Here is a 71,537-nt window from a genome sequence, read left to right on the forward strand (position 1 = left end):
GAGCAGGAAACAAAGGTGGAAGACCAATGCAGATCCGCCTGGGTTTCCCAGGTGTTAGAAAAGCAGAGGTGCCACTTCGTACACTTCTTGGCCCATACCGCCGGAACCGCCCCTCAAGAAGACGGAGCTGGTCCTGAGCAGGTAGAGGCACCGGAAAACGGCGCAGATCCGGATCAGGCTCAGCTTGTCGGAGAAAGCGAAGCTCCGGTTGAAGAGTCGATTTTTGGCAAACTGAGGCCAATTTCCGGCGACCCCCCCTCCATGGAATCGTATGTCTTCGTTCGCCAGATAAGGGTGTACGGATAAGGCGGTCAGCCAGAAGTCGACTCCGCCCAGCCCAAGCAGGTTCTCGCAACGGTAGCAGCGCTGGGACAACCGGATCCGGAGACCAAGTCAGCCAATCGACCCTCAACCATCCCATCAAGGATCTCCAATGTCTCGGGTGCGACCCCAAAGGGATTCTCCCTCGGGGAAATCTTGTCAAAGAGGAGGTGGCCGCGCGAGCAGTTCTTAACACACCTATAACCCCGGGCGACGCCGCAGATCTGGAGGCCCTAGAGACCGCCAGAAAGGAAATGCTGGCCACATCCAAGAGGCTCGCCGATACCGAAGCTGCGTTAAGGATAGGAAGGGCAGATCATGCAGCCTGGACGGAAAACTTCGAGAGACAGGACCGCGAGATTGCTGCCACACTCGAGCAGGTCAAGAGCATGAGGGCTGAGTGGGAGGTAAAGATGACCTACGCGCAGGCGGAGGCCGATCGAATTGTTAGAGAAGCAATTCCGCCTCGCAGAATACCCTTCAACACGCCCGCAGATCACCAGCCGCTGGAAACTCCCAAGGACAACATACAGAAAGCAGCGGAATTGCTGAAGAAGAAGGACGAAGAAGTTGACATCAACTATCTCCGCACACTTGTCGCTTCAAAGAATGCAGCAGCAGAGCAAGGCGTATACTTCGCGCAGGTTGGAATCCAATCCGGATAACTGTGTATCTACCGCGCAGAAGGACGATGAATCGCACACCGGATCCTCGGAGCGCAGAAGAAGGGCCAGGGAGCACCCAAATCCGATCCCCGTTCCGTCACAGACGCCTCCGTCGGATCCAAGGAAGGGAAAGGACGCGATGTACTCCGGAAGAGACAAATACCGCAACCCCTCACCTCCACCCAACGGTTACCCGCGACCCCCTCGCCACCGTAGTCCAGCCGGAAACACCAGGCCCGTAGGGCATGGTGCGCTTGTTATCCGCGACAACGTGCTGCCAAGAAACAGAACGAGGAGCGCTCGCCGGAACCTCGCCGGAATCGTAACAATGTTCATGAGCCCGAGCCCAGGAGGAGTCGGAATGAAGACCGCGGTCCAGAGCCTCGCCGGAACCGCGATCCAGAACCTCGTCGGAGCCGCGACCCAGAGCCTCGCAGGAGCCGGGACCCAGAGCCTCGTCGGAGCCGGGACCCAGAGCCTCGCAGGAGCCGGGACCCAGAGCCTCGTCGGAGCCGGGACCCAGAGCCTCGTCGGAGCCGTGACCCGGAGCCTCGCCGGAACGACCAGGGCAGCCAGCGCCAAGGCGAAGGCAGCCACAGGAGCCGGAGTCAGCACCAGGAAGGCCGAGGAGATTCAGATGGCGGAATTAAGAAGTCAGACCGCCCACCTCGCAGGTCTCCCTCACCACCACCTAGCGGCGGCGGCGGAGGTGGAGGCGGAGGCAATGGCCGGAGATCTCGCTCTCGCTCCAAGTCTCCTCGCCACGGCTCGCGCGACGCGCGGGACCGCCTTAACGAGTACAGAACCGACTACATTGGTCCGAAGTGCTTTGGCAGGATGATTCGAGAGGAACCAAAGCCAAGGATGAACCTCAAGCTACCCGGAAATCTGAAGCATTATGATGGCACCGAAAGGCCGGATACCTGGATTGAGGATTACTACAATGCTGTAACCTTCGCCGGAGGAACCCCTAACATCGCCTGCCGCATGCTCCAGTTGTACCTTGTAGGTCCAGCCCGGATCTGGCTCAGCGACCTCGAGAAGAACTCCATCTTTTGCTGGTTCGACCTGAAGAACGCTTTTGAGAAACACTTCAGGGGCACCTACAAGAGACCTGCCACAACAAGCGACCTACAGGCTTGCATCCAGAAGAAGGGCGAAACATCGAGGAATTTCCTCACCCGATGGTTGGCATGCAGAAACGAGTGCGAGAACGTTGACAACCGCACAGCAATGCACGCCTTCATTGGGGGCTTGCAGCGAGGAGGATTGCTGCGACACAAGCTAACCTGCATGGTCAATGCAAATCAACTGACGTTGGATGACATGATCACCATCGCTAGCGATCACACTGCCGCCGATGACGACGCAGGCGGTGATCTCGCAGCCACATCAATCCCCCTGCACCAACAAAAGAAAAACCGTGACAACGGCGGCAGCAGCAGCCATAAGCGCAAGAACCCTGATGACCAGAAGAGTGGCGGATCCGAAATGGTCGCCATGGCGTTTCAACGCGGAGGTCCAGGAGGCGGAAGAGGACGCGGACGCGGAGGCGGAGCCGGCAGGGGTCAGCAGCAAACCACCGACGTCACCGCTGCCGGATCCCGCGCACCGCAAACCTATGAGGAGTACAGAGACATGCCCTGCCTGGCCCATCTGGATCCGGTTACAGGGAAGTCCACTCATACCAACCGCAACTGCAAGTGGGTCAATGATCTAAAGAACGACCCGGAGGCCGGATACAAGCGTGCCCGGAAGCACCGCCCTCGCGGAAAAGGTGGCAAGGGCAAGAACAAGGACAAGGAGAACGATAGTTCCGAGGCGATGGATGAGGATGATAACTCGCCGGATCCCAAGGCAGGATCCGCAGGAAAATCCAACCCATTCGACAAAAAGAGCGTGGGGGCTTACCACACTTTCCTCGGAACCCCAACAGTACGCGCCTCCAAGTCAGCTACCCGGATCCTGAACGCCATAGTTCCGGGCCGTGCCGCAAGACGTCGTGGTCGGAAATCCCGTGCACATTTGATCGGAAGGATCATCCCGCAATTGTGCCGAAGGAGTGCTACGCCTTGGTTGTAAGTCCCCGCATAGACGGGTATGACTTCTCCAAGTGCCTCATGGATGGCGGAGCCAGCTTGAACATCATGTACCTGGAGACTCTAGAGCGGATGAACCTCACCAAGGAACAGCTCAAACACAGCAATACTGAGTTTCATGGCGTGGTTCCGGGTAAGAAGGCGAACTCCCTCGGCAGCATCACACTTCCCGTGGCTTTTGGCGATGTTCATAATTTCCGCGAAGAGAAGATCACGTTTGAAGTTGTGCCCTTCAAGAGCTCCTACCACGTCATCTTCGGCAGGCCCACCTACCACAAGTTCCACGCAAGAGCGTGCTACATCTACAACAAGCTCAAGATTCCGGGTCCTAAAGGTATGATTACCGTATCCGGAGACTACAAGAAGGCTCATGAGTGCGAGTTAGGTGAAGCCGCCTTCGCAGAGTCTGTGATATCCGGAGAAGAGCTGAAAGGCTACAGAGCCGCGGTGGATCCGACTGAGATGCAGACCACCAAGAAGCAAATCTCCGAGCAGAAAACCTCCTTCAAGCCCGCGATAGAAACCAAGAAGCATGACCTCATCCCAGGTGACTCTTCCAAGCAGGTTTCAGTCGGAGCTAACATGGACCCCAAATAGGAAAGCGCTCGTCGAGTTCCTCCGCGCTAACATGGATATCTTCGCATGGCAACCTTCTGACATGTCCGGAGTACCTAGGGAACTCGCCGAGCACTACCTCAACATAAATCCGGGGGCCAAACCAGTGAAGCAAGCTATGCGACGCTTTGGAAATAAGAAGCGCCGCGCCATAGGGATGGAACTAGCAAAGTTATTAGAAGCAGGTTTTGTAATAGAAGTTATCCACACCGATTGGGTCACGAATCCCGTCCTTGTACCCAAAAAGAACACTGAAATACTAAGAATGTGCATCGATTACTCTGGCTTGAACAAACATTGCCCGAAGGATCCGTTCCCCTTGCCGCGCATTGACCAAGTCATTGATTCGACGGCGGGGGCGGAACTTCTGTGTTTTCTTGATGCGTATTCCGGGTATCATCAGATCCGGATGAAGGAATCCGACCAAAAGGCGACTTCATTCATTACCCCGTTCGGTACTTACTGCTATGTTACTATGCCCTTTGGTTTGAAAAATGCAGGTGCTACCTACCAGCGTACGATGCAGCGGTGCCTGAAGGACCAAATTGGCCGGAACGTGCACGCTTACGTCGACGACATCGCGGTCATGACCCGGAAAGGATCCGACTTGATCAGCGACCTCACAGAAACCTTCGACAACCTCCGCAGGTACAAGATGATGTTGAATCCGCTGAAGTGCGTCTTTGGCGTGCCAGCCGGAAAACTCCTTGGCTTCATAGTCTCTCACAGAGGCATTGAGGTTAACCCGGAAAAGATCAAGGCAATCCTGTGTATTAAAAGGCCAACTTGTCTCAAAGATGTGCAACGACTAACTGGTTGTGTTGCAGCAATCAGTAGGTTTGTTAGCCGTCTTGGCGAGAAGGCACTACCTCTGTACAAGCTGCTGAAGAAAACAGACAAATTTGTCTGGGACGACGCAGCTGATGCAGCTCTTCGAGGGTTGAAGGAAATACTTACCTCCCCACCTATCTTGGCAGCTCCAGTAGAGTCAGAGCCAATGCTCCTTTATCTGGCAGCTACCAACAAAGTCGTCAGCCTCGTCATCGTGGTGGAGCGAAAGGAAGAAGGTCATGAATATGACGTCCAGAGACCTGTCTACTACATTAGCGAGGTGCTGACGGAATCAAAACAGAGATATCCTCACTTTCAGAAGCTAGCTTATGGCGTGTTCCTAGGCAGCCGGAAGCTGAGGCATTATTTCCAAGAGCATCCGATGTGATCGTGAGCAAGGCTCCGCTGTCAACAATTCTCAACAACGCTGACGCAACAGGACGTACGGCTAAGTGGGGCATCGAATTATCTGCCTTCGACATCGCTTACAAGCCAAGGACTGCGGTAAAATCCCGTGTTACGGCAGATTTTGTTGCAGATTGGACAGAAGCTCCGGATGCAAGTCTGGAGCCGGAACCAGAGACATGGGTCATGCACTTCGACGGATCCAAGCAGCATCAAGGCTCAGGAGCCGGAGTCACCCTGAAATCCCCTACCGGAGAAGAACTGCAGTATGTTCTGCAGATCCACTTCGAAGCTACCAACAACATGGCGGAATATGAGGCTCTACTACACGGTCTACGCATCGCTAAGGAAATTGGGATCAAACACATCATATGCTGTGGAGATTCCGACCTGGTGGCACAACAAGTAGCCGGAACCTGGAACGCCAGAAATTCCGTCATGGCGGCCTACAGAGACGAAGTTGACGAGATCGCCAAGAGCTTCCTCGGATACGAAGTCAAGTACGTCAGGCGAGACGATAACACAGCGGCAGACATGCTATCCAAGCTCGGATCCGGCAGGAAACCAATTCCGCCTGGCATTTTCCTGGAACATCTCCGGATACCCTCAGTTAAGGGCGCTAACCCGGAAAACCCAGAGGTGGCAGTGTCTCCGGCTAGGGAAGTGATGGCTATCATTCCGGCTTGGACCCAGCCTTTCCTAGACTACCTCATCGATCAGAAGTTGCCAGAGGACGAGGTCCTCGCACGACGAATCGTCGACGAGCAAGAACCTACACAATAGTTGATGGACAGCGCTACAAACGAAGTGCAGCAGGGGTATTTCTTAAATGCGTCTCCAATCAAGATGGCATTGAAATCCTCAGAGAGATCCACGCAGGGGACTGCGGGCATCACGCCGCTCCCAGATCACTCGTTGCAAAAGCTTTTCGGTTAGGTTTCTATTGGCTTACAGCTAAAGAAGACGCTGATAAAATAGTCAAGACCTGCCGAGGTTGTCAGTACTACGCTACTCAACCAAACGCTCCAGCCCAAGAGCTGAAGACCATACCTATCACCTGGCCATTTGCGGTCTGGGGGCTTGATATGGTTGGTAAGTTAAAAAGATCATCTCCTGGCGGTTTTGAGTACCTCCTGGTCGCTGTTGACAAGTTCAGCAAATGGATCGAGGCTAAGCCAGTGAGAAAAGCCGACGGTGCTACGGCACTAAAATTCGTCTGCAGCCTCGTGATGAGATTCGGCATCCCACACAGCATAATCACAGATAATGGCACGAACTTCGCTCAAGGAGAATTGAGGGATTATTGTGAAACAATGGGGATACGATCGACCTCGCATCTGTGGCTCATCCACGGTCCAATGGTCAGGTTGACAGGGCGAACCGCCTACTATTATCAGGAATTAAACCCCGCCTTGAAGGACCGCTGCGACGAGCAGTGGAGCTTGGGCTGATGAGTTGGAGGCTGTTGCATGGAGTTTACGAACTACCCCTAACAGATCAACAGGGTTTACCCCTTTTTCCTGGTATACGGATCCGAAGCCGTGCTTCCCTCCGACATCATCCACGATTCACCGCGAGTTTCCGCCTACAATGAAGAAACAATGACGAGGCCAGACAGCTATCTCGTGGACCTGATCGAGGAAGCTCGGAACTTAGCAGACCAGAGATCCGCCATCTACCGGCAAAAGCTCCGACGTTATCACGGTCGTCGAGTTCGGAAACGCTCCTTCATGGCGGGAGACCTGGTCCTCCGCCTTCGACAGTGAAAGACCATAAGCTGCAATCTCCATGGGAAGGACCCTTCGTCGTTAGCAAAGTGGTTCATAGCGGGTCGTACTACCTTGGGGGTTTTCGCGAGCTAAGGGATAGACCTGCTAACTGGCACCGGAAACGCATAGCGTGAGGATCCGGATGACATCTACGATGAAACAGATCGCCCCTGGAATATCGCACGGCTACGTCCTTTCTACACTTAGCATATATTTTCCGAGTTATAAACTCTGTAATAGTTATACATGATCAATGAAATAAAGCTTCGGTTCACTCGAGTCTTTTACCTCCTTTACTTGTTAATTTTAGATCGTGTATGTTTTTTCCGACTAAAACCGCAGAGCTGGATATTTCCGCCTAGGCGTGTATGAAAGTTGTGATTTTCAAAATCGTCCTTTAGGACGTAAGCTTAAGTTTTCTGATTAAGTTGTTATCTGTTGCAAACTCGTGGATTCCTAGTAGCGATTTCCGGCACCTATGCCTGGGGGCTTGTTTCCGCGGTTATGGACGGACTGCCATTGGGCTTCGTCGCCGCTGGCGAGCGTTTCCGGCTAAGGTTTTCCGGCTCGTGGAAGGTCAAGCGAGCAAGCCGGAAAATAACGAAGTCAGCACTTGCTTTCCGACATAAAACGAAACATGCACGTAATATTTAACGGATAGCAGGATAAGTGTTTCCGCCCCATGCATTATCGTTTCGTTCCTAGCTACTTAAGAATTTAGTCTTATTACAAACCCACTCCGGGGCCAAAATGATGCAACTTGTTTCAATGTTTCAAACAGGAACTCTACTCGAGTCCTCCTCTTCAGATTCTTTGGTAGCCGGAGCCGTCGTCGCTGCCACCGCATCCGGCTTCGTAGTCTTCTCCGAGTTTTCTCCGGAGTACTCGCTGCTGGATCCGGATCCTTCCCCATAAAACTCGCTCGCCTGCTTCCTCCTCTGCATCGGAAAAACCTTCGGGCAGATTGTGCTTGTTGTACCAGAACGAGTGATCCACTCGCCTGACAAACAGCTCTTCATAGCCTTCAGTTTCCGCGAGGAGGGCGCTCATGTCGGAACTGTCGGGGGCTCCGCGTGCAACTTGCGCCAGGTTGAGTGAGGGGAAGAAAACCTTGCAGGTGGCCAGGACTAAGGAGGCGGCTCCGCGCGCTGAAGACTTCTGCCAGTCCTTCATGAACTCCGGCACCTGTCGCATAAGTTTGGTCATCGTATCGACGACTGTGGTTTTGGCCTTCTTTAGCCGCAGAGCCGTGGCAATCCCGCGACAAGCTCCAAACAGCGCATCAATTGAGATCCGCGCTTCATCGTACGCCTCCGTCCTCGTCAGGTTTGAGTCCTTTGTCCACTCAAAGCCAAGGCTTGCTGTGAAAGAAAGAGGTTCAGTTCCGTCAGAGAAAACATGCAAGGTGGTCGGAGCAACGACGCGGAAAAATGCTTACGGAAGATAAGCTTGTCAATGGCTTCCGCCTCCGCTTCCAGGGCTTTGTTCTTGGCAATCAGGGAGAGCGCACGGCCTTGGCTTCTCTCCAGCTTGTCGATCAGTTCCGCCTTCTCACGGGCGTGCTTCTCGGAGAGCTCCTTCCTCGCCTCAGTCTCTTTGCTTGAAGATTCTTTCATGAAGTTTTGGAGGGACTCGTTCTCCGCCTCAAGCACCTTGACCTTGGCGGATAGTTCATCAAGCGAGGAATGCTTGGCAGTTTCTTCTGAAAGCAGAATTGAACATGTTATGCACCCTGAACAACTGTCAGCGCAAAACAAAAATTGAAGATCCGGATCTCGTACCTTGAAGTCGGGTCTCAAGCAGCTGGATAGCCTTTCGGCTATTTTCCGCGTGTTCGCGCAGTCCCTCGATCTCCTTGATTTGCTCCAGCACGTGAATGCGCAAATCTTCGTGCAGTTTCCGCGTGGACTGAGAAGCAGTAGAGAGAGTCGGATGTTAAAATCTGGGGGGCTGGCAAAGATTTCGAAGACTTGGCGAAGATTCAAATTTCCGCCTAATAGTACATTTTGAGAAAGCATCGGCTAATACATGTTACACGGAACTATATCACCCAATGCTTGGGGGCTAGTATTACCTGCCGCACTTCCTTGTGCTTGGCGAAAAATTCCTTCAGGCTGTCCTCCAGTTCCGCGAGATAACCCACCTCTTCCTCCGGCTTCCCCCATACCTTGTTCAGCATGGCGGAAACTTCCGCGTGACGCTCTGCGAGGGTAAGTTTTTGGAGGGATGGAGTTGGCTCGAGGCTGACGCGGGTCGCATTGGTAACTTGGAGGAGCTTGGCCTTTTGCTCTTGCTCCTCATCAGTAGGTCCCGCGAAAGCGGAACTTGGTTGATCTGGTGGAGGCATGGGTGAGGAGGTCCTCTGGGCGGAGTCGCCATGGTGGGCAGGGTCTTCCGGAAGGTCATCAAGGTCAATGATGTCCTTCGGATTTGGCTTGCTGGCAGATGAAGCCTTAGGCGGAACTTCCACCTCAGGAGTGATAGGGAAGGAAGCCGGAGATGGTTTGACTTTCTTCTTGATGACCCTTGGGGCCTTGGGAGGTTGGCTTCCGGAACTTCAGGAAAAGCATACAAATATAAGAGCAAGTGTTAAACCAGAACTTGGGTCTCGGAAGAAGACGCTTACCCGGAAGGCTTGAAAAAGTGCTGGATGGCAGGCTGCCCTTTGTTGCTGGTATTAATCAGCGCGAGGCGCTTCTTTTCCGCCTCAGCTTTCCGGGTAGCCGCGATGCTGAGCGTTTCGCGGGGGCGTTTCGCGTAAGGGCTGGAAGGGGCTGGTTTCTTCCTCTTCGCGGGACGTGGAGCTTCAGGAGCTTCCGCCTCTGACGTGGCCTCCGGGTCCGCGTGGCCGGTGGATGGGACTCGGAGGAGAGTTCCGAGCTCATTTTCCTCAAGCGCCTCGAGCTAGTTCAAAGTTACACTTAGCAAAAGTTTGAAGAAAAACGATAAACCAAAGTCAAGACGACGTACCGCAGTTCCGGTTCCCTCCGTGTGGATGTCTTTGTTGCATACGTGAACGTGGAGTTCACGTGGGATTTTGATGAGGACCCGGATCCTCTTGTCGATGGCGTCGGCGGAGAGATTATCCTTGGTGGCGCGCATCGGATCGTCGCGCCCTGTGTATTCAAACATCAGGCGGTCCCTGTGCTGCAGCGGCTGGATCCGCTTCGTGAACCAGGAAAGGGTTAAATCCTTCCCTGTAAGCCCCTCCTCCGTGAGCTTGCAGATCCGCCCGACAGCGCGGGTCAGCTGTGGGCGAGTCGGAGAAGTGGGGCAGCAGTGCGTCCAAGACGGAAGCTCGGTGGCGGGGCAGTTCTTGAAAGGTGGTAGCTTCTTGTCGCTCGCGGGGTCGGAGACGTCCTTTAGATAGAAGAACCCCCAGACCAGTATCTCGCGGATTCATGGCGGTCGGTGGGGGGATAGACGCGACCCGGGCGGATGATGAAGGTGACAGATCCGCAAGTCGCCAACTCGGAAGTTTGGCGGATCTTCTCCTTTTTGACAGAGAAATAATATTGGAAGAGGGGAAGCTCTGGAGTTACCCGGATGTGACCTTCGCAGAGCGACGTGGTTGCGATGGCGAGCACGCTGTTCGGAGATATATTGTGGGGTTGGAGTCCATACGTCTTCTAATCTCCCGGAAGAAATCCGAAGGCGGAAATGAAAATCCGCGCTCCACCGGTGCCTTCGTCGGCACCATCTCGTCGTCCCTTGGAGCCGGAGCTGGTTCATCCGGAACCGTCCTCCGGCTTCCGGGTTGCAGAAGCCCTCCGACTCGAGATTCTTCAATTCCATCTCGGTGGTGGTGCAGGGGCCACCACTTCCCCTTAGCTTCGGAATCGCGCTTTCGAGCTTTTGACTTCTTGGCAGCTTCTTCGTTTGCTGCTCCGATCGGCCCGCCCCGCAGGTTTTCTCCGGGTGCGCGGAGGTCCCCTCAGTCTCCTTGCCGGAATCCTTTGAAGGGTCCAGCCTGATGGGGACAAAGGGAGGAGGGGCGGAGGAAATTGGCGTCGCCATGATCGGTTCCGAGCTCGGAGGCGGAGTCGTCGAAGACATCTGAAGAAAAAGGTTGGCGGAAACTTTCCTTAGTCGGATCTCACTTCGTCTTCCCCAAGTCTATCCCTACCAACTACGGCGCGAAGTTTGAGCTCGAGGTTTTACCGTAATGGCGCGTGCGGTGGTCGGAGTTGCCGGCGGCGAGTTTTTCCGCGCGGTGGTTCGCCGGAGTTAAGAACACGAAGAACACTGCGGCGGAGGGCTCGCTCCGGCGATGCTCCGGTGACTTTCCGGTGGTTTCCGGCGCGGCGGAGGAATGGCTCTCGGGCGGCGCTCGGAAGAGAGGTAAGAAGGGGGTGAATGAGGTGAGAAGGGGTCGACGGCTGATATTTATAGGCAGAGGGGATGAGATTCGTGTTCCGCATCCTGTGGTCGGAACGCAAGCGTCGCGCCGTTGGATGCGTGACACGTGTCCCAAACCCTAGCGGTAAAAATGGCTAGAGATAAGTTACCGCGCGGATCGCGCGAAAATGGCGCCAGAATTGGCGGAACCGTTTGAGTCTTTTAAGATTCCGGGTAATTGCGTGAAGATAAGTTGGCTCTCGTTCGTAAGCAGGGAGTAACCCGGAAATGTTCTTTGGAACGTCGATGGATGAAGTCCCGCAGGATGAGAGCATTTTCCGGCTATAAGTTGGAAAAAGAAGAAAATGCAGTTTGAGCTCTTCAAGTTTCTCCGCGTTGCCGATGATGCCGGAAATTTAAGGAACAAGCATGGCGGAAACTGCAGGCGAAACTCGGAGAACTCTGGGGGCTACTGTTGTAGGTATACTTCATGGGTGTACCATCGACAGTGCCTAGATCCGGCAAGCCCGGGTGGCCCACAGACGGTGATGAGGCATGTGGCCCATCGGGCGGCCCGATTCTTTGTTGATCATGCAGGAAGAAGTCCAGCCCAGGATCAGCAGGCCGGATCCGTACCGACCTAGGAGTGACCCGGATCCAGGGAGGCCCATGAGGAACCCGGATCCAGTACGACGTGTATGGAAGGCGGATCCGTGACGTGCACGGCAAGATATTGTTCCGTAGCTAGGCTGTCTGTAATCCGGCTAGGACTCTCCATGTAAACCCTAGATCCGTGCGCCTTTATAAGCCGGATCCCCGGGAGCCCTAGAGGCAGAACGACAACTCATTGTAACAACGCGAAAGCGCCCAGATAATTCCAGACAAGCAGCAGTAGGCCCTGTCATCGTGCAGGTGTTCCGAAGCTGGGTAACTCGCGTACCACCGTCCCGTGTGCACTCCGCCCTATGGCCCCTACTTCTTCTCCCCCTCGTGAGGATCCCTCCTCCGAGGTACCGTCGATTAGGCAACGACAGAAGAAGATGAAGAAGGCGATGATTTTATCGATGACAACTATCCTGATCATTTCGGTGATACTTTCATGGAGGAAGGACAATCTAGTTAAACGGAAGCGGAAAGGATGTCAAAAGTGTTGTTTTTGTGATTCCATGGATACCGTTAATCATTTGTTTATTCATTGTCCTTTTGCAAAGATAATATGGCGAATGATGTACCTTACTTATAATATTCCGCCACCAGCTAATGTTACTAATATGTTTGGTAGATGGCTGAATGGTGTGAGGAAGAATGATAAACAAAAAATAAGAATTGGTGTTTCGGCCATTTGTTGGGCTATTTGGAGGACTCAAAACGATATTATCTTTAACAAGCAAAGTGGAAATAATTTTTTGCAGGTTATCCGGCGAGCTGCTCACTCAATTCAACAATGGGTTTTCTTCCTCCGAGCGGAGCAGCGGGAGTATATGGTTATTGGATGCAACCGGATGCTAGTGGTTGCTCAGGACTTCTATTTCCAGGCTACTGGGTGGCGGCATCTTAATAGAATAGCAAATGCATAGCTTTTCTGGGTGTCATATTTTCAGTTGGTTGATTCATGTATCGATCCTAGCTTTTCCTTGATTGTAATTTGTGAGGATGAATATTTTAGGACTTGACAATAAATTTTAATAAAGAAAGCCGTGTGCATCTATTGATGCAGAGGCTTGGGCTATGCTCTTTTATCGAAAAAAAAAATCACGATTACTTCCTATATCCAAACCTTGCAGCCCCACTGTTATCTATTTATTTCATCAGTGGTGAAACACTGGAACTAGAGATACAAGGCACTGGAAGGATAGAAAATTGGGGAGAGGTTTATCCTGATGAGATAATTTCCCATGATTGCTATCATCTCTACCGAGTAGTAGGTGTACATATGCAGCAATAACTAGGTCATTATCGAAAAAAGCAATAATTAGGTAGTCGTGCATGTCTTGATTAATTAAGACGGTGGGATTACTTTTAATTAAGTATGGTTGGAGTTTCAAAAGTAGTTTGTTTTCCATGTCCACCAGATTCTTCCACTATTCCAACCTGAAATTTTTGTATTTAAGTACCTGACAGGCACTGTCCTGATCGCCACAACCTCTCTATGGTGCCCACTTCCTTCATGGACATTGGTAATCCTCGTACTAAGGCTGCAGTTACAGACTTGCAGGTACACATTTTTTATACAGTACATCATGTAGTTATATTTTTGCATAATTCCGTGTAAGTACGTTGCTATAACATGTTCTGTTGCATCCTGTTCGAATTTTCGGCCCACTTGTAGCATACAGATGCAGCATTAATTTGCAATGTTAGTAATGACATGTAAGCTGAACTTGGCTGCAGGTATATGGCTGCATTGCTGAGCCTTGTAAACGAATGGCTGGTCCGGGCCTTGGTCCTTTGGAGCTTCGCCGCGTACCTTGTCCTCCTCCTCTTCGCAGGGGCTCGACGACGTAGAGCATCTGGCTGGCAGATGCTTATCCTGTGGCCTGCATACCAGTTTGCTCACTTGGCGGCGACCCAGGCGTTGGCCAAGCTATCCCTTGGCAGCACGTCACAGGAGGTGCAGCTTGTGGCGTGGCCGTCCCCGTACCCGGAGAAAAGAATTCTCCCAAGGATGGAAGGGCGTGAGCAAGGTGGTGGAGATGGAGCTTTCCCTCATGTACGACATCATGTACACCAAGGCAGCCGTTGTCCACACCGGGCTTGGTTACGGCATCCGTGTCGCCTCGCCGCTCTTCACCGCGGCTGCGCTCTCGCTCTTCTGGCTCCATAGTAAAGATGGCCAGAGGAGGGCAGATGTTATTATCACTTACATCTTGCTGGTTGCAACCTTGGTCCTGGATGTTAGATGTCTGCTCGGAGCACTAGCCTCGACGTGGACATATGCGTTCATCAATGACACGTCTTGGCTAAATAGTTGTGTAGGAAGATGGCATGGGCTCCGAAGCTTCGTCGTGTCCCTTGACCCCTCTCGACTCTTGGTCGAGGAGCCAACTAGCTACAGGAGGTGGTCGGGAACCATCGGGAGGCACAACCTCTTCCGTGCCTGCACTCATGAAACCACCACCAGCCTACTCAGCCGAGTGGTTAAATTTGTTGCAACTAGGAGCCTTTGGATGGAATACCAGTACGGGTACCTGGATGGCCTTGAAATCCTGCCGGTCGTGGGGGACTTGTTGTTCGAAAAGGTATGGGAAAAGTTGAAGTCACCTTTCGAACCAAAGCAATACTACTATCCGGGAGTGGCAGAAGCGCCGAAGAAAGAAGAGCCAGAGCCAGAGCTCGTGGGCGATCCGGGATTTGGTTTCGGGATTCGTAGGAAAGTAGACGAAGCTCTTGAGATCGGCTCTGAATTCCAAGAGGTCGTCCTTACATGGCACATTGCCACAGAGGTTTTTCTCTTATGCAGGCCAGGACATTTAGCATCGTTCACGCACGTGAAGGCAATAAGAGAGCTGTCAAGCTATATGATGTTCGTCGTGGCTGTTCGTCCACACATGCTACCAGGCCTACATCTCGCTAGCCTGTATGAAGCAACCCGTGACGCTTTGAAGGAAATTTGGCATGGCAATAAGAGCAGCCATTGTTCTACAAAGAGAGAGAACGAGCTCGCCAACATCCTGCTATACATGGAGGAGACGAGGCCAGGCAGTGAGCCTGATAGTAGAAGCAAGCTCTACGACTCGAACGCTATTCTCTCGGACGGAACTCAGTACGCCAGGCTCATGCTAAGACGGCTCAGTACCCCGAACCATCCCAACAAGAAGGAGAGCTCCAGTGATCTGCCAAAGCATTATCAGCTGCCGGACTTGTGGTATGGAGGAGTATTGGATCTGCAGGAGATGTTGGAGCGCATCCTGGACGCCTGGGTGAGGTTGCTCATCTATGCGTCCATCCGATGCAGCCGGGATTCCCATGCCAAGCAGCTTGGCAGGGGAGGTGAGCTCACCACCATCGTTTGGATCCTTGCAGAACATGCCGCCATAGATAAAAAAACACGACACGATTGAGCCCTTACTCAATCGTCTGACCAGTTTACTCTGCTCCATACTTGTGTCCAGTTAATTAAAGGCCATTGGCATCAATTTTTCCAGTTATCGGTCGTCTCTTTCTGCATTCCGTTACCATTTGTAAGTCGGCCCTTTCAGCCATTTGTGTCGGAGGACATCATTTGTCTGCAATAAAATTGTCTGATATTTCTATGTAAGGATCCACAATTCGGTCCAGCCAAGAGTTTGGGCACAACAACTGAGAGTGTAGCTGAAACTTCCATGTTACACTTCGTTAAAATTCTATGGCTCTCTCTTTTTCCTTCCAAATAAATTTGATGCTAGAGATATAGTCTGAAAATTCTTCTTTTATGCTACAAGCAGGACCACAGACTCTTGAGATAGGAAGTATTTAACACACACGCACGCACACATATATAGGACCGCACTATTCTGAAACTGGTTCTTAGAATATTATTCTGAGCATCACCAATCTATTATAGGGAGAAATCGGGTCGGAAAAATCCTGAGATGAAAAACCAAACGCACTCCACTTCCTCCCTATTTCTACACCTACCCGACCCACGACTTCTTCTACTTCCGCCCGTCAGCGCCCGCCGCCGGGGTGGTCCTCTCCGCTGGCGCGGCCCTCCACCTGCGTGCAAGTGCATACACTGGGAAGCCCCGCCGCCGGAAGGCCATCTTGCCTGTTTATTTTTTCTGAAGTTTCGTTTTGGTGTTTCAAAATTCTAGATGATCATTTGAATTTTTTGCAGCATACTGTTAAACCAGAATTGAATGATCCAACGCAGCCTCCCTATGTCTTCTCTCTCCTCCCTCATGTCCACGTGGCGAGCAAGGAGACCACTTCCTATGGATTTTATGTCACCACAGCGCTACTTATCACATGCGGAGTGAGTTGCTTTCCTTTCGTGAAGGTTGGCTTTTTTTTTCTAACGGTTTCCGACATTTTGTTTGAGAAACGTTTTTTTACAGACATGATTGATGTTCTTCCAGCCCAACAAAATAACGGGCCTAGTGAAGGGTATGAATCAGCCCAGCTTATTTGCTGGGCCCAATAATGCGGCCGGCGAAGAAGCGGCGCCAATCATGCCACCGCAGTGTAGTATAACCAGGAAGCGCACCTCGCCCACCACCACCACCATCTCCGATCCAATCCCGCCGCCGCCGCCGCCTAGGGTTCTTTCTCCGGCCATGGCGCCGCCGTCGTCCGACCAACCGGCCGATGCCGCGGAAGCTGCCGCAGCCGGCGCGATCTCCAAGGTCCTCGTCGTCATAGGTGCGTATGCCACCTCGTCGGATCCCCTCGAGGCTGCTGCTTCAGTTTCTCACGGTGTTGTTGGTGCGTTTCATTGCAGCGATGCAGACGGAGGCGCTCCCGCTCGTCACCAAGTTCCAGCTCGTCGAGGCGCCCGCCGAGGAATCCATGTTAGTGTTCCGTCCCCCTTTCAGTTCGCATTTGGAGACATGCTGGTGCACGAACCTGGTGGTTAGAATTTTTGGTCTCTTAGAATTGGGAATTGGAGACAAATAAGCAGCTACTGGTTGATATGGGACGATAGTTAGTTACTTGGTCATATTGCTCCGTGGTCAATACTACTATATGAATAGTTCACTAGCTCAGTGCACAAATGCATAACACGGTGAAGATGTAAGTTCGTTGTCTAGATTTATTCTGTTGTGGCTGGAAGGTTTGCCTCTGTGCAGAGGTGCACCCTATATGGGTTGCCAAAATGGAGGGTGAGTTAAAAAAAAAATTAGCGGCAGATGGTTCCGGTCTGACAGGACACGTCTGTTGGATGTTCAGTTATGATGCCAAATGTGAGGGAGGTCTAGCTGTTAGGACCTACTAGTTAACAGACTCAATGCACTCTATCTTTATAGTTCCCTGTTTCGACTCCCTTATGTAGATGAGTTAGGCTATAGAACGAGTTGGTCCTCATCTTACTTTATTAGTAACATGTCAGATACTCTGAAGCTAACGCCTTCTTTGTGGTACACGCCTAACAGATTTCCTAAAGGTGCCCCATGGACCAGATTCCACGGAGACTACAAAGGCCTCCACATTGACCTTGTATGGCCTGGAAAAGATCCTCTTCTCGGTAAGTTCGTATCAGCCTGCTGGTATTCCCGTCTGGCTGCTAAGGCATACTCTCTCTATATCAAGAGTAGTTCAGTTTTTCTGATTGAGTTCTCTGAGCCCGTGTAGTCTTGTTTGATATAACTGTCCATAAATCAAATTTGTTCCTTACCAAGAGCTGATTTCCTTCAGGAGTTGACAGTGTCGGTACAGTATCGGCAGCTCTCGTGACTTATGCTTCCATACAATTGTTAAAGCCAGACCTGATTATCAATGCTGGTACAGCTGGCGGATTCAAGGTAGTGGGTTGACTCATCTTTGGTACCACCGTTTGTGCGCTAGGATTTTGCTGATCTTCCCCTTCTTCGTTTCAGGCCAGAGGGGCAGGTATTGGAGATGTCTACTTAGCTTCAGATGTTGCATTCCATGACAGAAGAATACCGATTCCTGTGAGTCCTGTCTCACGGTTTTTGTCTATGCAATGGAATTGCATCCATTTTCTCATAGCACCATTGCATCGGTAGGCTTTACTGTTGTTTGAAATTAGCAACTAATGCATGGGGAAAACCATACTCAGCTAATTTGTACCATATGAGTTTCTTTAGTCGATCCATTTTTGATCTGACTAATACTGTGCCATCACAACTAATGATGTAGATTTAATGTTTGTGGTTAGATCATTATTTTGTCTTGTGTTATTTCTCCCATAGACACTATTACTCGCATTTCATCTTTCATCTCTGTTCAAACTTGATTGGTATTAACATTAAATTTATGATTAGGTTTTTGACAGTTATGGAATTGGAGCTCGGAAAACATTTGCTACCCCAAATATAGTGAAGGGACTCAATTTGAAGGTAAAGCTGTATGTCTGCTAGTTCGATTGAGGCATCAATATATCTTGCTATTTCATTTTAATTGTCATTGTTTCTGAAATGTATTTGGTGTTTTCATTCTGTAATGAGTAACATTTTATAGGCTCAATGGTCAGCATATTCTCTAAAGTTTATGTACTTCCCATTTTTCAGGTTGGGAAGCTTTCAACTGGTGATTCTCTGGATATGTCTCCCCATGACGAGTCAGCGATACTGAGTAATGATGCTACAGTCAAGGATATGGAGGTATACACCTTTACTTGAGTGGTCAGCTTGTGGTTTATGTCCTCAAGCAAATAATAAGCAAATGGACTTCTGTTACAATAGTCTTTTCCGTGAAACGAATCAGCCATGTGCTCCAGTTTTATTTTTTACAAATCATACACTTGGATAGTTATTGTTTTGAAGTGGGCAGCTAGCTAGATGAAATTGACTTTTGTTAGACTTCTATAGTTTACGGATCCCCTTGGCAAAAATTAGTTTGCTGATTTGCATAGTTCTTTCTAACTGGAACTGTAGTTGATGTTAAATAAATCATTATTAAGAATATATGTTGCTTTATGTACGCTGGTATCCAGTGACTATTGAGTTTTACCTACTGTTCTGCAGCACCCTTGTTTACCTCGTTATGATGAATTGTAATTGTAGATCTCACACAGGTTTTCTGTTTCTCTTGTTGACCTCTCCAGGGAGCAGCGGTGGCATATGTTGCTGAAATGTTCTCAACTCCTGCAATCTTCGTGAAAGCTGTGACTGATATTGTTGATGGGGAGAAGCCAACAGCCGAGGAGTTTCTGCAGAACCTGATCTCCGTGACGATGGCGCTGGACAAGGCAGTTACTGAAGTGGTCGACTTCATCAGCGGGAAATGCATCTCTGATCTCTGAAATCCCAAAACTCTGACATGGTGTTGTGGTTTCCACACATGAAGGGAGCCTGAGTGTATTCAGCAAACACAAGACACCCGTTTTGAATATACTGATGGGTGTATAATGTTTTCAGGGGGGATTTCACACATGCTATTTCACATTTTCGTGACCCCTTGTGTACACAATTCTTGGCGATTACTTGGATCCATTTTATTGGATTTTGTACAACATTTTATAACATGTGCAGTCTAGTGAAGCTCAATAAGGTGTTACTGTTAGTCTAAAATAAATGTTGTGCATTAGAGGAAAACATAACTCTATAATAGATGGGTGCACCTTGGCAGCTTCATCAGAGTAGCTAGCTTTCCAAATGCAGTGAGCAATGAATACTTTCCAAATTCAGTCAGTAGTGTTAATTGCTGCAGTGAAGGCACTCAGATGTACTATATGTGTGCTGAATCTGGTAATTGCTTTAATGTGCTGTTGGTTGGTTATTTGCACACTCATCACGCGCTGTTCAGTTGCCAGCTTTGCCACTGGCCTAAGAACATCAAGTCCTCCTTGCCTACTCTGCTCAAGGTGGTCTTCTTAATTCTTTTTCTTCGTCGATTTTGTTTCACGTTTCTTACATTGGATATCGATTTCCTCTGTTACTACATATACACAAAATTTCTCTGGGAAAAAGGTAGATCTCTGAACCGAGTCCATAGTTGCAGCGGCAGCTAATGGAGAGCCCTGCTGGCCCATCATCAAGGAGGAAGCTACCGGGTGTGTACATAGTCAAGCCGAAGCTGGAGCCTGGCGACGACTCGCTGCCTGCGCCGCTGGGTGATGGCGAGGATAAGGAGACCAACCCTTCTTCACGGCCATCATGCGTCTTGGGCTCTTACATGTCCAGACTTCAGAAGCCTTGTCGGCTGGTATACCACGGCGCAACTCCCCAAGTCAGTCGCACTGGCAACATTTTTGGGACTGATAAGTGATAACTGATCGTGTTCTTGTCTTCTTGCTCAGGTCATTAGGCTGATCCACTTTATTGCTCCCTCACTCATTTGGGTACTGCTGATGGTTCCTGAAGATCGTCCAAGGCTCGGAGGTCCTGATGTTCTTGTTGGAAGTCGGGTTAGCAAGTCCCTGATCCACCCTTGGATCACCTCGTTCCAGTCGATGCCCCTCTCTATCTTTGAGTGGTGTCAGACGGGTCGCGACCAGAATACCAGTGGGCATGGCACTAAGATGAAGTTGAAGCCCGCCGATGTCTTTGCCGATTGGTCAAGACCTTGATGCCGACCTTGTAACCCTCTTCCCCTTGTGTAGTCATGTGGTGTGTGTTGATCTCGTTTTCGCCTCTTCTCTATTGGAGAGGTTTAGTTTCTCCCTACTTCTGCTTTTCTTTCTAACTCACTTGTACTCGTTTAATCCTCTTAATGAATGAAAAAACAACACTGATCGTGTGAGACAAAAGCTTTCCTGAACCATCCATTTGATCCCCATGATCGTGACACCACTTTCTATTTTTTGTTTTTGGCTAAAGTGAAACGGAGATAATGGAGAGTCAGTTACGTGACTCAATTGTTTAGGTAAGCAACAACTGATGCAGACGCAAGGGTTTTCCCATTTTGGAGAAAAACCCATGTAATCCAAAATTATAAGGAGAATCTCACAAGGTTGGTCATAAAAATAAACGGCAACACTATAGATATCTATTTTATAAATGAATATCCCATCTGACCGTTGAGTGAGTCTATCTTTATGGTGCATAGCATATCCTAGCTTAATGGTGTAAAACAACCACATCGGGATGCGTCGAGATCTTTCCGTGCAAGAATATCTCATACAATTGATGAGGCCAAATGATTTTAGTAACCACGCTCTGCACGATTATATATAACAAACGACCGCGAACGTTGCCTGCATATGCTTCACGATCGTTTAATAACCCTTTTGTACCAGCCATGAACAGAAACAGTGAAAGGAAAAAATCCATATAAAACTGCTACTATGGATCGCGTTCCCTTCATGTTTGAAAACCATTGAAGTTTAACCCCTTCCTCTTATACACCAACCGTTAGCGAAAAATGGTGCGAGGAAAAAAGGAAGAAGAAGTAGAAGGCAGATTACCTTGAGAGTTGGGAATAGGAGACGCCAGGAAATCCATGCCGTCTCCCACCATCACATGCTTCTAACGGCCATGGCGATGGTATCCAACCTGCTAGGCACCGGAGGATCATGCTTGCCGGGAAAGGTTGCTATCATCTCTGCAACGTACTCCTCCCCACCATCTGGTACCAAAGCGTCGTACCATGTGTTAAACAGTGGTTTGGTGGAAAACTGGCTCAACACATCTGGTGCGTGGCCTATCACTTTATATATGGGTACCAAGAGGTACAATACAGATACAGATACAGTTATACAAATATACAGTCTAACACCCTCCCTCAATCTTAACTGTGGCCTGAGGTACTCAACAAGTTAAGATTGCGTCTACAACCTATGAACAAAGGAAGAGACAAAGGTTTGGTGAAGATATCAGCAAATTGATCTTTGGAAGAGATGAACTTGATCTGCAGAAACCTCTTTGCAACACGCTCTCTCACAAAGTGATAATCAACTTCGATGTGCTTTGTTCGGGCATGAAATACCGGATTCGATGAAAGGTATGTAGCACCAATGTTGTCACACCAAAGGACAGGAGGCTGTCTGTGAGAGATCTTCAGTTCTCGAAGAAGAGCTTGTACCCAAATAAGCTCAGCAGTAGCATTAGCAACTGCCTTGTACTCAGCTTCAGTGCTACTCCGAGAAACAGTGGCCTGTTTGCGAGCACTCCAGGCGATCAGGTTTGGACCAAAGAACACAGCATATCCCCCCGTGGATCGCCTGTCGTCAGGATTACCAGCCCAATCCGCATCACTGAATGCAGAGAGCACACCGGAGGGGGCCGGCCGCAGATGAAGGCCATAGGTAGCGGTGGAGCGAACGTAACGCAGAATACGCTTGACAGCAGTCAGGTGAGGTTCGCGAGGAGCATGGAGATACTGGCAGACACGGTTAACTGCATAAGAGATATCAGGGCGGGTGATGGTAAGATACTGAAGAGCACCAACAAGGCTTCTGTAGTCAGTAGCACCATCAGCAGATAGGGGGGTCCCATCCGTAGCAGAAATAGTCTCAGTGGTAGACATGGGAGTAGTAGCAGCCTTGCACTCCAACATGCCCGCACGGCGCAAGAGATCCTGAGAGTACTTCTGCTGAGACAGAGCAAGACCATCCTGGGGATAAGTGACCTCCAAGCCAAGAAAATAGTGAAGTTTGCCCAGGTCCTTGACAGCAAAATCAGAACTGAGAGCCAGAACCAAACGGTCAGTCGCCGCAACAGAGGAGCTGACAAGGATGATGTCATCAACATAGACTAGAATATACATAGTGACTTCCGGTCTCTGGAGAATAAACAGTGACGTATCAGCAGTAGAGGGCACAAAACCATGAGCACGAAGCGCAGAACCCAGGCGAGCATACCAAGCACGGGGAGCCTGTTTGAGCCCATAGAGTGCTTTCACCAAGCGACAGAGATGCTGAGGGCGGTCAGGATCAACAAATCCAGGGGGCTGACGCATATAGACCTCCTCCTCAAGGACACCATGCAGAAATGCATTCTGAACATCAAGCTGGCGAAGAGACCAACCACGGGTGACAGCAAGGGACAGCAGCAGCCGAATAGTAGTTGGCTTAACAACAGGACTGAAAGTATCCTCGTAGTCAAGGCCGTACCATTGTTTGAAGCCCTTAGCATCGAGTCTGGCCTTGTACCTCTCAATAGAGCCATCTGCATGCCGTTTGACCTTGAAAACCCATTTGGAATCAATGACATTGAGACCGGAGCGAGGAGAGACCAGATGCCAAGTACCATTGTCACGGAGAGCCTGAATCTCAAGCTCCATGGCAGCACGCCAGTGAGGAATACCCAATGATGCTTGATAATGTCGCGGTTCCGCAGTTGGATCAGACTGTGCATGAGTAACAGAGGCAGCGATCCAGGCAACAGTGCCATCCGTGCGTTCCTTGGGCCGATGAATGCCGCTGCGACTGCGCGTATGCGGGCGATGGACGACCGGGGCTGGAGGAGGAGCATCACGTGCCTCGGCGAGAGAGGCAGGTGACGGTGCAGGAGGCGGGCTCCCTGGTACCGTCGAGGCAGACGGTGGCGTAGCCGAGCCAGGGACCGACCCAGGCGAGGCCGATCCAGGTGAGGACAGCGAGGGCGACGCGGGTGGTGGCGACCGCGCAGGCGACGCGGACGGTGAAGACTGCACAGGCGACGTGGGCGGTGGTGACCGCGCAGGTGACGCGAAAGGCGAGGACGGCCCGTGGTCAGCCGACCACGCGGGCGATGGACTAGCTGGACCAGGCGAGGCCGAGGAAGAGTCCTCGGGGCGCGGTCCCGCTGCATGGGGCATGCAACGATCGACGTCGCAGTCGACAGGAGCAGATGCTGGCGACTCGGAGGCATGAAGAAGCTCAAGGCGAGCACCACGTCCAGTACCTGCACCGTGATTAGGCAATAATACAGGCGAATATGCAACATCCTCAAGTTGGTCAGGCGAAATAATAGAGGTGGGAGATGATGAGGATAGCGAGGTAGAGGATGGCATAGTCGAAAAAGGAAACAAATTCTCATCGAATACAACATTGCGAGAAATGTAAACTCTATTTTTGGGAACATGAAGGCACTTGTAGCCTTTGTGAAGAGCACTATACCCAAGGAAAACACATTTTTTGGAACGAAACTCAAGTTTGCGACTGTTGTAGGGACGAAGGTGTGGCCAACATGCACAGCCAAAAACTTTGAGAAAAGTGTAGTCAGGGAACTCATGAAACAACAGTTCAAGTGGTGTCTTCATATTTAGTACTCGAGTAGGAAGTCTATTGATCAAGAAACAAGCAGTGGTAAATGCATCACTCCAAAACCGAAAAGGCACGGAAGCATGAGCAAGAGTGTAAGACCAGTTTCTACTATATGACGGTGCTTGCGCTCAACAGCACCATTCTGCTGATGTGTATGTGGGCATGAAACACGATGAGATATCACAAGTTTAGTAAAGAAGGAATGAAGGTTGCGATATTCACCCCCCCCAATCCGACTGAACATGAATGATTTTATGCTTTAGGAGTCTCTCAACATGCAATTTGAACTGAAGAAACACATTAAACACATCAGCTTTTGTTTTCAGCAGATAAAGCCATGTAAAACGACTGTAGGCATCAATGAAACTGACATAGTATTTATGCCCACTGACTGAGGTTTGGGCAGGGCCCCATACATCAGAGAAAACAAGCTCTAATGGTGTAGTAACAACTCGAGATGAAGACACAAATGGTAACTGATGACTTTTGCCCTGTTGACAAGCATCACAAACTGCTAAAGGTTTATTACTAGATGACATAGGAAGCTCATGTCGATGCAAAACATGGCTAACAATGGGGGACGCAGGATGACCAAGCCGAGCATGCCAATGAGACGCCGATGTGCGAACATCGCCAAAGACCTCCGGAAGGGATGGTGCCTCCAACGCGTACAGGCCCTGGTGGATGCGACCTCTAAGCAGAACCTCCCGTGTGGCCCGATCCTTAACGAACAGATGAAACGGGTGAAATTCACAAAACACATCATTGTCATAAGTAAACTTATGAACAGATAATAAGGGTCTAGTGACATGTGGGACACGAAGGACATTGCGAAGATGAAGCCTACGAGAAGAACTAGACAGAAGGGAGGCCTGACCAACATGAGTAATGGGCATACCTGAACCATCAGCGGTGCGGACCTGGTCACGGCCGCGGTAGGGCTCCTGCGCAAGGAGGCGGCCAGCCTCGTGGTCATGTGATCTGTGGCCCCTGTGTCGAAGTACCAGGCGGGGTCGATCGGGTAGGACGGGGTGTACCCGCCTCCACCGTGAGGGGCAGCGCCAGGGTAGGAGCTCTGCTCGGCGATGGCGGCTTGCTTCTCATTGCCGCGTCCGTCGTTGCCGATGCCGAGGAAGTCTCGTTTGAAATGGCGGTGGCAGCGAGAGGCGTAGTGACAATGGATGCCACAGAGTTGGCAGTCAACATTAGGGCGGCCACGACGGTCGGTGCGAGGCGGTGGGGATGGAGAGGGTGGACGACCACCACCTCCCATGGGCGGCGGAGCAGGCGGGCCAGCAGAAGGTCGAGGGGGGCGATAGCCACCACCACCAGAGGCCCCACGGTAGGCAGCGTTGGCGTGCGGATCAGCCGCATGCAGCTCGGCATGATGGGCGTTGACGCGCTGCTCGGTGGAGAGAAGGCGCGAGTAGAGGTCCCGAGGGGACATAGTCTCACGACCACGCACCGCCTCGACCAGATTGTCATAGTCCTGGTCAAGACCGTGAAGAACAAAGTCCGTGAACTCCGTGTCGCGGAGCGGCTGCCCAATAGCGGACAGAGTGTCAGCCAAGGTCTTGATCTTGTTGAAGTAGACATGCGCGGAGGAGTCAAGCTTTTTGGACTCATGTAGTTGCTGACGAAGCGCAGACGCACGAGCGGAGGAGTGGGCGGAGAAGCTGTCCGCCAGCGTGCCCCAGACATCAAAAGACGTGGCAGCAAACACCACCAGACCGGCGACGCCTTCCGTCAAGGAGGACTGGAGCGCCGAGAGGATGGCCTGGTCCTGTGCGACCCAGACACGGTACGCCGGGTTCTCGGCGGAGACCTGGGCGCCGGTGGCAGTGACCGCGGGGACGAGGTGGGGCGGGCACGGGTGGCTCCCATCGACAAAGCCTTCAAGATGACGGCTGCGAAGGAGCGGCAGAATTTGCGCCCGCCAAAACAGATAGTTGTCCTGCGTGAGCCGCACCGTGATGAGGTGTGTAAGCTGGTAAGGACCAGCGCCCGGGCCATCAGCAGCCAGGGAAGCAGCGGGGACGGTGGCATGAACCGTAGTGGTGACGACGGGCGGGGCCACCGCATCAAGCGCAGCGAGGACAATGTCGATCGAAGCCGGGGGCGCCGCAGCGGGCGCAGCCAGGGCATTGCCGAGCGAAGCCGGGGGCGCCGACGGAAGCAGCGGCGGCGCGATCGGAGTCGGCGCGTAGGGCGGCGGCGTAGGGAAGAACCCCTGGGCGAACTGCGACGAGCGAAGGTAGAGAGGGCGCGACGAGGTAGACGCAGCCATCTGACTCATGTTGTTGCTGGCGGCGAGGATGGCCGCAAGTTGAGGCGGGATGAACGGCGGCGCGGTGGGAACCGCGGAGGCAGGCAGGGCAGCGGAAGAGGATGAGGAGTCACCAGAGGAGCTCATGGCGACGATGATCGTGGCGGCGGCGCGGCAACCAAGAGTGGCGGCGGCGGCGGCTAGGGTTTCGAAAACCTAGTCTGATACCATGTTAAACAGTGGTTTGGTGGAAAACTGGCTCAACACAGGTGCGTGGCCTATCACTTTATATATGGGTACCAAGAGGTACAATACAGATACAGATACAGTTATACAAATATACAGTCTAACACCGTGTGGCTTAGTGTAATCACGAGATAAGCATGTGTCCGGCGCATCGGTGAATGAGATCTTTGACCGCGGCGTCTCAAGAAAATCCTCCAAAGTACTGACTACTGAGGCATTGGACCGGACGTACGTGGCCGCGAAGGAGGGGGCCAATGCCGAACTGCCATGAGTCCCTTACCTAGAGACGAAGGGTAGGCTGCAGTAATCCTTGCTGGGACTTTCGTCCTGTTCTCTATCTGTTCCTTGCTCGACGGGTGGTATGGGTTACACACATTGCCTTAATTTGGGCTTTGTCCTGTCTTGCTCTGTAGTTTAGCTAAATTAATTTTGGCCGAATCTTTTCGTATGAATTTCTCTTGTGTTTTACCCAGCTTTGCCTCGGACGTTCAACATCTTCCTCTCATACAAGTGTTAGCAAAAACAATGCAGGAAAAATGACTCTTTATTTTTTACAGAGAGCAAGCACTGATTTCATTAATAGAAAATGAAGTTACCATGAATAAACAAAGTTGAAACTTAAAAACATACCATGAAAAACAGCTTTCCTAAAAAATTACAGATAAACCCCTAAAGGGTTTCCTGAAACTAGCGGCCGCCACAAAACTACAACGCCGCCTACACACACGTTCGAAAAAGCGCCGAACCTCCACCTTTCCACTCCAAAAGAAGCATCATTGCCAAGGAGGCTCTATGAGTAGATGAAAATGCCCCCCCTGCAAACAACGACACATATCGCAGTGGCACGTCGACTAGAGACCATCTGTAACATCCCAACCTTGTTTTAATGGAATAAAAGAATGATCATGAGCATTGCATGCATTTAGTTTGCATTTGAGCAAACATTTGCATCAAAGTTGAATAATTTTCATTATGCAAATTGTCTTGAGTTTTAATCTCATTCAAATCTCTCAAAGATTTTCTTGTGTAGTTAGATGAAGATGAAGTTGAAGCCCGCCGATGTCTTTGCTAGTTAGATGAAGATGAAGTTGATGCCCGCCGATGTCTTTGCCGATTTGTCAAGACCTTGATGTCGACTTTGTAACCCTCTTCCCCTTGTGTAGTCATGTGGTGTGTGTTGATCTCGTTCTCGCCTCTTCTCTATTGGAGAGGTTTAGTTTCTCCCTACTTCTGTTTTTCTTTCCAACTCACTTGTACTCGTTTACTCCTCTTAATGAATGAAAAAAAAACACTGACGCTAGATGCTTTCCGTGAAAACAAAAGCTTTCCTAAACCATCCATTTGATCCCCTCGTGACACCACTTTCTCTTTTTATTCCTGGTGAAATCCAATGCAGAGAAATACATCATCGTAATTACTACTCGAAAACCAAAGTGAAACAGATATAATGGAGAGTCACTTAAGTGACTCAATTGTTTGGGTAAGCAGCAATCGATGCAGATGCAAGGTTTTCCCCCTTTGGAGAACATTGGCCTTTCTTGTTTAATGCTGTCATTGATAGCCTAGACTTAAGAGAGGTGTTTATGTCCGGTCGACAGTTTACCTGGGCCAACAGCTTGTCTGAACCCACATACGAGAAACTAGATCGCGTGTTGATGGATACCGAATGGGAGAATAAATATTCTATGGTGTCCGTCCGTGCACTAGAACGTATTGAAAAACTGTCTGACCATGCTTCTATCCTCCTAACTACTGGGAATCTCCGACCTGTTTGTAAACGGCCGTTCAAATTTGAACTAGGTTGGTTACATCGAGAAGGATTTCATGAGATGGTTAAGATGGTTTGGGAAAGACCAGTCGGGGGCAACACTCCAATTTTGAGATGGAATAACAAGATGCGCGCAATGCGTAAGCATCTCTCTGGTTGGGCTGCCCATATGGCTGGTATTCTTAAAAAAGAGAAAGCTCGCTTATCAAAAGTGATCGATGACCTAGAGGCTGTAGCGGAAGTGAGACCGTTGTCCACGCAAGAGATTGAGCTTAAGAATCAATCCAATGCGCAGATTGCGAGTCTTCTACGCGAAGAGGAACTCAAATGGTATCAACGATCCAAGGCCCAATTCATTTTGGAAGGGGATTCAAATACGCGATATTTTCATGGCTTGGCCAATGGAAGACATCGGAAAAAACGTATTCACTCTCTCATCCAAGATGAAGGGGTCATTGAAGGCCATGAGCAACTCAAATCATACGTTACTAATTATTATAAGGATCTATTTGGTCCTCCGGAGGAAAGTTCTTTCTCTCTTAACGAGGACTTAACGGATGATATACCCCAAGTTTCTACAGAAGAAAATGGCCTACTAACCGCACCTTATTCTGAGGATGAGGTTCAGAAGGCAATTTTCCAAATGGAATGCAACAAAGCACCGGGTCCAGATGGTTTGCCAGCGGATTTCTATCAAACTTTCTGGGATACTATTAAATTGAATCTTCTAGATTTGTTCAGTGATCTTCACACAGGACAACTAGAACTATTTCGTCTAAATTTTGGTGAAGTAATTTTGTTACCGAAGGTTAATGAGGCAGAAAGGATTCAACAATATAGACCTATTTTCCTCTTAAACGTCAGTTTTAAGATTTTCACGAAAGTGGCCACCATTAGACTTAATACGGTTGCGGATCACGTCGTCCAGCCTTCTCAGACCGCTTTCATGCAAGGAAGGAACATCCTTGATGGAGTGGCAGTTCTACATGAGACGGTACATGAGATGCATTCTAAGAAACTAAATGGGGTCATTTTAAAATTAGATTTCGAAAAGGCTTATGATAAGGTCAAATGGTCTTTCCTCCAACAGACACTCAGGATGAAAGGTTTTTCTCCTGAGTGGCGTGCTCTAATTTATGATTTTGTGTATGGAGGTAGCGTGGCAATTCGGGTCAATGATGACACCGGCCAATATTTCCAAACACGAAAAGGGTTACGCCAAGGAGATCCGTTATCACCGATGTTATTTAACATTGTAGCGGATATGTTGGCGATACTCATAGAGCGGGCCAAGTCTGATGGTCAAATTGAAGGTGTGATCCCACATCTGGTTGATGGGGGTTTATCTATCCTTCAATACGCCGATGACAAAATTCTATTTATGGATCATGATCTCGAAAAGGCTCGTAATCTCAAATTAATTTTAGCAGCTTTCAAGCAGTTGTCGGGATTGAAAATCAACTTCCATAAAAGTGAATTGTTCTGTTTCGGCGATGCCCAAAATGATATGACTCTATAGACAGAGTTGTTTGGTTGTGGGCAAGGCCAATTTCCTATTCGGTATTTGGGTATTCCGATTCATTATCGGAGACTTACAATGGCTGAATGGAAGATTGTGCAAGAAAGATTACAAAAACGCCTTACTAGTTGGAAAGGCAAATTGCTGTCCCTGGGAGAAAGATTGATACTCATTAATTCGGTACTGACAAATATGGTACTGTATATGTTATTATTCTTTCTCCTACCGAAAGGAATTCTGCATAAACTCGATTATTATCGATCTAGATTCTTTTGGCAAGGGGATAGCGAGAAAAAGAAATACCGACTGGTTAAATGGAGTATAGTTTGTAGTCCCAAAGATCAAGGCGGACTTGGAGTTCACGACCTGGAGGTCAAGAATTCAGCTCTGCTGGGTAAATGGCTTTTTAAGCTTCTTACCGAGGATGGGATTTGGCAAACTATTCTTCGAAGAAAGTATATTGGCTCGAAGACGCTATCCTAAGTGGTTTGAAAACCTGGGGATTCTCACTTTTGAGCTGGTCTCATGGCGATAAAGAATATCTTCTTTCGCCATGGTACTTTCTCCATTAAGAATGGAGCACATATACAGTTCTGGGAAGATGTTTGGTTAGACAATGCTTTCCTGAGTGAACAATATCCTGCTTTGTATAGTATTATTCGTCGCAAATGTGATACCATTGCTATAGTAATGGCTACTTATGTGACGTTCAGACGGGTTTTGCTTGGACAAAGGCTACTAGCATGGAATACTCTAATTCAACGATTGGGAGATATTCACTTATCCCCTGAACCGGATGAATTTAGATGGAATCTTCACGTAGATGGCACTTTCTCAGTCAAATCTTTATACAATGCGATCCTTCATTCTGATATACCAGTTGATAATAATAAGAAAATTTGGAAGATGAAGATACCATTAAAAATTAATTTTTTTGGATGGTACCTTCGCCGAGGAGTTATTCTTACTAAAGATAATCTTGTTAAGCGGAATTGGCACGGAAGTTCACGGTATGTTTTCTGTCATCATGATGAAACCATCAAACACCTTTTCTTCCACTGCAGTTTTGCGAGATCTATATGGCCAGTCATCCAAGTAGCGTCTACCCTGTATCCCCCGACTAGTGTGGCAAATGTCTTTGGCAATTGGCTTCACGGTATCGATTCAAGGTTTAAGTTGCTTCTTAGGGTGGGGGCGCTATCCGTTATCTGGGCGCTTTGGCTGAGTAGAAATGACAAGATTTTTAACGATAAAAAATGTTCTTTGTTGCAGGTCATCTACAGATGTACAGGTATTCTCTGTTCGTGGTTACCTCTTCAGCGGGCGGAGAACCGAGACCTATTTACGGAGGTCTGTACATGGTTGGAGGCTACGGTGAGGGATACTTTTTCCCTACATGGGTGGCAACATAGTCTACGGATCGAAGCTCCACCCCCTTCCTAGGCGTTATATGATTCATCGTTTCGATATGTATTTTACCTATTTTTACATATACTTTGGCTCCAGAAACTTGAACGGCTGTGTACATCCTAGTTATGCAGAGGCTGGATGTAATTGCTTTTTATAAGTAATAAAGCATCCTTTATCGAAAAAAAACATATCTATTTATAAATGAATATCCCATCTAACGGCTGAGTGAATCTATCTTAATGGTGCATATTATAGTATATCATATCTTAATGGTGTAGAATAACCACATCGGGATGTCATTTTTCCGTGCAAGAATACCTCATTCAATTGATCAAGTCAAATGATTTTAGTAACCACACTTTGCGTTATTATATATAACAACCGTCCTCAAGTATTGCACTATTGCGTGCACATGCTTCACGATCGTTTAATAACCCTTCTGTACCAGCCATGAACAGAAACAATAAACGGAAAACAAATCCATATAAAACTGCTGATATGCAGTGCGTTCCCTTCATGCTTGAGAATCATTGAAGTTAAGCCCCTTCCTCTGATACAACAACCGTTAGCGAAAAATGGTGCGAGGAAAAAAACAAGAAGAAGTAGTAGGCAAATTTCCTTGAGAGTTGGGAATAGGAGACGCCAGGAAATAGACGCTCACAGGTTCTCAACGTCGCGGTACTATGCGCTGAGACGGCCGGCGAAACACCATGCCGTCTCCCACCATCGCGTTCTTCCCACGGCCATGGCGATGCTATCCAACGTGCTCGGCACCGGAGCATGCCGACATGATCATGGTTGCCGGGGGTGGTTGCTGTCATCTGTGCAACATACTCCTCCGCACCATCTGGTACCAAAGCGTCATGCCCTGTTCCTTGGTACAATTACGAGATAAGCATGTGTCAGGCGCATCGGTCAATGAGATCTTTGCCCGCGGCGTCTTAAGAAAATCCTCCGAGGTTCTGAGGCATTGGACCTGGAAGTGGCCGCAATGGAGGAGGCCAATGCAGAACTGCCATGAGTCCCTTACCTGGAGACGAAGGGTAGGCTGCAGTAATAATACTTGCCTGAGACACTGGTCATGTTCTCTATCTATTCCTTGCTTGACGGCGGCATGGGTTACATGCATTGCCTTAATTTGGCCTTTGGTCTGTCTTGCTTTTGAAGTTTTGCTAAATTAATTTTGGCCGAATCATTTCGTAGGAATTTCTTTTGTGTTTTACCTAGCTTTGCCTGCCGTGGTTCAGACATCAGAGTCACGGACTTTCAGCATCTTCGTCTCGTACACTAACTAACTTTTAGCAAAAACAATGCAGGAAAAATGACTCTTTTTTTACAGAGAGCAAGCACCGATTTCATTAATAGAAAATCAATAGAAAAACAAAGTTACCATGAATAAACAAACTTGAAACTAAAAAACAGACCATGAAAAACAGCTTTCATAAAAACTTTGCAGATAAACCCCTAAAGGGTTTCCTGAAACTAGCTCCAACGCCGCCTACACGTACATTCTAAGAAGCGTCGATCCTCCACCATTCCACTTCAAAAGAAGCATCATCGCCAATGAGGCTCTATGAGTACATGAAAATGCCCCCACTGCAAACAACAAGACACATATCGCAGTGGCACGTCGACTGGAGATCATCCCCCTTCTGGCTTGGACCAAAATCCATCACACCCCATCGAGGAAGTCATGAATAACTACAGATCCACCACCTCCGAACAAACATTCTCACTCGAGGGCATCCAACTCACCCCGACCCAGTGCTGCCATGGAAAACGATGAACGCTAGTGAGACGCCGAGAAACTGATCTCGTTAGGGACCTATATGTCGATCTGAAGGATTGACAAGAACATGTTGGCATCAAATCCGAGACGCCTCTGTGAAGGTCGCTGCTGGTGTGAGAGTAGAGTTGACGCATATTTATTGCTCGGGCGCCGCTCCCACCACGAACGATAAGGCCAGAATGGAGGAACGGGGTCATCCCTCCCTCCCGCTGCTGGAGCGGCAAATAGAGGGAGAGAGGACCAAGGTCCTGGCCGGTGGAGATAGGAGGGAGGTTGTTGCCGCCGCAATCGCCTAGGAGACGACAGGTGAAAACGGTTTGTGACTTTCACCTCTATTGCCTATTGGGCCTCCATCACATGCACAATCTGGAAGATAAGGACCTTGCTTGGTGATGTTGACTTGGAGGACGGCGGCACGGTGCCTCTTTTGCAGTGGAAGCTTCTTCGGATTACCTGGCTTTGCAAGGGTGTACTCACAGTCTATCCCAACAAACTTATTCGGAGCGGCATCAAGATACTGCTCCTTCACCCATCAGATCCACCTTTCCACCCTCGCTGCATGGAAGGTGAAGGCCACGTAGAAGGCCATACCTTGCTCGTGGAAACTGTATTCCCTAGAGGGTGGCACAAACATCATTGGAGCATAGGTTTGGTGTTCTTAGATTTTCGTGCGCGCAAGTGTGGAAGAGTGCAAGAGATCGATCGATTGAGAGGAGAGAGATAGATCTTCTCGTAATCTTAGAGCACCTCCATCCGTCTCCCCGACGAGGCCCCCCGGCAGCCCTTTTTTTTTCATTCAGACGGCGTTATTCGGCCGCCGCGCCCCTGCTCCTCGTTCCCCCCCCCCCCCCCCCAGAATAAGCCTTTAATCCATCCGGAGAGCCCAGGCCATCCCCGGCTTCCCGATGCCCGGTCAGGGACTCCGGACGAAACAAAAACGCGCGAAACATTGAGCGGGCCCGCGTTGTCAGTGATAGAAAGGGTAGTTCCCTCCATTTATTTCGTTTTCCCTCCATAATGCGCCGCATAGACCCATTTTCCCCGCCGAATTTCGGAGGAGCTACCGCCATTCCCCCACAGTTGCAGATCCTTCTCTTCCATCCCACCACCATGCCGCCGAAGAAGATTGCCGTTGACGGCGCGCCGAAGGCGAGGAAGCCACGGGCGCCAAAAGATAGGCCGCTGGGCTGGACAAACACAAGGTGGGCGGAGGATGTGGAGCGGCGGCGGAACGAAACTCGCGGCAGGGCGGAGAAGGAGAAGAAGCTCGCGGCGAAGAGGGCGATGGCGGCGGCGGACGAACATGCGAGGCTGGTCTCCATGAACTTTGGCCATCCATGCGTCGGCCAATTTCCCGGTCCATGGCCGACCCAAGGTACGATGGGCTCTCCTTCCACCTTCTCACCGGCGTCACCGGCCATGTTCCAGGACACCTACGTCGCCGGCAGGACGAGGTTTACGCCATCGCCACCGGAGTACGACGGTGCGATGCACGAGGGCATCTTGCCTGCCCTGCCCCGTGGGCCGCTCTCCTTCTCCAACCCTGGGATGCCGCCGCCGATAATGGAGTGATGCACGAGATGATCACGTCGGGCTCCATGGCCGCCACGTCGAGCCCGGGTTTCTTCACACAAGAGGAGGCAAGGGCGACGGAAGCCGTCGCGTCGCGGGGTGCCGTCGACGATCAGAACGACGGGTTTGGAGACGGCACCCAAGACGTCGATGAAGAAGATGAGCAGGCCGACCTCGACCAAGATGTCGACGAAGAAGACGCGCCTGATCCAACGAGGGCGTCGACGGGGAGGAAGAAAAGGAAGAAGAACTCACCGCCGACCGAGCCGCGGATCAAATGGACGGGCAAACAAGAGGAGTGCCTTGCCGAAACTTGGAAGACCATTTCCATGAACGGCATCACCGGTGTCAATCAAAACTATGAGATGTATTGGCAGCGGGTCTAGTTTTTGTTTTGATCACCGTAATGTGGCTGATCCGATCACCAAACTTTGGCGATGCTTTTGTGTAGCGGAAAGACGATTTTTTTGAAACTATCGTCGCTGATAGGCGAATGAAAAATGTTGCCCCCCCCACGCCCTTTTTTCATTCAATCCGGCGTTTGTTAAGTCCAGATTTTCGCCCAGGCCTCAAACGGCTGGGATGCTCTTAGGATTTTATAATAGGATTCAATGTGAAAACTATTACATTTCAACACACTTGATTGATGGCAAAGATGGTAGTAAACACATGTACATTTTGTTAGAACCTTTTCTACGCTACTTATGTTATGCAAAAACTCAAATTAAGTAATTTCTGTAATCAACAAGTCGAAAATGTTACCCATTCCAATATTGGAACAGGAAATTATTCTTTGTTTGGCCATGATTCTGCTACAAAGGCTCCATCCAAGTACACCATTTAAAAGGTGGTTTTCGTCAACGACCCGAATCCTCGAGAGCGACATCTTCTCCAATCACCGGAGTATAATAATGGAGCATGCTGACCACGCTTTCCACCAACCAGATCAGCAACTAGTCCCAACAGAGCACATTTAAGCGTGCTCGCTCGCTCCCAGTCCATTCCACATTCCAGGAATGGCCATGGAGCTCCCTAACCTGAAAATGGCGCCGGTCCTGCTGCTCTGCTTCTTGCAGCTGGCGGGATCGTCGATGGCCCTGCCGGCACTGCCAGGGATGGACCGGGTGCGGTGGCAGGTCGACAGGGCGAACCGCCGTGGCCCGTCCATCGGCCTCGTTATGTCCTACATCGACGAGGATACTGCGCTCCAGGCTTCTGGCTACTTCAGTCCTTGGAGTGTCCAGCCCTTCATTGACCTCTACGGTGAGTCTCAGCCTCCCGTTTCTGATCCGAAGTGCTGACCTGTAGATTTAGCATATGGAGACTGGGTGAGCTTGATTGTTCCTAGTTGACTTTCTTATGCCTTTCCAAACAGCTACTAGCAGTGAGTGCAAAACTGCTGCTAACTGAACCCAGCATTCCAGCAGAGAAGCCATTATGAGAAGATAAAACTTCATATACAACTAAGAATGTGATGTCTTCTTGGGTGGGTACCAAGTATATCAACACTGAAGGGAGAACAATACAAAAAAAAAATTGGCGGGTAGAACAATACAAATTTTAGAGATACTGAAGCTGTGTATATATGTGAAAACTTACTCTCTCGAGATTTGTATGATCTGCACTAAAGTTAAGACGTGAACTCCCTTCCAACATTAGCTTTTCCACATAGTAACTAATAACTGCTGGATAAATTCTTACAAAGAGTTCCAGAAAGCTAAATTATATGTCATATACCAAAAGAATGTAGCAAACCACAGGAAAATATGTCAAAAAGAGATGGTAAGAACGAAAGATAAAATTGTAAACCAAGTATCCTGCTGTACTATAGTATTTTTTTATGACATGTTATTGATCTTGATATCCTGCTGATAGGCTGATCTCTCATCCACATTCATAATGACATAATGTTCCGAACAGGTCTGTAGTGCGTAGATGTATTTAGCTTCTAATGGTGTCAGAATACAGTCTCACCTCATAGTATTTCAGGGCGAAGGTTTCACATCGGCAGTATTCGAGGTGTGAATGTTGTATATGCCCTGACAGGACAGCGCAGGGTACTAAACCATAACTTCTGCATTGCTATTATGTATTATCATTACTTCTACCATATGGAGGAGCTCCTTTAGATTTATCATAAGTAATCAATACACATTACTTCTAGGCACTAAATTAATGTTCTTCCAGTTGAATGCAGCTGTCACCGTACAAACTCTCCTCGATATCTTTAGTGTGTCTGGTATTGTCCATTATGGAACAGCAGGAAGCTCTAATGATTCAATGTCATTTGGCGATGTCAGTGTGCCCAAGTTAGTTGCTTATACGGGCGCTTGGACATGGAAGGTAATCTCCTACTGTATATAGCTTCTACTCCTAATTTCAGATGTAATGCTGGTGAGTCCAGATACAGATCAAAGCAACTGAAATCTGTTGATTTTTCAACATCTGACACTCTGAAGTCACTACTTAACAAGACCAATGGTATTCTGATTTTGATTTTTCAGAGGTTCAAATCATTAAAAGAATCATCAACAGAACTAAGCTTTGCAGAATTTAACGTCCCGAATGGAGGAGATAACCTACTAGGGTCTCTGAAATACAGAAATGAAGAGCTATACTCTGTTGGTAAGCCCATGGAAGAAGTTTTTTGGTTACCTGTAGATTCAGCATGGTTCAAAATAGCAGAAGGACTCAAGGTAAGAGATTACACTATATTTCAGCAGCATAGCAAAATACAGGATTATGCATAGAGAATTACAGCCTAAAAATTGTACTAATTGTGAATTTCTCTAGGTCAACCTTGAAAGATGCAATGACACTTTCTGCTTACCAAAAACCCCACAAGTGGTTCATGGGCTAAAAGGAGCATCAGCCGACATGTTTCTTGATAATGCAGAATATCGGAATTTTCTTTTCGGAGAATTTGGGGTATCAACAATAGATGAGGAGAGCGCATCTGTTGTGATGGTGAAGTTCTATATTTTTTCTCTAGTAGTTTTAACTCAAATATCTGCCAACATTTCAGTTCAATCAAAATTTTGAAAATATCACTAAGAGAACCTACTCACTATTTCAACAGACAGCAACATCTCCTGGCGTACCTGTGATTGTTTTCCGGGGAGTGTCTGATCTGGCTGGAGGGGAACCAACGTGGTCATCAACAAGCCTGATGAACCTCGCATCTATTAATGCACTTAAAGTGGCAGTCGAGTTCATCGCTACAATTGGCAGGCAGAAGTCAACACCATCAATACAAAGTTCTAATAACTGAAACAAAGACTGCCATGCCCACTGATCAGATCTGCAATGTAATTTTAAACACTGCATGTATACTACATTCAGAGTGAGAAGCGATCCATCGCTTGAAATTATGCGTAACATTCGAATAGAAGAATTAGAGTTCAATGTATACTCAATCGTAAGCATCCAATGTGGATCCACTTTTAATTGAATTGGGAATAGTTCTGGAACAAAATGGTGCATAAAATAATTTTTCAAACAAAAAAAAACACAGAATGTTGTTACAGTTGACTTTCATTACAAAAGACCAGATTTTGTTACATACATGATTTCATCACAGAATACCAGATTTGGTTACATACTCATCTCACGATTCTGAAGTACACAAAATTGTAAAACACAGGTAATTTATTTAGTTATCAACAGATAAACCTCATCATCTAATCCCAGATGAGAATATAATAGCAGTGTTTGCTATGGTCAACTGCTTCCATGTGCACTATTTTATGAAGGTCTTGAAACGTGTACAGTACCAATGTAAACGGGCTGAAATCTACAGTATGTTCTGTGAGATGATCATTAAAGCTCCCTGGTGCTTCACAATCTGAGCCATGTAGTGATAATAAAGAAGGTATCTGCTAGACCTGGTACAAGCCCATTCAGATTTAATTGGCAGCTCTAAAAGTCTGAACATGAAGAAACAGAAACACATTTCTAAAGAATGCTACTGTCACACGATGTGAGCCACAGATAAAACTAAGCAAGTACCTTAATATACGTGCCAATTAGTTATGTTCACCTGATATTCTGATACTGTGATCTTACTGTCCTACTTGCATTAGCTGCATGAAGTTCTATCATCTCAAAATACGTATTTGGCCTTCCTTCAAACATTCACTACCAGTAGTCTCCACAGGAACATTTACCGTCCTTAAAATGGTGAAATCGTTGAATATCTCTCATGATAATTTTCCGTCCTGTCACTAGAGATATTAACTTGGTTGCATTGTGACAGTCATTACAGACTCGCAGGTTCTTCTTTATCTGAATTGTTGTACCAGGGGCTGTGCGAATGAGCCCATATGCAATTGCGAGCTTCTCACTATGGGTGTTGAGCAACTGTGCCTTGACATCATCTTCTACATCATGTATAGAATCAGTGTCTGGCACATAACCCACAGCTTTTATCTCATCTATTAGCTTAGCCAACCTTGCATATATATCCTTTGCCTGCTGGTGATTTGTGCTTCCAGAGTAGAACGTATGAATCTCATTTTTGAGCTGAACAATACTCCATCCAGGGCTCTTTTGGAGGCCTTTCTTCTCCATAGCAGTTCTAACCCTTGCAACATCCTTCCACATTGAAGCATTTGCATAAATATTTGCTAGGAGGACATGGTAGACCCCCTCTTCTGGCCCTAGCTCAAAGATCCTGTTGGCTGATTCTTCTGCCAACTCCACGTTCTTGTGTAACTTGCAAGCACCTAACATTGCACCATAAACACTAATGCCAGGATCAATAGGCATCTTTTGGATGAAAGACCAGGCTTCATCTAGCTTCCCAGCTCTGCCAAGCAGATCCACAATGGTACCATAGTGCTCCATCCCAGGTTCAAGCCCATAGTCCTCCTTCATGCTCGAAAAATATTTCCTTCCTTCATCAACCAAACCAGCATGACTGCATGCTGAGAGAACTGAGAGGAAGGTTGTCTCGTTGGGTACTCTGCCAGTGCTCTTCATCTCTTCAAACAGCTCAACTGCGACCTTGCCAAAACCATGTGAGCCGTACCCATGGATCATTGCATTCCATGTGATAACATGCCTCTCCCTTGCTGAATTGAAGAGATTTCTAGCAATACCGACGCGGCCACATTTTGCGTACATGTCAATAAGGGCTGTGAGAACATACACATCCTGATCTAGGTGCATCCTGATAGAGTATCCATGGATCCATCTTGCCTGCAGTGGATCTGAAATGTCTGCAAGAGCAGGAATGACACTGACGAGAGTGAACGAATCAGGTTTCACATTTTCCAGCTGCATCCTAGAGAAGAGCCTCACGGCATCATCTGACCTTCCATTCTGCGCACACCCGAGTATCATGGCGTTCCATGAGATGCGTGTCTTGTAGCGCAACTCATCGAACACCTGCGCAGCAAGGTCGGTCCTCTTACACTTGCAGTACATGGTGATCAGCGCATTCATCACCGACACATTGGAGTCAAGCCCAATCCTCACAAGTAGCTCATGGACGCGCATCCCCTCATCGAGAAACCCGAGCTCGCCACAAGCATGCAATGCTGCCAATATAGACACATCAGTCACATCTACGCCCTCTCCCACCATCCTTTTGAACAGAGCCAGAGCTTCTGTGGAATTCCCATTTTCAGCATACCCCTTAATCATCGCATTCCAGGACACGGAGTTTTTGACTGGCATCTGATCGAAGACCACCCGTGCCGCCTCGACCGCCCCACACTTGCAGTACACGTCAAGGATCGCAGTGGAGACATTGACGAGCTCATCGAATCCACCGCGGACCGCAAATGCGTGCACCTCGCGGCAGGCCCCGAGTGCCTGGGCGTCGGCGCAGGCAGGCAGCACGGACACGAGCGTGACGGAGTCAGGCCGCTCCCCGTCCTCCTCCTGCATCCTGACGACCATCTCCATGGCAGCCCCAGCGAGCCCGTTCCGCGCGTACCCCGCGACGAGCGCGTTCCAGGCGACGCGGTCCCGCACGGGCATCCGGTCGAACACCCTGCGCGCGTCCCCAGGCCGGCGGCACTTGGCGTACATGTTGGCGAGCGCCGTCGCCGCGAGGGCCTCCGTCGCAAGCCCGCGCGCGGCGAGCTGAGCGTGCACGGTGCGGCCCGTAGCGAGGTCGGAGCGCGCCGCGCAGAGCTTGAGGAGGGAGGTGAAGGTGCGGAGGACTGGGCCGGCCGCGGACGCGGGTGCGGTGGAGGACATGGCGACGAACGCGGTGAGCGCGCCCGGAAGGTCGGAGCGCGCAGCCGCGGCCCTCAGACGCGCGTGGTGGTCGGAGGCGGCCGTCCCGCCGGCGGGAGGAGACGGCAGCGGCGAGGCCGAGCAGAGCATCACCGCTGGCTCCCTCTTCCGGTGTATTATCTATCTCTTTGGCAGCGAATCTCAAATTAGATTGTTTTTTCTTTTTTTTTTTTTTGGCACCGAAAACGCCACACACCGGCCCCGAGGCCGCGCACCACACGAGCCGACAACACTCCCGCCCTAGCAAGAGGCATCACTCAAAGAAAGCTCCCCGAGCCGCCGCTCCGACGTCCACACCAGTCCCGAGACCGCGCACACTGGCGAGAACCGGAAAACAACCGAAACACAACACACCGGCCCCGAGGCCACGCACGCTACGAGCCGACGACACTTCAGCCCAAGCAAGAAGAGACGACACTCAAAGACACAAGAGATTCGGAGCCGCCGCTCCGACGTCCACGCCGGTCCCGAGACCGCGCACCTATCTAGCCGGCAAAGCTGCTGCCACGCAAAGCAAACCAAAACTTTCCTAGCGGAGTACCATACCTCCAAGGCATCGCCCCCAAGGGGGAGACGACGAAGACGCCGCCGATGCCCGCTCTAGCGAAAGCCAAAGCTCAGGTTTTCACCCGGAGAGTCCGAAACTTCACACGACGAGGGAGGTGAAGGAGCTCCTCGACAATGCCTCCATCGAGGGGAACGACGTCCGAGGACGCCGACATCGCCGGCACCAACTGAAGTGGATGCAGTGCTTTCGCGCGGAGTTCACCTAAGCCCAAGTCGTTGAAGCCGATCCACGAAGGCGAAGAAGATGTGCCCGCGTCGCAGCTCGCCACCGCCGCCACACGAAGCCAAACCGTGCCATAATGCCACGGTGCTCCAGGACAAGCCCTTCGGCCGCCCAAACAGTCGTGCCCTGCCGCCCACACGACCAGGGCAGAGCAGCAGAGACCTCCACGTGCCGGAGCCGCCGCTCCGGCCTTCACGCGCAGCAGCAGAGCGAACACCTCATATCGACTCGCCACCCGCCGCGGGGCACCGGACAGCACCCCGACCACCCGAAGAGCGGCGCCGCCGCGTCGCCGTCCAAACGCCATGGCACACCTCCACCATGGCTGCAGGTGCCAGCGATGGCAACCTGCCACACGCAGTGGCCCACCAAAGCCGCCAGGTCGCCGACGAATCTGGGGCAGCTACCACACGACCACCGTGTCGAGGCATCCCCGAGATCCATCGACCTCCACGCAACCTCTGCGTCGAGGCACCACCTGGCTGCCACCCACCCAATGCCACTACGTTCCCGGGGCCACCGCCCCGGCCTCCCCACCGCCGTCAACCGCGCCCATACTCAGAAACGAGGTGGTAGAGGACCACCATGGGCCAAGGCCGCCACCGGCAGCCACACGCCAGCGAGTAGACGCCGCAGCCGCCAGCGTCGAAGACTCACGCCGGCCAACCGGGACCAGGCAAACCGAGGCGCCGGACCACCACCCGCCGGCGGCGCGGAGGTTTCCGCCCCCGGCGTCGCCTGGGGAGCGACGAGCGGGTTGTAGCGTTTTTATCGAGAGTATGCCACCTAAGTCACTAACCCTGTTCGAAATGTGTTCCTTTTTAAAAACGGAATTGCTAGTTTACGGAGCTACATTGTGATTTTATTGCAAGTGAGATGTTGCAACTACGAAAAAATGTTGAACTATTAGATTTGCTTCGTGATCTTGTTAATGATAAGTTGCAACTAAAATTAGAGAACGTTAAGAGGTAGTTACACTTTTTTTTTAAAGCTAGGAAGCGAAGGTAACAGATTTTTCACCTTAGTTGCAAAAAGGAAAAGAACAAAAAACAGACGAATAGTTCCTTTTTACTTTTTAGGCAACTATGGCAGATATTAACTGGCCTGAACATTTTTTATTTAAATTATCGAACTAAGAAACAAACACAACGGCCGCAGAAAGTAGCACACAACACTTGGGTAGAAACAGGGAACACAAAACCCGAAAATAAGCAATAACATAGATAACACGAGTAAGCCTTATAGTTCAAAGCACCAAGCTCTATGGAAACATACCGAGCCTAACAAGATGAAGTATAGTTGGCTCAGTCGAAGGCCATTCGTCCTCCTAGTGCCCAGCATAACAAGAAGATGTAGTAGGTATGAAGTCGTCCTGCATTTCCCATGGCGTAGTGGACGTCGAAGGAAATAACGACATTTTATCAACATGATGCATCACTTGTTTATGAAGGAACCTCAATGTTTATTGACCGATATCAAACAATGTTGCGGCCCCAGACGTTTTTAGAGTTGAGTATCGAGTCTTTGTTGGCTGCAAAGAGCTCCATTCCCGGTGTCCCCGATTCTCAATCTAAGGTATTTTCTCTTTTTTCCGCATCTATTATTGTTGCTAGGTGGTGGTGTATGAGACACTTGGTTAAGCTGGTTGAGCTCACCAACTCACGGAGCAGAAAGAGAGCAGTAAAACACACTTGATCGTGTTGGAAGAGTTGAACAGAGATTTGTGACACATTTTGTGCAAAGCATGAGTGGGTGAGAGTTTGTTGTAGCCTTAGGTGAAAGATGCATGATAATATATATGTGGAGAAAGAGAAAGCATTATCTATGTGGTTGGTGAGTAATTCAACAAAATATATATTTTCATATAAATTCATGCTGGATCTGAACATTGACACTGGAATCTAAAACCAAAAAAAAAACTTTATATTGCTTGATTTCTGGAACAGAATTTTTTTTGTCCCCCCCCCCCCCCCCCCCCATCAAAATAGTTCGACACGCACGGTGCAACTCAATCAACACAAAAAAAAAGTCAAAGAAACCCCACTCTTGCAACTCAATTAAGAAAATAAATTTATGTTCAAAAGTCCATTTTAAAGTAGTTCGAAATTTGTAAAGATGCATAACATTATGTAACAGAACACATTTTTTTCATAATTAACTAACTATTTCAATATTATAGTAAAATATTCAGGAACCTAGAAATTTTGGTAAGAACGTTTGTAATCTTAGATTTTTTTTAAAAAAAATAGAGAGCTTAGGAAAAATATGAAAGTGCTATGAAAAAAAACAACCCGAAACCTTTAAAAAATGAAATGGCTGATTTACCTTATTTTCATTCTTATTCCTACACATGTATATTACATTTCATATAGCTATCGGGTTTTACATGAAAACGACGGAATTTTATATGTCTTATGATCTAGATTTTAAAAACCAAATTTCCTAGTATATTTCTTATTTATATATTTTCCTCGATTTTTATTGTACCATCCGCTGAATCAATGAATTCTAAAGACACATAGTTATTGTGAAGGTAACCCATCAAAGATGGCCCTTTGAGCCTTGGTCATGTTGCAATTGCCCGTAGACATCGATGGTCTTGGAATCTGTCGACTTTCCAAGCGTGAACGAGTTAGGTAATAGTGGTTGACCTCTTTTTCCTGTGTGTGCGATGGTCTACTTGTGTATTCAGCTGTGTCTGCGTCTTTTTTGTAATAGCATGCTCTATTCTTACAAAGAAAAATAAGAAAAATAATCTGATAAGCTATATTTTATTTTTGGTGATTATCAACATGATAGGGTAGTCTCACGACCAAAATTTCTCTTTTTTCACAATATTTTGTTTGTTGGTTGTATTACTCATCAAGCATGCCGCTTGACCACGACCAAAATATTTTAACAACAATATTCAATTTTTTTCTTTACCATTTTGATTCTTACAAAACAAGCATTCAGTTGCTTGGAATATATTGTGTCATACCATCCTCATGAATAGGGTGAGAACCTGATGGCATCCTCATTCTCTCCATATCCATTTATCACAGAATTCTAAGACATTTTTTTTGAGAGAGGACCCCAGCATATGCATCGAAAATATAAATACAGCCTTTTTTATTGATGAATTCTAAGACACATAGTTGTTTGGAGACAACCCATCGAGCCTTGATCACGTCACGACGACAACATTTCTTGCACGTGCGCTCTCCTCCCCTCCCCATTGTCGCCAGTACACAATTGTTGCTCATTCTCATTCATCTCAATTACAAAGTTCCTCAAAAATAAAAAAATAAAAGTTGAGATAGAAATGATGCTTTTTTTGTAATAACCCGGAACATAGGAACAACGAAGGGTAGATTTAGAAATGGGTTGTGCATTTTATCGCAAAACGGGGGAAATTTTCGCGCCTTATTGCAACTAAACCTAAGAGGGATCGAGGTTCTCTCTCATTTTGCACTTAGGGTTAGGCAATGTGAGTTAGGGCAATTTCGACATGATCTCTTTTGTATCTTATTGATTTGGGAATTGATTACATTTGACAAGTGTTAACACATTAAACAATAAGCATCACACAATAAAGAATGAATTCATAATTCAAACACAACTTATAAATTCAAATGACTTTGAATTTCAAATAGATTATCAAATACAATATTTAATCAAGAATATAAACATTACATAAAACCAAAAGCTCATAAACAAAACTTGAGCTTTATTGATATAAACACAAATTACAAAGTCTTTACAATATTCTTGATACAAGAATTGAGACATAATGAACAGAAATAAAAAGGAAAAATTACAAGTTTGTTCTAAACTAAAACCTAGACTAAGTGACTTGAGGATGATCTTCTGGCTATCTTCCACTTCAAACCTGCAACATAAATAACAAGTGCTAGACCAGAATGTAAGTGTTAGCAATTTCAGTTTGGACAGTTAACACAAATCACAGAAATTCAGTTTGGACAGCGAAACTGTCACTGCACACTTGTGCTTGTCCAAATTCCTGGACAGCACAAGATAAGACCAGGCAGACCAAAACTGAGCAGCCACAGGGGCTCAAGTTTCAGCATATGAAGGCTGTTGCTAACCAAGCAACAGCAAGGCAATGCAAGGGGTGAGTCACAAAGTAACCAGGCCTTGTGTGTCATGGCCAGGGTAGAAGTAGGGAGCATATAAATAGAACACAAACCCTAGAACCTTGACAGTCGACAGATAAGATAATTCACCAGGTAAGGGTGAAGCTAGAGCCAACACAAGTTCATCCAGTTCATACTCAAGAACAGCACCAACACACAACCACTTAACCACCAGGAATCATGGTGACCTGAGAAGATCAACCAGAACCTGGAGGTGAAGGGCTGTGCACAAAACCCCAAGTCTGCAACAACAAAACATCTCATACTAGGAGCTGGAACAAGGTATACTAAGTTCCTGGACAGATCCAATGGATCTGATCCATACAATATGCATGACATAATCATGGGATTGAGCAGATGCTCAAGTGGGTAGATCATCACTTGGTTTTCACCAAGGATTACTGCCAGTCTAAAAGCCACTAAAAATGGAAATCATCTAGATACAGATCTTGTACACAGAAGCTAGCAACCATGCACAGATGCACACACTAGCCAGATCATATGCACATATAGCATCAGTAGATGTATTGCAAGGATTAGCAGCTAATAAAGACTATACAGTAAATCCTAAGCATGTAACCATCAGTAAACCCTAGATTTCATCAGGCAAAATATTGGCATTCATATCTAGTATGATCCCCAAATATGCAAGCAAAGGTTGAGTAGCCACAAGATCCAATCAAATAGGTGAGCAACCAATCAGTAGCAAGGCTACTGAGGTCACATCACACTTAGCACCAGTTAAAAGAAAACCAACTATAACACATCATTATCCAGAAATGGATTCAGATTCATTTGCTTGCTAAACAATCATGAATAACCAATTCATATACAAGCAAGACATTTAAATCATCACTGCATAAGCAGTTCAATATGAATCAATTTAACTCAAGCATGAATTTATCACAGATCCATACTAATTATTGACAGTAGCACACTGTAGAGCAACCTGGCACCAATCACTGCATCGCAGCCACTGGATCTAGTCCAGTAAGCTAGAGCAAGCAACAGCACAAGTAAGCAGTAGCATAGTGATGCTTGAGTATCAGCATCAACAAAGAAAATGAATCACTTAGCCACAGAATTAATCAGTAAGCCATCACTGACATTTAATTGATCAAATGGATCAATTGAATCAAGTCAAGCCACACAGATAAGCTAGCCAACAAGCAATGGATGATCCAATGGATCATTAGCTTACACAGGAAGCACAGAAGCATTTCACAAACACCACTGGCACACACAAGTGTCACTGATGCACCACAGTACACCTAGACATGCAAGTATGACATGCCAGTAAGCACACGCAAGCCCATAATCAAGTACAGCATGGCATAGCAAGCTCTTAAGCAAGCACAACAGAGCATAGCAAGATTAGAGCAGACTAGGAGCAACAAATAAGCAAACAGAGCATGTACAGCAAGCAAGGCAACACTGGCCAGTACTAGAAATGGGTGCTTTGGCCATGAGCTTGCAGTAAATGGAAGTATAGGCAGATTAAGCAACCATGGCAGAGCTCTGGGTGATCACATGATCACCAGAGAGCAACAGAACATGAGGAGGAAGAAGTACAGTAACACGGGAGGCGCACAGGAATGGAGAAGAGAAGGAGGAGGGAAGCAACTTACACGCGCCTGGAAGCAGAAGCTAGGGCATGGCGAGGCAGTGCTCGCGCGGCCATAGCAGCTGCAAATCCAGGGTAGGAGCCGACGTTACGCCGGCGAACACGAACACACCACCGTAGCAGAGCACCAGAGACGACGGCACGAGTACTGTGAGCAGCACCCGCGCCAGGTCAATCTCTGAGGCGCACACGTCGTCGGCGAGGACGAGGGCTCGCCGGAGATCATCAATCGCCAGAGGCGATTCCCCACAAGATCCAGAGGGGGGCAATTCGCAAGAAGAGGAAGAGATGGGGGAAACCACGCGGACAGATCGGTAGATCTTCACGCGGCGGTCCCGATTTGATAAGTGGCTAGAGCAGGGGAGCATGGAGATGGCCGGAGAGTGGCGGCGGCCATGGCGGCGACGCCATCGCCACGGGCAACGCGAGCGAGTTAGGGTTAGGAACGAGCGCGTGAGAGAGACGAGTGAGGAGCGAGGTGGGCCGCTTCGGCGCCACCGACCCATAAGGGGACAAGCCTTAATGGGCTGTCCCTGGGCCTTAGTTAAGTGGGCTGGCCCAATAGGGGCCAGGGGGCATTTTGGTCTTTTAACAATTTAGAAAAGACCAGAATTTCACCAATTTTTAGTAAATAAAAATACAACTCTAAAAATTCACTAAAAATTGGATTAGTGAATGAAAAATAAATCTTAACCAGAATAAAATATGAAATAGAATTTAAGAAACAAATTCAAAATTATGAATTTGAAGAATTTAAATAATAACTTGGAATTTTAAACTATTATTTCCTTGTATTTAAAATTCAAGGAAAAATCTCAAATAAGTTCAAATACTTATTTTCAAACATTTCAAAATGAAATTCTACTATTCCAAGTCATTTCTATTGAAAAAGGTATTTTTCCAAGAAAAAAATACTATATTCCTTTTTATTCCAAAAACTATAGAGGTAGCTCTATGAATTCAAATTATTTTTTGAATGAATTAAGGAATCACCAAGTAAAGTAGTTTTACTTTGAAGTATGTTACTTTATGTGAATTAAAATGGTTTACACTTTCAAATCAATTGCAAGTTACTGCCAAAGGCATAAATCTTAACTCAACCCTAAATTGCTATAACTCAGCGGGGTGAAGGGATTCAACATAAAATAATACATCCATGATTGCATTATTTGGATTTTATAACATTGTCCTTACCGGACAATGATGCTTCTTACAGAACCCGAGGTCCAGGTTCCATCAACTGCATTGAACTGCACTATCTCGCAGTCCACAGGCAAGTTCACCCTTGCTCATGTCAACTTGATTATTTTCTACTACTTTAATGCAAAGCTATATACTTATCACTCCTGCATCGCAAATGAAATGTTACTTTCCAACTATGTATATGACTATGTGGCTGGCAATGGAACCATGGTATGTGTTGATATGGTGGAGGTTCCATTGCATGGGTTATATCACCCTAGGATTAATTACCAATGCCGTCCAGTGATTCTAGCGCCGTACAAACCGGGTTGACCATGAGATCTATAATGGCTCTGGGGAAGCCAGCCGTATATTTTTCCTTCTGCACGCCGACGGATTGGTAGAGTCGGTGGGGTGTTGGAGGCACTGCCGCAATAGGTTGGGATATCCTTTTAAATCCCCATCCATTAGTGATGATAAGCTCTACGATCTATGATGGATTGTCCGGAGTACACCGTGAGTAAAGCCGTATTATCGGGAGAAGTCTACTGGGGGTGTACGGTTGGACAAAAGGGTGGGTTTGCAGTCGCGGAGAAGGCGGTGTGGGCTTGGATTTTCATACCTGGCCTCACACCAAAGGAAGTGTGAACGGGGGCAAGGCCCTGCGGATGGCAAAAGGGGTGGAATCTCTTATGGGAAAAGTAACGCACCTCTGCAGAGTGTATCAAATTGTGGCTGTCACTCCTTGTTCCGGGAAGGGAACTGCGAACGCGGTAGGAAAGGAACTCCACGAAGTTCTAGTCAACCTGTGAAGACTGACGGGCATAGTTTTCATAATAAAAGCAACCTTTTGAAGAAATGATTTGAAAACATGCACTGACCTGCGATTTCCTGATCAATGGTCGTAGCTAGTGCATCAAACACCTTTTTACTCTTTTAGAACTTGCTGAGTACCCCTGTACTCACTTTCTTTCGACACCCTTGCTAGACTGTGATCCGGAAGTGGAGGCCATCAACGATGGAGCACCAGAAGGAAGTTACGAGCTAGTCTACGAGGAACCTGATCTTACCGGCGGAGTGGAAGGAGTAGACTATGGGATAGTCTACGGACCTGATGACACAGAGGTGGAGGAGTAGTGACATACCCTAGCATCATAGAGCTGAGCAACGTAGAACTTACCTAAATAAGTTGTTGAGCTCTCTTTATATTTAGTTATGAGTTGTAATCGTACTTAAGTAGTATCTTAGGGTGTTCTCATAGGACCTGTGAGAATACCAACTTGTTAAGACAATGTTTGTAATAAAGTATGGAGTGTTATGACCTGCAATGTTTCTGTTGTACCACTCTGAGGGATATGGCAAATTATGAAGAAGTCCCTTCACAAAGATCATATCAACGACTTGTATACTACAACATGCAGTGGTATGCTGGGTCACCGCAGCTGGTATCAGAGCAAATGTTGCGACCTTAGGTTGGAAAAACCTAGTATAGGGAAGAAACCTGTAGGAGTCTAGTAGAAATAGTAAAGGATTCTCTAAAAATATGGTGATTATTCACATGAGAATAGCAAAACCATATATTTTAGTGCGATAATTCTTTATTATAGCTATTATGATGCATTATCACTACTAATATTCTGCTTTTGTATACAGCCATAATGGCGAACACTTTTCCTAAGAGGACTTTGAGGAAGGTTGAGGGATGGCTCGGTGATTATGATGGACCAATCACAGCTCTCCTGTGTGGGATGCTGAAGGAACTTCATTGTGACCCACGGATACCTGTTATCAAGTATACCTACTATGATGGGGAAATCCTAGCCAAGTGTAGAGTATCGGTCCAACTACCGACAAAACTGCTGATGAGTCGTGTAATGCCATACGGAGAAGCCAAAACCATCACCACAGCCTACCACATGGGCCTATTCAAGGCAATCCTTGAGATAAGGCAGCACAAGTCAGTAGAACTGCTATGTTCTGAGTTTTCTCATATACCTCATGCCGAGGAAGATGAGGATCCCACTCTGAATAATCTGGTGTTAGCACACAGAAGTCCTGAAGCTGCAGCACAGCACATGGATAGCTGTAAGTCTTTATTGACCACGATGTACCTTTTACACATGAAGATGAGGGGTGAGATTGACCACATGCTAGCTGAGTTCACGGACCCTGATGAAGTCCAAACTCGGAGGCGTGATCTAAGGGCACAACCACAACATACTACACCTTTCTTTAGCCTAGACAGCTATGTAGATTTGAGTGACCAGATGTCCCATAAAGATCCACTCACACCCAACTTTGTTCCACACTATCCACATGTGTCAGCATCATATGAGTCTGGATATGGGGGAGATGATTCCAGGAACCTAAACTGCTCGGAGTCACCAATCGAGAATTCGACTGGTTGGCGTTTCGGGGAACCATTTGGAGATGAAGGAGAACCCATCACTTGTGATTCAGAGGATGAAGGAGGCGCGGTTAACCAGAATGTTAACCAAAGCTTTGGGCAGGAAGAGAAGGACACCAACTCCATTTCTTTAGATCTGGAGATGGGATTACCCAAAACATCCCAGTACGATGTAGGTGAGAGTTCTGGAACCAAGAAAAAGAAGAAGAAGAAGATGAGAGGTCAAGTGAGTAGGAATCCTCCATGGATGGCAGAAGAAGGTGAGCTGTATCCCACTGGGGATACATATGAGTCTTTATCCAGTTACTTTGGCATGACAGATCTCTGTCTCGGCACTTCGTCCGATTCAGACTACATACCTACTGGAAGGACCTTTGTTCCGGACGGTGTTCGGAAGACAAACCGCTGTACCGGATGGACCCCAGGGATGTACGCGGAGGCAAGTTATGATGACGAGGAGTAGAGCTCCAAAGAAGAATAAAGTAATCTAGGTGGTATTGTAATAGAACGTATTTTAAAATTCCCGTTGGCTTGGGCTTTGAGCTAAATAAGTGGTTTATATATACCACATGTAATATATGTGTGTATGTGTTATGTAATATACAAAGTATATGCATAATAAATGTTTTTTTTGTATTTGCTTCTTGATTTCATTGTGTGACTAGTTCTGGGCATTGAGTTGAGCTCAGAAAGCATTTGCATGGTGTAATTATGAGTAATCGCTCTTTGTTACAGGACTAGGGGGAACGTGGCGTTAGTAGAAACCGAAGAGGCTCGCAGAGAGCGGGAGACAAGAGAAAAAAGAGGAGGCAGATGCAGCAGCTAGAGTAGAGAATGCAGCACCACCACACTCAATGATGCACCCAGACTTCCAAAAGTATATGAGAGCAATGGAGGAAGATAGGAGGCGTTATCAGGAAAGTCAAAGCAAGAACATGCAAGACTTCTTTACCCACGTCATCAATGATAGGGGTAATGAAGGCAAAGGAGTAACCTTATCAGACTTCCAAAATGCAAGACCACTACCTTTTACATCAGTTCCAGAACCAATGGACGCTGAAGATTGGCTCATGGATACAGAACGGAAGCTGAAGACCGTTGGTTGCAACGATGAGGAGAAGATTAGATATACTACTTATCTGTTGTCAGGACCAGCAGCGTCATGGTGGGAGAACCTTGTAGCAGTACACCCTCCAGATAAGGTGTTCACCTGGGAGGAGTTCAAGAAGAAGTTCCGGGATGCCCATGTTCCGGACAGCGTGGTGGAGCTGAAGAAGAGGGAGTTTGATGAACTACGACAGAACACTGCACCTATCATGCAGTATGTTCGGGATTTCAACAGGCTATCCAGGTATGCACCTGAGGATGTTGATACGGAGGAGAAGAGGAAGAAGCGGTTCATGAAAGGCATGAATCCATACATGAAGATGCAACTGAGGTTGGCATGGACTGCCGAATTCCAGGAACTGATTGACTCGGCAATCACTTTCGAGGATGATTACCGGCAAGCCCAGGAGGACAGGAGGAAGAGGGCTCGTATCGAGCCAAGGAAGTACCCAATTAGTAAACCAATACCTGATCGGAGTTTCAAACCCCGACACCGACCTACTACTGGTAATCAATACAACCGGGGAGGTCAGAGTCAGAATCCAATCAACCAGATCATCTGCAACAATTGTGGCCTAAGGGGTCATCTGCAGAAGGATTGTCAGAAACCCAGAATCATTTGTTATGGTTGTGGGAAGGATGGACACATCAAGCCGGATTTTCCAAACAAGGCGTCCTGGAGCGGACAGAGCTCAGGAGGACGAGGTGGAAACAACAACAACAACAACAACCGCAACAACAACAACAACCGCAACTACAACAACAACAACAAGAGGGGAAAGCCTTATAGAAAGCTGAATTGCACATCTTTGGAACAAGCGGAAGAGTCGGATCAAACAGTCTTAGGTACGCTAAGCATTCTTACTCATCCTGGCAAAGTATTATTTGATACTGGAGCAACCACATCATTTCTTGCATTGGAGTTTGTGGAAAAATTCGGGCTTAGATGTTCTAAGTTAGAAACCCCTATAACTGTTCTATCCGCGGGGGGGACGATCTTAGTAACCCACGTGAAAGAAGCACAAGTCCTAACCATATGTGACTGTGTGTATTTCGCGGACCTATTCATCATACCCATGAAGGACATATCTGTCATCCTAGGGATGGACTGGTTGACAGAGCATGGAGCGGTGATTAACTGTGGAGACAAAACAGTATCACTTCGCAACTCCATCGGAGGTCGAATAGTGTTCCAAGGAGATAAGTACAGTGAGTTGGAGATAGGATTGGACTTCAATAGTCTGAAGGAGGTGAGGATTGAAGATATTCCTGTAGTGAATGAGTTTCAAGATGTATTTCCTAAGGAACTACCGGGTATGCCACCCGATAGGGAGATAGAATTCACAATCGATCTGATTCCAAACACTCAAAGATAAGTTAACCACAGCACCGGTGTTAGCAGTTCCTGAACCAGGAAAGGATTACACGGTGTATTGTGATGCTTCCAAGAATGGACTTGGATGTGTTCTTATGCAAGATCGGAAGGTAATAGCTTATGGATCAAGGCAGTTGAAACCACATGAACACAACTACCCAGTACATGATTTAGAATTAGCGGAAGTTGTGTATGCTTTGAAGAGTTGGAGACAATTTTTGTATGGATCCAAGTGTGAGTTATACACCGATCACAAAAGTTTGAAATATTTCTTCACTCAGAAGGAATTAAACATGAGACAAAAGAGATGGTTAGAGTTGATTAAGGATTATGACCTTACAATCAACTATACACCAGGCAAGGCTAATGTAGTAGCAGATGCTTTAAGCCGGAAGAGTTCGGAGAATCAACCTACGGAATGGGAGATTCCAAAGGAACTTCGGAAAGAGCTAGAGGATGCTCAGATTTTGTTTATTCAAGGTGATGTTAAGTGAAGTATAGCAACCATGAGGATTATGGATGGGATGTACTCAGACTTGAAGTATGAGATTATCCGAAAACAAGCGGATGATTTGTTCATCCAAGAAGAAATCAAGAGAATTGGAGAAGGAAGACCATCGGAATTCCATCTTGGGGATTTTGATTCATTATACTTTCAGAAAAGGATATGTATACCGGATGATCCAGAAGTGAAATCAATCATATTAAAGGAAGCACATGAAACCCCTTATTCAATACATCCAGGAAGTACTAAAATGTATATGGATTTGAAGGAGATGTTCTGGTGGAACAACATGAAAAGAGAAATAGCACAATATGTCTCGGAATGTCATACATGTCAACGAGTGAAGGCAGAACATCAGAGTCCTGCGGGATTACTCAAACCACTAGAGATACCGGAGTGGAAATGGGATGAAATCGGAATGGATTTTGTTACTAGTCTACCAATGACTAGTAAGAAGAAGGATATGATATGGGTAATAGTGGACAGGCTTACCAAGAGTGCTCATTTCATAGCCGTAAATACAAAGGATACTGCAGAAAAGCTTGTGGACATATATGTAAAGGAGATTGTGAGTAAGCATGGAGTACCCAAGAAAATAGTCTCAGATAGAGGTTCAATTTTCACATCAGCGTTTTGGAAACAACTATAAGAAGCTTTGGGATCCAAGTTGGATTTCAGTACAGCATATCATCCACAAACCGGAGGACAAACCGAAAGAACCAATCAGATACTTGAGGACATGCTTAGAGCCTGTGCTCTGAACTTTGGAGGTTCATGGGAGGACCATTTACCTTTAGCGGAATTCTCATATAACAATAGTTATCAGAGTAGCATCCAAATGGCACCGTACGAAGCATTGTATGGAAGGAAGTGTCGATCACCAATTTGTTGGTTTGAAACCGGAGAAAACAAGGAGTTTACACCGGACTACATCAAGGAGAGACAAGAAGTCATCGAGGTGATCCGGGATAGACTCAAAATAGCTCAGAGTCGTCAGAAGAGTTACGCCGACTTAAAAAGAAGAGATTGGGAACCGAAAGTGGGAGACATGGTATATTTAAAGGTTAGCCCAATGAAAGGACTTAAGAGGTTCGGAGTGAAAGGAAAGTTAAGTCCTCGATATATAGGACCATTTAAGATACTCAGTCAGAATCGAGGAACAGCTTTTGAGTTGGAATTACCAGCACAACTAAGTCAAGTTCACAATGTGTTTCATGTATCACAACTCAGAAAGTGTTTGAAAGCACCGGATGATCCTATCACATATGAAGAAATAGAATTGCAATCTGACCTAACTTATGTGGAAAGACCGGAAAAGATCTTAGAAGTACAGTGGAAGAAGTTAAGAAACAGAGCAATCAAATACTGCAAAGTTCAATGGCAACATCATCCTGAGCGAGAAGCAACTTGGGAGACGGAAGAAGAACTAAGGAAGTCTTACCCCGAGATGTTCAGGTACCAATCCTAACTTCGGGATGAAGTTTCTGTTAAGGGGGAGAGGCTGTAATAACCCAGAACATAGGACCAACGAAGGGTAGATTTAGAAATGGGTTGTGCATTTCATCGCAAAACGGGGGAAATTTTCGCGCCTTATTGCAACTAAACCTAAGAGGGATCGAGGTTCTCTCTCATTTTGCACTTAGGGTTAGGCAATGTGAGTTAGGGCAATTTCGACATGATCTCTTTTGTATCTTATTGATTTGGGAATTGATTACATTTGACAAGTGTTAACACATTAAACAATAAGCATCACACAATAAAGAATGAATTCATAATTCAAACACAACTTATAAATTCAAATGACTTTAAATTTCAAATAGAATATCAAATACAATATTTAATCAAGAATATAAACATTACATAAAACCAAAAGCTCATAAACAAAACTTGAGCTTTATTGATATAAACACAAATTACAAAGTCTTTACAATATTCTTGATACAAGAATTGAGACATAATGAACAAAAATAAAAAGGAAAAATTACAAGTTTGTTCTAAACTAAAACCTAGACTAAGTGACTTGAGGATGATCTTCTGGCTATCTTCCACTTCAAACCTGCAACATAAATAACAAGTGCTAGACCAGAATGTAAGTGTTAGCAATTTCAGTTTGGATAGTTAACACAAATCACAGAAATTCAGTTTGGACAGTGAAACTGTCACTGCACACTTGTGCTTGTCCAAATTCCTGGACAGCACAAGATAAGACCAGGCAAACCAAAACTGAGCAGCCACAGGGGCTCAAGTTTCAGCATATGAAGGATGTTGCTAACCAAGCAACAACAAGGCAATGCAAGGGGTGAGTCACAAAGTAACCAGGCCTTGTGTGTCATGGCCAGGGTAGAAGTAGGGAGCATATAAATAGAACACAAACCCTAGAACCTTGACAGTCGACAGATAAGATAATTCACCAGGTAAGGGTGAAGCTAGAGCCAACACAAGTTCATCCAGTTCATACTCAAGAACAGCACCAACACACAACCACTTAACCACCAGGAATCATGGTGACCTGAGAAGATCAACCAGAACCTGGAGGTGAAGGGCTGTGCACAAAACCCCAAGTCTGCAACAACAAAACATCTCATACTAGGAGCTGGAACAAGGTATACCAAGTTCCTGGACAGATCCAATGGATCTGATCCATACAATATGCACGACATAATCATGGGATTGAGTAGATGCTCAAGTGGGTAGATCATCACTTGGTTTTCACCAAGGATTACTGCCAGTCTAAAAGCCACTAAAAATGGAAATCATCTAGATACAGATCTTGTACACAGAAGCTAGCAACCATGCACAGATGCACACACTAGCCAGATCATATGCACAGATAGCACCAGTAGATGTATTGCAAGGATTAGCAGCTAATAAAGACTATACAGTAAATCCTAAGCATGTAACCATCAGTAAACCCTAGATTTCATCGGGCAAAATATTGGCATTCATATCTAGTATGATCCCCAAATATGCAAGCAAAGGTTGAGTAGCCACAAGATCCAATCAAATAGGTGAGCAACCAATCAGTAGCAAGGCTACTGAGGTCACATCACACTTAGCACCATTTAAAAGAAAACCAACTATAACACATCATTATCCAGAAATGGATTCAGATTCATTTGCTTGCTAAACAATCATGAATAACCAATTCATATACAAGCAAGACATTTAAATCATCATTGCATAAGCAGTTCAATATGAATCAATTTAACTCAAGCATGAATTTATCACAGATCCATACTAATTATTGACAGTAGCACACTGTAGAGCAACCTGGCACCAATCACTGCATCGCAGCCACTGGATCTAGTCCAGTAAGCTAGAGCAAGCAACATCACAAGTAAGCAGTAGCATTGTGTTATCACCAGAATTTGACCGAATCAGAGGTGGGCCGCGATCAAGATGGGCTTGAAGAATATACATGGAAGAATATACGTGAATCGGCCTTATATGCAAAGTTTGGGCTAGTTTGCCCGTGTATCTGTAATATAGTAGGATACGTATCGATTAGATAGAGTTTGGCTCGTGCCCGGTTGGGATTATTCCCACGATTAGAAAGTCTACGGACTATAAATATGTATCTAGGGTTTATGAAATAAACAACAATCACGTTCACCACAAACCAATCTAGGCGCATCGCCAACTCCCTTGTCTCGAGGGTTTCTTCCGGGTAAGCATCATGCTGCCTAGATCGCATCTTGCGATCTAGGCAGTACACGTTCATCCGCTGTTCATGCGTTGCTCGTACTGAAGCCTTTTTGATGGCGAGCAACGTGGTTATCTTAGACGTGTTAGGGTTAGCATTGTTCATCGTATCATATGCTATCGTCGTGCAACCCTGAGACGTCTAGCCGCCCTTACGCATATCTTAGGTGTAAGGGCGGCACCCCGCTTGATCATTATTTAGTAGATCCGATCCGTTATGATTGCTCCTTGTTCTTCAAGGATTAGTTTAATATCTGCATAGTTAGGCCTTACAAACGGGTTGAAGGATCCAGTGGCGCATAGGGTGTAGTTTGTTAGCCCTAGACAGGATGTTCCGGGGATCAACCTCGTGTTGGTTTTTAGGCCTTGTCTAGGGTTGGTTTACGATCACCGTGCGTGGCCGCCAGGCTCAATCACGAGTAGGATGTTCCGATTATGCGGTGAAAACCCTAAATCGTAGTAGGTCGTTTTAGCTTTATTCTGATCAAGCAGGACCACCATATATTCGTACACCTCGTACGGATCATGGGTGGATCGGCTCTTTGAGCCGATTCACAGGACAACCTGAGAGCCGATCGAGGCTCGTATTTAATGTTTACGTGTATGCCATGCAGGAAACTAAGCGAGGCACATCCATCACCTTCCTGACCAGGTATAGGTCAGGTGGCACGCCATTGCACCAGCATCGGACGTGCGTGCCGAGTCTTTGCGGGCCGTCGCTCGGAGGGACCAGGGCCAGCCGCAGTCCTGGGAGCCTCCCGGCTCTACTGTGTTGCCCGTCGCTGCTCGCCGGTGGGTTTCTGACCGCAACACATTCTGGCACGCCCGGTGGGACAATCTGCGACATCAACCGCGTCGCCATCTACATCTGAGATGGCGGACGGCACTCCAGTCACGTACGAGGATCTGACCGAGGAGCTCAAGAAGAAGTATGACGAGGTCAAAGCTATCCTCGAAGCCGACCTCATCGGCTCTTTTCACAGAACCCGCTCACATGGCATCAGGTGGAAAGGGTTCTCACCTGAAGGCGCCCTCGATGGAGTGGACCTGTCCGCCCGTCGAAGAACGCACCAGTCCCCTGCGTCAGGAGGTTAACTTCATGGTAGCTCATTCGCTACACCGCCATTCTGAGAGCCTGGTGAACACTTTGGAGCGTGTCGCTCTTCGGGTGACCCAGGAAATCATGAGGCATCAGTACTCTCCGTCAGGACCAGCTCTCGGGACTTACCAAGGAGAGATGCCACTCCAGTCCCGTCCATCGCTACCATTCGCGTTGGCAGCACCAGAAGTGCCGAATTCACCGGCATACGTCGTCTACAAGATCGGTGGTGACCCTAGTGACTACCAGTTCTTGCATGAGGCGCCTAAGGAGATCCCTCACGGATACACGTGCACATACGTGCGGACTGCGATGGCCCAGGCACTCACAAACCAGGCGCAACGGCGGGGACTTGGAACAACGGGAGGAACTTCGGGAACAGATCTTGAGAAGCAGACGTGGCTAGCTAAGTATGCCACTCCGACAAACCTCCAGAGCTCAGCTCCTGCAGTTGGCTCAGAGCTGGAAAAGCAAGCATGGCTGGCTAAGTATGCCACTCCGGCGAATCTTCAGAGTTCGACTCCTGCAGCCAGCACCGCGGATCAGATCAGTACAATCCTGAGAGACCAGTTCGGCATGGTGCCGAAAAGGAGGACAATCGGCTATTCCAAGCCGTACCCCAACGGGTACGAGTTGATCCCGCTACCACCCAAATATCGGCTCCCTGATTTCTCCAAGTTTAATGGATCAGATGGTTCCAGCTCCATCGAGCATGTGAGCCGATATTTGGCACAACTGGGCACGATCTCAGCATCAGATGAGCTGCGTGTGAGGTTCTTCGCACAGTCCCTCACAGGATCGGCTTTCGGATGGTACACGTCGCTGCCACCAGACTCAATCCGGACTTGGAAGCAGTTGGAAGAGCAGTTCTACATGCAGTATCACTCAGAGGCTTCCGAGGCTGGCATTGCCGATTTAGCACAAGTACGTTAGAAGCGCGGAGAAACAGTGTCAGAATACGTCCAGCGCTTCAGGACCGTGAGGAACCGATGCTATTCGGCTCGTGTCACTGAAAAAGAAGCAGTCGAGTTGGCGGTGGTGGGTCTCGCATCACCGATCAAGGACGTGGCCTCCCAAGCAGACTACCCTTCACTAGCGCATATGGTGCAGAAGCTGTCAGTATATGAACAGCGCCACCCAGATGTGTACCAGGATAAATTCAAACGTGCGGTGGTCCTGGTTGAGGCAGATGAAGACGAAGGCTCTGCGGGAGATCAAGAGGTAGCAGTGGCTGAATGGATTCGGGGGGCAACCCCCATATCCTACAAATGGGTTAAGCCACCAGGTCCGCCCAGAGGGTTTGATTTCGATGTAACTAAAACTAAGCAAATTTTTGACCTCTTACTTAAGGAGAAGCAGCTGAAGTTACCCGAAGGCCTCAAAATCCCCACGGTACAGGAGCTGAACGGAAAGCCATACTGCAAATGGCATAACTCGTTCTCCCATACCACCAACGACTGCAGGGTGTGGCGTCAGCAGATCCAAATGGCGATAGAACAAGGACGTCTAATTTTCAACCAGTACGCCATGAAAGTCGACACTCACCCCTTCCCCGCCGTTAACATGGTGGAGTGCACTTACCCTGGAGGGTGCCAGCCAGGATTCTCGTTCAACATCAACATGGTAGGACTTGGACACCACTCTGGTAAGGACGGAAACGAGGGCAGCTGCTCTCGTAGCAAGGACACAGAGGAAGCCGTTCCACGCGATCGGCTCCGTCACGATGGCAAGCGCTACATCACAGAGGGAGAAGTAAGGAATGTGAGATATCAGCGACCTCTCTCTGATCATCTCCTCAACAAGTATGTGAGTCAATATGACCAACGCCGATGACCCAACGACGATGGTGAAAGAGATCGTCTGGCTAGGGACGCCAGGAGACATCGTCGGCATGATCGTGATTAGGAGAAGTACGAGCGCCGTGCCAAGGAAAAGTCAAGGGAGGAAGACGACGAGGATAGGCACTGGGACTGTCCCTTCTTCAGACACTGCTGGGATTCAGGAATGAGCCGATTGCCTACAATCGGCAACTGCCCAGAATGTAGACAGAAGAGGAAGGATGCAGCTAACGTGTCCGTGTTCCAACGTCTAGGGCCTCTCCCGCCTCGGAACAAGCACGCTGAGTCCCCTCGGGTGGAAGATCTCGAGGATTTGGAAGACGATGATGAAGAAGAAGAAGACAGGTACCACCGGCCAAGGTGGTGCCCTGATGGACTCAGCCGTTCCCAAAAGCGTAGGGTTCAGCGACTGCGTGGCTTGGAGAAAGCCGAAAGGTTATACCTGCACACGCTAAGGAAGGCGCGGCCTGATCTGGCCGCGAAAATTCAACGAACCCTGGATGAAGAGGGTCGACCACAAAAAATGGAGTGGCGCCCCAAGCAAAGGAAAGCCGATGATGAAACATCGGCTGGCACAAACATGGTGTTCATCCTTCCGACGGAGTTTAATGCTCCAGGATTAGACGAGGCACCCGTGGCACAACTTGACTGCGGCCCACGGCCAGTTATCTTTGAGAAGCCACGAGAAAGAAGCTACAGACATCTGAAGGCCCTGTACTTGCGAGGTTATATCAATGGAAAGCCTGTCAACAAGATGCTGGTGGACACCGGAGCGGCAGTCAACATTATGCCATACTCCATGCTACGTCGGTTGGGACGCTCTAGCTCGGATCTGATCAAGACCAACGTGACATTGAGCGATTTCAATGGCCAAGCGTCTGACGCACAAGGTGTTCTGAACGTGGATCTGACCGTAGGAAGGAAAACCATCCCTACGACGTTCTTTATTGTCGATAGCAAGAGCACCTATGCTGTCCTGCTAGGAAGAGATTGGATCCACGCCAACTGTTGCATTCCATCCACAATGCACCAATGCGTAATACAGTGGGATGGAGATGAGGTAGAGGTCGTCCATGCAGATGACTCAGCCGAGATTTCAACGGCTGGCATGAACGCTTGGGAGACAACAGGCCAAGAGCCACTCTCAGGCATCAATTTGGACGACTGCGAGCGCATCGACGTGACAAAGGATGGGGTTAGGCTGGTCTTATCCACCGGCCTGACCGTATAGCAAGAACAAACCTATGGACAAACGTGGCGAGGCCGATCCTTGGGATCGGCCCCAAAGATCTATGGAGGACCATTGCGAAACCTTCATTGAGCGATTCGATCAACATGGAGGCCGATTCCAGCAATCGGCCAAAATTATCCTCACCATACGTTCTGCCTGTGTTCAACATCGATCTAATGGGCAGCGGTTACGTCGGCTGATGAGAGTCAACATTAGTCCTAACGGAGCCGACGCTCAAATACAGTGCCTTGGCTAACTACAGAGCCGATATCCGCAGTTACCTGGTAGATTCGGCTCGGGGGGCACCTAATCAGATGAACATGTGCGATACATGTGCAGTGAAATATTGGGGGCCGATAGAAAAATCGGCCAGTAAAAAAAAATTCATGGTATACAACCGATGCATGGACATCGACTTTAGAGCTAAGAAACAAAGCCGATGCACAGCCATCGACTCTAGTACAAATTACACAAGATCTACCAGCTGCGTGTTCAAGACGCGGATTTTCACCAAGTCGGTCTTCAGTTCAGCTTCAAGGCCTTCTGCTTCCTTGAGGGAGTGAACAATGAGAGCTTCCTCAGCCGCAATGAGCCGATTTTGGTGAACTTTCTCTTCGAGGACTTCCAACCCTTTGCGCCAGTTCAGCAGTACTGTCAGAAGCGTCAGTTTTGGCATGCAAGGCAGCCTTTCGCTCATTAAGCCGTTTGCGTTTCGTCTACAATATCGGCTTTCAACGGAGGAAGAGGCGATCGATGGGGGCAAGTTTGGATAGCTCGGGGGTGGCTGTCTCAGAATTACCTGAGTTCAAAAGCCCTTTGTCTGATCTGTGCATCCTCACCGATATTCTCGCCTTGACTGAGGCTCGGGGGGCAGCTGGCCTGGTAGATGCTCTGTTTTAGAAGCCGATTGGGGTGTCATCGGCTGATCCTTCGTCGCAACCTTCTTCAAAAATGGTGAGTTCTTGCAGAAGAGGATCACTGGACCTGGTGGGAGGAATTTAAGGGCTCTCTTGAAGGCAAGGGTCTTCCACATTATCCACCAGATCTCAAAGTTATCAGTCGAGGAGTTGAAGGATAGATTGTGAAGGACCGATGCGTTGCCATCGGCTCATTGAGCATTGGCTAAGTGAACAAATCGGCAGAATCAGTATGAGGGGGAATCGGCTAAATTAGCTTAAAGGAAATCGGCAAAATCAAATTGGGGGAAATTCTTCATTGACAAACAGGATTTCTTACATAAAGAGCTGATTGCTCTCAAAAGGAAGTACTAGGGGATACATTGCCCCATCTACTACTACTGATCCTATGCTAAGGGTCCTATCTACGGGCCGTCGCTGCCCTCGTCGTCGCCGTCGTCGCCGCTGTCGGCGCTACTCCCGGCGGGCTCGTCGTCGCTGCTGCAGCGGCCGCCGGTAGGGCCCTCGTTGTCCTCGTCCTCCTCGTCAGCGTCGTCGTCGTCGCTATCGAAGTCGCTGAGGTTCCCCGGCCAGGGACAGAAGCGCTTGGCCGGTGGTTCGTCGGAGGAGGTGTCGTCCTCCTCCTCCTTCTCCTCCTCCTCCTCCTCGGGGGAGGTGAAGTCATCATAGGAGAAGCGATCGTCATCGCTCTCCTCCTCCGTTTCCCCGTCGGCAAGGAAGCGGAGGTCACTTTCCCCGTCGGTCAAGGACTTGTCGTCCTCGGACCAGTCGGAGAAATCGTGACTGGACTCCTCCCCGGCTTCGATGGCGCGGCGAATGTTGGCCGCATGGGCCTCCTCCGGGTTCCACTCCGGCGTCGGCTCGCGGGAGGAGGAGGATTGGGCGGAAAAACCCGATGAGGCAGAGGAGGAAGAAGACATGGTGGCGCAGGAGGGCTTTTGGAGTGCTAATGCGAAGGGGATGAAAAAGCAAACTGTTTGGAGCGGTTAAATAAAAGGGGATATAGTGGAGATTCAATGCCGCAACAGTTTCCGAGGAGATGGTGCCCAAAGAAAAAAAAACTGCCAAGTCACGCGGAGAAGTTGGGAAGGCAAGGCATCATGATGAAGGATGCTGCGACGGTTCTGCTCTGCCACGACATGACCCGACGAAGAAAAGCAGAGTGATTTTGGAATTATCAATTCCAAAACCAGGGGGCATGTGTTATCACCAGAATTTGACCGAATCAGAGGTGGGCCGCGATCAAGATGGGCTTGAAGAATATACATGGAAGAATATACGTGAATCGGCCTTATATGCAAAGTTTGGGCTAGTTTGCCCGTGTATCTGTAATATAGTAGGATACGTATCGATTAGATAGAGTTTGGCTCGTGCCCGGTTGGGATTATTCCCACGATTAGAAAGTCTACGGACTATAAATATGTATCTAGGGTTTATGAAATAAACAACAATCACGTTCACCACAAACCAATCTAGGCTCATCGCCAACTCCCTTGTCTCGAGGGTTTCTTCCGGGTAAGCATCATGCTGCCTAGATCGCATCTTGCGATCTAGGCAGTACACGTTCATCCGCTGTTCATGCGTTGCTCGTACTGAAGCCTTTTTGATGGCGAGCAACGTGGTTATCTTAGACGTGTTAGGGTTAGCATTGTTCATTGTATCATATGCTATCGTCGTGCAACCCTGAGATGTCTAGCCGCCCTTACGCCTATCTTAGGTGTAAGGGCGGCACCCCGCTTGATCATTATTTAGTAGATCCGATCCGTTATGATTGCTCCTTGTTCTTCAAGGATTAGTTTAATATCTGCATAGTTAGGCCTTACAAACGGGTTGAAGGATCCAGTGGCGCGTAGGGTGTAGTTTGCTAGCCCTAGACAGGATGTTCCGGGGATCAACCTCGTGTTGGTTTTTAGGCCTTGTCTAGGGTTGGTTTACGATCACCGTGCGTGGCCGCCAGGCTCAATCACGAGTAGGATGTTCCGATTATGCGGTGAAAACCCTAAATCGTAGTAGGTCGCTTTAGCTTTATTCTGATCAAGCAGGACCACCATATATTCGTACACCTCGTACGGATCATGGGTGGATCGGCTCTTTGAGCCGATTCACAGGACAACCTGAGAGCCGATCGAGGCTCGTATTTAATGTTTACGTGTATGCCATGCAGGAAACTAAGCGAGGCACATCCATCACCTTCCTGACCAGGTATAGGTCAGGTGGCACGCCCTTGCACCAGCATCGGACGTGCGTGCCGAGTCTTTGCGGGCCGTCGCTCGGAGGGACCAGGGCCAGCCGCAGTCCTGGGAGCCTCCCGGCTCTACTGTGTTGCCCGTCGCTGCTCGCCGGTGGGTTTCTGACCGCAACACATAGTGATGCTTGAGTATCAGCATCAACAAAGAAAATGAATCACTTAGCCACAGAATTAATTAGTAAGCCATCACTGACATTTAATTGATCAAATGGATCAATTGAATCAAGTCAAGCCACACAGATAAGCTAGCCAACAAGCAATGGATGATCCAATGGATCATTAGCTTACACAGGAAGCACAGAAGCATTTCACAAACACCACTGGCACACACAAGTGTCACTGATGCACCACAGTACACCTAGACAAGCAAGTATGACATGCCAGTAAGCACACGCAAGCCCATAATCAAGTACAGCATGGCATAGCAAGCTCTTAAGCAAGCACAGCAGAGCATAGCAAGATTAGAGCAGACTAGGAGCAACAAATAAGCAAACAGAGCATGTACAGCAAGCAAGGCAACACTGGCCAGTACCAGAAATGGGTGCTTTGGCCATGAGCTTGCAGCAAATGGAAGTATAGGCAGATTAAGCAACCATGGCAGAGCTCTGGGTGATCACATGATCACCAGAGAGCAACAGAACATGAGGAGGAAGAAGTACAGTAACATGGGAGGCGCACAGGCATGGAGAAGAGAAGGAGGAGGTGAAGCAACTTACACGCGCCTGGAAGCAAAAGCTAGGGCATGGCGAGGCAGTGCTCGCGCGGCCATAGCAGCTGCAAATCCAGGGTAGGCGCCGACGTTACGCCGGCGAACACGAACACACACCACCGTAGCAGAGCACCAGAGACGACGGCACGAGTACTATGAGCAGCACCCGCGCCAGGTCAATCTCTGGGGCGCACACGTCGTCGGCGAGGACGAGGGCTCGCCGGAGATCGTCAATCGCCAGAGGCGATTCCCCACAAGATCCAGAGGGGGGCAATTCGCAAGAAGAGGAAGAGATGGGGGAAACCACGCGGACAGATCGGTAGATCTTCAAGCGGCGGTCCCGATTTGGTAAGTGGCTAGAGCAGGGGAGCATGGAGATGGCCGGAGAGTGGCGGCGGCCATGGCGGCGACGCCATCGCCACGGGCAACTCGAGCGAGTTAGGGTTAGGAACGAGCGCGTGAGAGAGACGAGTGAGGAGCGAGGTGGGCCGCTTCGGCTCCACCGACCCATAAGGGGACAAGCCTTAATGGGATGTCCCTGGGCCTTAGTTAAGTGGGCTGGCCCAATACGGGCCAGGGGGCATTTTGGTCTTTTAACAATTTAGAAAAGACCAGAATTTCACCAATTTTTAGTAAATAAAAATACAACTCTAAAAATTCACTAAAAATTGGATTAGTGAATGAAAAATAAATCTTAACCATAATAAAATATGAAATAGAATTTAAGAAACAAATTCAAAATTATGAATTTGAAGAATTTAAATAATAACTTGGAATTTTAAACTATTATTTCCTTATATTTAAAATTCAAGGAAAAATCTCAAATAAGTTCAAATACTTATTTTCAAACATTTCAAAATGAAATTCTACTATTCCAAGTCATTTCTATTGAAAAGGTATTTTTCCAAGAAAAAAATACTATATTCCTTTTTATTCCAAAAACTATAGAGGTAGCTCTATGAATTCAAATTATTTTTGGAATGAATTAAGGAATGACCAAGTAAAGTAGTTTTACTTTGAAGTATGTTACTTTATGTGAATTAAAATTGTTTACACTTTCAAATCAATTGCAAGTTACTGCCAAAGGCATAAATCTTAACTCAACCCTAAATTGCTATAACTCAGCGGGGTAAAGGGATTCAACATAAAATAATACATCCATGATTGCATTATTTGGATTTTATAACATTGTCCTTACCGGACAATGATGCTTCTTACAGAACCCGAGGTCCAGGTTCCATCAACTGCATTGAACTGCACTATCTCGCAGTCCACAGGCAAGTTCACCCTTGCTCATGTCAACTTGATTATTTTCTACTACTTTAATGCAAAGCTATATACTTATCACTCCTGCATCGCAAATGAAATGTTACTTTCCAACTATGAATATGACTATGTGGCTGGCAATGGAACCATGGTATGTGTTGATATGGTGGAGGTTCCATTGCATGGGTTATATCACCCTAGGATTAATTACCAATGCCGTCCAGTGATTCTAGCGCCGTACAAACCGCGTTGACCATGAGATCTATAATGGCTCTGGGGAAGCCAGCCGTATATTTTCCCTTCTACACGCCAACGGATTGGTAGAGCCGGTGGGGTGTTGGAGGCACTGTCGCAATAGGTTGGGATATCCTTTTAAATCCCCATCCATTAGTGATGATAAGCTCTACGATCTATGATGGATTGTCCGGAGTACACCGTGAGTAAAGCCGTATTGTCGGGAGAAGTCTACTGGGGGTTTACGGTTGGACAAAAGGGTGGGTTTGCAGTCGCGGAGAAGGCGGTGTGGGCTTGGATTTTCATACCTGGCCTCACACCAAAGGAAGTGTGAACGGGGGCAAGTCCCTGCGGATGGCAAAAGGGGTGGAATCTCTTATGGGAAAAGTAACGCACCTCTGCAGAGTGTATCAAATTGTGGCTGTCACTCCTTGTTCCGGGAAGGGAACTGCGAACGCGGCAGGAAAGGAACTCCACGAAGTTCTAGTCAACCTGTGAAGACTGACGGGCATATTTTTCATAATAAAAGCAACCTTTTGAAGAAATGATTTCAAAACATGCATTGACCTGCGATTTCCTGATCAATGGTCGTAGCTAGTGCATCAAACACCTTTTTACTCTTTTAGAACTTGCTGAGTACCCCTGTACTCACTTTCTTTCGACACCCTTGCTAGACTGTGATCCGGAAGTGGAGGCCATCAACGATGGAGCACCAGAAGGAAGTTACGAGCTAGTCTACGAGGAACCTGATCTTACCGGCGGAGTGGAAGGAGTAGACTATGGGATAGTCTACGGACCTGATGACACAGAGGTGGAGGAGTAGTGATATACCCTAGCATCATAGAGCCGAGCAACGTAGAACTTACCTAAATAAGTTGTTGAGCTCTCTTTATATTTAGTTATGAGTTGTAATCGTACTTAAGTAGTATCTTAGGGTGTTCTCATAGGACCTGTGAGAATACCAACTTGTTAAGACAATGTTTGTAATAAAGTATGGAGTGTTATGACCTGCAATGTTTCTGTTGTACCACTCTGAGGGATATGGCAAATTGTGAAGAAGTCCCTTCACAAAGATCATATCAACGACTTGTATACTACAACATGCAGTGGTATGCTGGGTCACCGCATTTTTTTGACATGAAGATATATTAACTTTAAGGAACAAAGTACATCGTGGCTCCGTAGACCAGAGCAAGATACAAGCGTGCAAAGTGGCACAACCCACCAAATGATAACAATAACACATGGTTTCGACACCGAAGACTACAAAAGGAACCAAACGGCGATCGCCCATTCGTCGACAAGCCGGATCCGAAAGTGCCGCAACTGTAGTCTTCAGCAGCCTCTATGCATACCAGTTGATGTCCTGCGGTTGGTTCTCCCAACAGTATGGCTGGCGTCTGCATCTGAGGAAGGGGAGAATTAAGCTGTAGATACTGAATGTCCATCACCGAGCTCAATCTCAAGGGTCCCTGTTGTTTAACCTGAGGAACCTCAACGGTAGCATTGTCGTCCACTACCGGTGGATCAACCCTAACAATAGGGACGGTGTCCACACCATGCTTATTATCACACTAATATAGCCTTGTGCAGCTAAACTTTGAAGTGAGATCATGCTCAATTGTATATATAGCATTGCCAATGATTTGCATCAGGGTCATATATAGATTATGCATATATGAATTTGATTCAGACATCAGAACCTCCCTAGCATCTTCAACAAGAAGATCACCTGGCAAGGAAATCCATGTGCATTTTAAACTCATGAAGAGACAATCCTGCTTGTAAGATGGAGAGGAGCCGCCAATGTTGATTATACTGCAAACACACACATACATATAGTTCCAAAATCTTTCCTGCTCGTCAATCTCATTCATTGTGCGTGAGCATAATTGATGTCTCAAAACAATGGTCTTTATATTTACTTGGCTCCACAAACTCACACTAGGAAAAGCATTCCAATTATGACATTGCACACCTTGAGCAGGAATAACCATAGGCCTGAAGCAAGTAACTAGAATCTTCAAAGGCAGAACGAAATAAAGGTTTAACTTATCATACCAATTACTGTAGATCATCAATAGCCTGATGGCAACGTCAGAATTCAGATGGAGGAGAAGCTGATGACAGCTGCAACACCAGACATCTGACCATATAACCATACGTTGGGAAAAAACATTATCCCCACATTGGTGCGCTTCTACAGCAAATTGAGCAGAAAAACAAGGAATATGGAACTATCCCATTCCCCATGTGCAGATTATTAGCCTGCAGCACCATGCTCTCAATCAAACACTTGCGCATCAGCTGCCCATCACTCGGCATGTAATCCAGAAAAATTTGGACAAGCTGACCACCTTCAGAACGACGAGGGGATTGCCCAGATCTAGGACTAATTTCCAACTGCATTAGCAGACACGTCTGCGGTCGCTGCCTACAGGCGAGAAACTTGTTCTTAACTGCTCGCACCTGAGGTTTGCTGAGTATGTTGAGGAAGAAGAGAAGGCCCGCGCTTGGTGGCTTGAACGGATGCCAAGGGTCCATCAACTGTTCCTCCATGAAGATCTTCAGGCTATCCGAAAGATTAAGTAGCAGAACCAGAGCTTTTTTATTGAAGGAAGGGAAAGAGGGGGCATCGTGGGAGCTATTTCCGCCAAAGCAGGAACTCGCCATGGGTCAAGCCAGAAGGTGCTGGCATAAGATCTGCCGCCAACCCAACTCCATCCGTCCGTCTTGGTGCAAACTTGAAGGGGAGTAGATCGAGGGAGGAAAGAGGTGGATCCGGATCCATCTACCTTTTTATTTTTCTGGGAGAAACTAATCAAGGAAAAACCTAAAGCTAATAGGAACCGGACGCCCCTCCCACTCACCACCGGCCACCATGGCCGCTGGTGGCGAGGAGGAGAGAGGCCGGCAGGGAGATTTGGGGAGGAGATCAAGCAGAAGTCGCCACTGAGGGCAAAGTCTCCATGTTGAGATACAAATGATGCTTGACACGATTATCCCACTTGAAGTGTACTCGAAGGGGACAAAAATTGTAAGATGGCTTGTCACAGTAGATCGGTAGGTTAACTCTTCATGAGTCTTTGTGTCGTTATGGCCTACAGTGCACAAGCGTTGCCCCGGGCCGCTACAGGGCCATCTCACGCTGGAGTAAGACAAAATGCACCACTTGATCTTTAGCTGATTCTGTGCGTTCTCGTCCCGATGCCTTCTATTCTCAAGCTAATCTTTCTCTCTTTTCCTCTTTCATTATGAGTGGTGTATGTTGACAGGAAGGTGTTGAAATGACTTTGATGTACTATGGAAAGAACACACAAATATCGATGGTAATATATAAAATGCTAAACATGCATGCTATGGTAGCTGGGAGTATTTATATTGAATTGGTTTTGAAGATTATTTTGCATGAAAAGAGTTTTCATCAGTAATGACTATGAGTCCAATGCTATAGTTGATGCATGGGCTTAAATGAAGTATGTTTCTATGTGTAGAGGAATCTCTTTCTTCTAGCTACCTAAAGGGGTCTTATAAAGGTTGGATTATTTCCAATCAAGATTCTTTGTACAAGGGGATAGTGAGAAAAATAAATATCGATTGAGTAAATGGAGTGTAGTAAGGATTAGGGAGGGCTCGAAATTCACGACCTTGAGGTCAACAATAGATCTCTTCTTGGTGAATGGCTTTATAAGTTGTTGACTGAGGAAGGAGTTTGGAAGAATATCCTAAAGCGGAAATATCTTGGCCCTAGTGCTTTGTTTGAAGTTTATTGGAAACCTGGTGAGTAACTCTTCTGTGCTAATATTATGGCGATCAAGAAGAACTTCCTCCCATATGGTTCCTTCACAGTTAGATATGCCTCTAAAATTAGACTCTGGGAGGAGAAGACTAAATGTGACATTCAGAAGAGATCTCATTGGTCCTAGACTTGGCTCATGGAATGCCTTGCTACATCTCTTGGTTCGGATCCACTTAAAGCAAGTGGCGGATGAGTTTCTGGAATCTACAAGAGAGTGGTAAATTCTCAGTAGACTTTATGCATAGAGCCTTAATACGGCCAGATAACCTTGTAAAACTAAGGTTTTCGCATGGTATCTTCGTAAAGTTGTGATTCTCACCGAAGATAACCTTGTAAAACATAATTGGCACGGAAATAGAAAGTGTGTGTTCTGTCATCATGACGAAACTATTAAACACTTGTCTTCCAATGCAAATTTGCTAGATCTATCTGGTTAGTCATCCAAGTATGTTCGACCTTATACCCACCATACGACGTTGCAAATATATTTGGCAACTGTCTAAATGATGTGGATCATAGGTTTAAATTTCTTATAAGGGTGGGAGCGCTTGACGCTATTTGGTCGCCATGGCTATGTAGAAATTTTAAGGTGTTTAATGATAAAAAATATTCTCTTATGTAGGTTATCTGCCGGTGCACGATTTTGCTCTGTTCATGATCGTCTCTACAACGTGTGGAAAATCTTGACCTGTTTATGGAGGTGTCAACACGGTTGGAGGACA

At 47.7% G+C, this 71,537-nt stretch overlaps 4 protein-coding genes across 5 annotated transcripts; 3 read left to right on the top strand and 1 right to left on the bottom strand.

Moving 5' to 3' along the window:
• The first annotated feature begins 13,672 nt into the window (after positions 1–13,672).
• LOC127316306 (uncharacterized) lies at positions 13,673–15,226 on the top strand. The gene has a single exon (XM_051346703.2). It carries the CDS (start codon positions 13,737–13,739, stop codon positions 15,102–15,104), a length of 1,368 nt encoding a protein of 455 aa, XP_051202663.1. The 5' UTR covers positions 13,673–13,736; the 3' UTR covers positions 15,105–15,226.
• Positions 15,227–16,198: 972 nt separating this feature from the next.
• Positions 16,199–19,330, top strand: LOC127311624 (5'-methylthioadenosine/S-adenosylhomocysteine nucleosidase). The gene is made up of 8 exons (XM_051342073.1): positions 16,199–16,383; positions 16,463–16,532; positions 17,115–17,206; positions 17,377–17,483; positions 17,559–17,633; positions 17,967–18,041; positions 18,213–18,305; positions 18,749–19,330. The coding sequence occupies exons 1-8, from the start codon at positions 16,299–16,301 to the stop codon at positions 18,944–18,946; spliced, it is 795 nt and encodes a 264-aa protein (XP_051198033.1). The 5' UTR covers positions 16,199–16,298; the 3' UTR covers positions 18,947–19,330.
• A 16,057-nt stretch (positions 19,331–35,387) lies between these two features.
• On the top strand, positions 35,388–37,778 carry LOC127311623 (bark storage protein A). Its single transcript, XM_051342072.2, has 6 exons — positions 35,388–35,663; positions 36,390–36,457; positions 36,588–36,743; positions 36,905–37,096; positions 37,194–37,367; positions 37,480–37,778. The coding sequence occupies exons 1-6, from the start codon at positions 35,417–35,419 to the stop codon at positions 37,669–37,671; spliced, it is 1,029 nt and encodes a 342-aa protein (XP_051198032.1). The 5' UTR covers positions 35,388–35,416; the 3' UTR covers positions 37,672–37,778.
• A 127-nt stretch (positions 37,779–37,905) lies between these two features.
• LOC127311622 (pentatricopeptide repeat-containing protein At1g11290, chloroplastic) lies at positions 37,906–40,776 on the bottom strand. Of its 2 annotated transcripts, none has more exons than XM_051342071.2 (2): positions 38,440–40,776; positions 37,906–38,284 (listed from the first exon to the last, which is right to left on the bottom strand). In XM_051342071.2, exon 1 carries the CDS (start codon positions 40,734–40,736, stop codon positions 38,538–38,540), a length of 2,199 nt encoding a protein of 732 aa, XP_051198031.1. In that variant the 5' UTR covers positions 40,737–40,776; the 3' UTR covers positions 37,906–38,284; positions 38,440–38,537. The 2 variants fall into 2 exon arrangements, with proteins under 2 accessions (XP_051198031.1, XP_051198029.1); XM_051342069.2 differs by having other exon boundaries at positions 38,409–40,776.
• Positions 40,777–71,537: the final 30,761 nt, after the last annotated feature.

Source organism: Lolium perenne, chromosome 7 (genome assembly GCF_019359855.2).
Source record: "Lolium perenne isolate Kyuss_39 chromosome 7, Kyuss_2.0, whole genome shotgun sequence".
Lineage (NCBI taxonomy): Eukaryota > Viridiplantae > Streptophyta > Magnoliopsida > Poales > Poaceae > Lolium > Lolium perenne.

Excerpts from the sequence above, each read along its gene's own strand:
- LOC127311622 (XM_051342071.2), bottom strand. The coding sequence starts at position 40,736 with ATGCTCTGCTCGGCCTCGCCGCTGCCGTCTCCTCCCGCCGGCGGGACG.
- LOC127311624 (XM_051342073.1), top strand. The coding sequence starts at position 16,299 with ATGGCGCCGCCGTCGTCCGACCAACCGGCCGATGCCGCGGAAGCTGCC. Across the intron at positions 16,533-17,114 it reads GCGCCCGCCGAGGAATCCAT|ATTTCCTAAAGGTGCCCCAT; the intron begins GTTAGTGTTCCG and ends CACGCCTAACAG. Across the intron at positions 17,484-17,558 it reads GTACAGCTGGCGGATTCAAG|GCCAGAGGGGCAGGTATTGG; the intron begins GTAGTGGGTTGA and ends TCTTCGTTTCAG.
- LOC127311623 (XM_051342072.2), top strand. The coding sequence starts at position 35,417 with ATGGCCATGGAGCTCCCTAACCTGAAAATGGCGCCGGTCCTGCTGCTC. Across the intron at positions 35,664-36,389 it reads GCCCTTCATTGACCTCTACG|GGCGAAGGTTTCACATCGGC; the intron begins GTGAGTCTCAGC and ends ATAGTATTTCAG. Across the intron at positions 37,097-37,193 it reads AAATAGCAGAAGGACTCAAG|GTCAACCTTGAAAGATGCAA; the intron begins GTAAGAGATTAC and ends GAATTTCTCTAG.
- LOC127316306 (XM_051346703.2), top strand. The coding sequence starts at position 13,737 with ATGGAGCTTTCCCTCATGTACGACATCATGTACACCAAGGCAGCCGTT.